A 72,089-nucleotide genomic window follows, 5' to 3' on the forward strand; every position below is an offset into this window, starting at 1 on the left:
GCTTAGGTTGTCATAAATCTGGACCCCAGTGATTTCCAACAAGAAACTTGTCACTGGGATCAACCAGATGAATTATTAAATTGTATGCAATCTTAAAAATGTCAATCAAAGAAATTGAAGACTCATATGAGATGTTATATTCACAATTTGGGAAGACTAAAGCAGGAATTTGATGTACCCACAAATGAATAAGATGCTCAGCAGCAGAGAGAGCCTTGGCTTTCCACTTTGTCACAACCACCCCATTGTGTGTTTTGAAAGGAACGACTGGACCATCCACTGGAGTGACTAGATCCCCAAGCAGTGAGCTGACATCACCTGAAGGCAGTGCAGGTGAGTGGAGGCTGTGGCCTGGAGAGGTGAGACTGTCTGAAAAATGGACAGTGGTTTCTTCATACCTTACTCATTTTACAGAACTGCACTTGAGGCAGATGTATTTTTAAAAAGTGTATGGAGACTTCACTGTCAACCCAATTCAAGATGTAAAGAGATACTTTTTTAAAACTCCATTTCAATCGTCTTCCTCTTACTTTTTTCCATTATTAACAACAGGCACACCAGCTGCAACTTCTGGGACCACCTTGGGAGGGACTGGGAGCAGCACCTCTCTTCCTGCAAGTACAGGAGCCCCAGGTACAGGTAAGACTTCTTTGCTTTTGGTAAAGCCTCAGCTCTTCACTCATTCTGGTGATGCCTCAGGTGAGGGTCTGAAAATATCACCTGATGGGGTGAGTGAAATTCATAGCGGAGCAAGTGATACAAGAATGTGCCTTCCCATGTTTTATCATTCAAGTCCATTCATGTACCCAATGATGTTTAGAATTAGATAAGTCTCCAATATCCATAATATTTGATTTCCTTTGAAAAATCAGTGTGTTGTTGAATTATTTAATATCTTTTAGAAGTAAATTATCATTAAAGTTTTAAGGATAGATACTTTCATCTCATAGGAAAAAAACTATTTGAATTCTTATTCATAAGAAAATCTCTCTTTCAATTTTCTTATTCATTATGTTTAACCACAATAAACAACAGGCACACCACAGGCACCTTCTGGAACTACCTCGAGAGTAGCAGGGAGCAGCACACCTCCTCCTGCAAGTTCAGGAGCCCAAACTACAGGTAAGTTTCTTTAGCTTAGGCAGATGTCTCAGAAGCTCATCCATTCCCATGCTGCCTCATGTCAGGGACTGAAAATTCAATTTGTATGTGTGAGCAAAATGCATGGAATTAGATAGAGTGCAAGAATGCGTCTTCTCATGTCTATTTATATTCCTGAGGGTTTCTGGAATCATATGAGTTTCCAACATGTTCTGTTCTAGGGAGCACAGTGACATCCTCAGGCCAAAGTACTATCTCTCAAGCCACCAGTCTATCCCCAGCCTCTGCCAGCAGCAAACCAGGTAAGTAAAATGGAGGAGGGTGTGAGGTGTCAGGTGTAAACGGAAGGACTGAGTCTATCTGCATTTATTTATATGATAATGTAGGAATGAGAAGTGGCTATAATCCTCAAGTGACAACTGAGGGACTGGTATATCAATATTTAATCATAGGGAAATAGAGTTATCCCTTGTATATTTAGAGAAAACAAGATAGCATTGGAAAGATGGCTGCATTAGTTGATGTTTCTCTTACCCTATCCTGAAATTAGGTTGCTCTTGTAAACTTTGGGGCAATGATGGCCCTGATCACTTCCTTGGAGTTTAAGGAAACTGAGTCATCAGGGTGAAAGTTTACTATACTGAATCCAAGATAACATCTCCTAGAAAAATTCTGAATGTATTCTTTCTCATGGATATGAAATGTGTTTCCTTATATGAAGGACCAAGTCTGAAATATATTTTAAAAATCAAGCTATTTTGGATTAGCATCTTACTACTAAAATAAATTGATGAATATAAAGGAGATAGACAATCATATTTTCCTTTAGAAACAAATAAAACCAGGAAGGATTCCCCATATCATCTGAAATTTATAAATACTGAAGCAACAATTGAAAAGATGTATAAAAAAATGTACAGAGAGCAGTGTGAGCTATGGCATGCTTACAATCATGACACTGGAGTACATTAAGGGGAGTGACTGAACCATCAGATGGAATATGATTCTTGGCATATCTGTGAGGATATTAACAGAGTCAAAGGCCAATGTATAGTTATGGGACAACCAACGAGTTTCCCTGCTGGACTGACTGTGAAAGGGAAATGGCAGAAGCATGAGAGGACCAGTATACATCACTCTGCTTCATCAGTGTGGACAGCTTCCTCATGAATCCACAATTCCATCTATACCACTCCCAATTCCATGGCTTCCCTGCCATGAAGAATTTACCTCCAAATATGAGCACAATGACCCCCTTCTAACTGTACCTCTCTATTAATATCCTCCAAATAATGTCCAAAATTATATTCCAATGAATAAACTGTCCCACACCAAGATTCCAGAAGACAATGTATACTGCTTAGTATTTGTTTTGGGGCTGGTATTATTTTAGGAATTCCATCGTGTCTAAATTAGGGTGTCAGGATCTCATGCATCTTCATGTTCTTTAACAAAACTAACAGTCTTGAGATGTGGGAGACTAAAAATGTGATGGAGAGCAGTCAGGTGGACAAAGATCCCCACAGGATCTTAAGTCACTTCTAAAATTGTCAACATTTCTCCATGAGGAATTTGACTTATCGCCAAAGATATTGTCATTGAACTTTATAAGAGTGGACACTTTCGCATGGTTAGAGGAAAAGAAAGACCATTTCAATTCTGAAGTATAAATTCCCTTTCAATCTTATTTCTCATCTTTTAAACCATGATGAAAATCAGGCTCACCTGGTGTATCTACTGCAACCACCTCAGGAGGGGCAGAGAGCAGCAACCCACTTCCTGCAAGTACTGCAGCCCTGGGTTTAGGTAAGACCTCTTTGCTTTTGAAGATGTCTCAGAAACTCATGCATACAAATGCTGCCTCAGGTGATGATCTAGAAATATCACCTGAATATGTGAGTGAAATTCATGGTGGAGCAAGTGATGTAAGAATGTGTCTCGCCAAGTTTTACTATTGGAGTCCATTCATATATCTGGGTTTTCTGGATAATATAAGTCTCAATATCCAAATTATTCGATTTCCTTCAAGAAATTAGTATGTTGTCAAATTAATTGCTTTCCCATAAGAAAGAAGTCGTCATTAAAATTTAGAAGGGTAGATAACTTTCATTTCCTAGGAGGAAAAATGAGTTTTAATCCTCATTCTTAAAAAAATATTTCTGTAAATTTCTTTATTCATCTTTTCTAACCACAATAACTATTAGGCACAACAGGAACATCATCTGAAACAACATCTGGAGTAGCAGGGAGCACCACCCCTCCTCCTCCAAGTACAGGAGCCCCAGGTTCAGGTAAGACTCTTTAGCATGGACAGATGACTCATCTGTCCTTGCTGTCCCTTGCTGCCTCGGGTGAGGGTCTGAAAATTTGACGTTTGTGAGTAAAATTCATGGCATGTAAAGTGATTGAATGAAGTTCATGGCACTGCTTGTGGTACAATAATGTGTCTTTTCATGTACATTCATATATATAAGGGTGTCGGGAATGTTAGACACCCCTACCATGCATGTTTTCCCATCCTAGGTAGCACAGTGACATCCTCAGGCCACACTACCATCTCTCAAGCCTCTAGTCTATCCCCAGCCTCTACCAGCAGCAAACCAGGTAAGTAAAATGGAGGAGGCTATGAGGTATGAGGTGTCAATGGGAGGGCTGTGTCCATCTCCCTTTATGTATATGGGAATGTAGGAAGGACATGTATATTACATGGTTATGGATCCTCACATATCAAATGAGAGTCTGGTTATATCACCTTTTATTCATAAAAGAATTCAGGAATTCCTTGTTTATTTAGACAAAGAAGCATCAGAGAGAACTACATTAGCTGATATTTCTCTTATCTTATTCAGTAATTAGGTTGTTCATGTGTACTTTAGGGCAATGCTAACCCTGATTCCTTCCTTGGAGCTTAAGGACACTGAGTCATTAGGGGGAAAGCTTAATATCCTGAATCTAAATTAACATCTAGTAGAGAAATTCTCAATGTCTTCTTTCTCATGGTTACTAAATTTGTTTCCTTATATGGATGACCGATTCAGAAATATATTTTAAAGACCTAGTTTGTGTGAATAAGTGTCTTAGTACTAAATTAATATAGATGAATATGAAGGAGGTAGACAATCACATTTCCAGGTAGAATCATATAAACTCAGGAAGAATTCCCCCATATCATTGAAATTTACAAAGAATGAAGCAATAATAGAAAATAGGATATATATCACATATCACATGGACAGCAATGCAGGCTATGGCTGCTTCATAACCATGTCATTGAGCATCTTTGAAAAGAATGACTGAACCATCAGAGAGAACACAATTCTGGGCATATCTGTGAGAATAGTAACAGAATCAAAGGCCAAGTATATTTATGGTACAACCAATGAATATCCCGGCTGGACTGAATATGAAAGGGAAATTGCAGTAGCATTTCATCACTCTGCTTCCTCAGTGTGTACACAGTGTGTCCAGCTTCCTCATAGTCCCACAATTCCACCACCACCACTCCAAATTCTATAGTTTCCCTTTTGTGAGGAATTTACCTCCAATTGTGAGCAAAATAACCCCAGTCTAACTTTCCCTCTCTCTTAACATCCTCCATGATATGCCCAGAATTGTGTTACAAACAATAAACCGTCCCACACCCAGTTTGCAGAAGATTATATGTATATTGCCAAGTATTTGTTTTCTGTTTAGTATTTTAGGCATTCTATAGTTTCTAAAATTAAGGGGATATCATGATCTCATGCATTGTCATATTTTAATAAAATTAAAAGTCTTGATGTGGGAGCCTAAAAGTATGGTAGAGAACAATCAGGTGCCAAAGATCCCTATAGGATGTTAAGTCACTTCTAAAATTGCCAATATTTGTATGTAAACAATTTGACTGTTGACTGATCTCACTAATTATTGTCTTTGCACTTAAAGAAAGTAGACACTTTCATGTGGTTAGAGGAAAAGAAAGACCCTTTTAATTCTGAACTATAAACTCCCTTTCAATCTTGTTTCTCATCTTGTTTAACCATATTGAAAAACAGGCTCAACTAGTGCATCTTCTGCAACCACCTCTGGAGGGGCAGTGAGCAGCACCACTCTTCCTGCAAGTACTGCAGCCACAAGTTCAGGTAAGACATCTTTGCTTTGGAGATGTCTCAGAAGCTCACCCATTCCCATGCTGCCTCTGGTGATGGTCCAGAAATATCACCTGCTTGTGGGAGTGAAATTCATGACAGAGCAAGAGATGCAAGAATGTGTCATCGCATGATTTATCATTCAAGATCATTTATATATCTGGAGAATTCTGGATTCATTTAAGTCTTAACATCCAAATTAATTGATTTCCTTTGAGAAATTAGTATGTTGTCAAATTAATTGCTTTACCTTGAGGAGAAAGTTGCCATAAAGCTCATAAGGATAGACATTTTCATTTCATAAGAGGAAAAAGGACTATTTTAGTCCTTAAGAAATACCTCCTATTGCTGGATGTTTTCTTTCTAGCCTGTTCCCGCAGCCAACTCAGCCCCAAATAAGTACACGGACTCTCTATTAGTTATAAAATTGTTGGCTGATGACTAGGACTTCTTATTAACTAGCTCTGTTTTAATCATTAACCCATTTCTATAAATCTATGTATTTCCATGTGGTGTTGGCTTACCGGAGAATGCCCAGACCTGTATGTTCTTTGTCAGCTCCATGTCATCTGTTTCTGGTGGGCTCTCTCGGCCTACCTTTCCCAGAATTCTCCTCATCTCCTAGTCCTGCATATCTTCCTGCCTAATTGGTCAAACAGATTTTTTAATTAATCAACCAGTAAGAGAAACATATATACAGGAGGACATCCCCATCAATCTCCCTTTCAAATTTGTGATTCACCTTTTTAAACCATGGAAATTAATAGGTACAACAGGACCATCATCTGGAACAACATCTGGAGTAGCAGGGAGCAGCACCCCTCCTCCTGCAAGTACTGGAGCCCCAGGTTCAGGTAAGACTTTTAGCCTGGGCAGATGTCTCAGCAGCTCATCTATTCCTGTGCTGCCTCAGGTGACAGTCTGAAAATTTGAATTGTATGTTTGAGTAAAATTCATGGCATGGGAATTGGCTTAGTAACCTTCATGGCATGGGATATGGTACAAGAATGTGTCTTTTCATGTCCACTCATATATATAAAGGTGTGTAGAATCTTGTGAGTCTCCAAAATGCATGTTTTTCCATCCTAGATAGCACAGTGACATCATCAGGCCACACTACCATCTCTCAAGCCTCCAGTCTATCCCCAGCCTCTACCAGCAGCAAACCAGGTAAGTAAAATGGAGGAGGCTGTGAGGTGTCAGCTGTCAATGGAAGGGATGAGTCTATCTCCTTTCATGTATATGAGGATGTAGGAATAACTTGTATATTATATGGTTATGGATCCTCACATATCAAATGAGGGTCTGGTTATATCACCTTTTATTCATTAAAGAATTGAGGAATTTCTTTTATATTTAGAGAAAGAGGCATCAGAGAGGACGGCATTAGTTGATGTTTCTCTTTTCTTATTCTGTAATTAGGTTGCTAATGTGTATTTTGGAGCAATGCTAACACTGATTCCTTCCTTAGAGCTTAAGGACACTGAGTCATTAGGGTGATAGCTTACTATCCTGAATCTAAGTTAACATCTTGTTGTAAACTTCTGAACATCTTCTTTATGCAGGCTATCAAATGTGTTTCCTTAGATTGAGGACAAAGTCAAAAATATATTTTAGCGACCCAATTGGTTTGAATAAGCATCTTAGTATTAAATTAAAATAGATAAATAGGAAGGAGATAGATAATAATATTTCCATTCAGAATCAAATAAACCCAGCAAGGATTCCTCCCTGTCATATGAAATTTACAAAAATTGAAGCAACAATAGAAAAATATATAAATAAATGAAGAAACTTGACATCAGAGAGCAGTGTAGACTGTGGCTGCTTCATTGTCATGACATTGAACATATTTGAAAGGAGTGACTGGCCCATCGGATGGAACACATTTATGTTATCTCTGTGAGGATATTGCTAGAGTGACAGGCCACTATATAGGTATGGTAAAACCAATGAGTTTCCCTGCTAGACAGAATATGAAAAGGAAATGGCAGAGCATGAGAGGACAGCAATGATCACTCTGCTTTCTCAGTGTGAACACAGTGTGAACAGCTTCCTCATCAATCCACAATTCCATCTATACCACTCCCAATTCTATAGTTCTCTGCATGAAGATCTTGCCTCCAATTGTGTGCAAAATAACCCCCCTCTAACTTTTCCTCTTTATTAATATCTACAAAGAAATGCCCAAAATTTTGGTCCACTCAATAAACAGTCCCACACCAAGGTTCCAGAATATTAGATTATGTTGTCAAGAATTGCTTTGGGGTCTAGTATTATTTTAGACACTCCATATTTTCTAAAAAAAATAAGGAGATGGCTTGGTCTCATGAACCCTCATACTCTTTACTAAAATTAACAGTCTTGAGATGTAGGAGCCTAAAAATATGGTGGAGAGAAGTCAGGTGGGCAAAGACTGCCACAGAGTCTAAAGTCACTTCTAAAATTGCCCATATTTCTCCATGAGGTATTTGACTTAGCTCCATATTTATTGTTGTTGAACTTTATAAGAGTGGACACTTTCATGTGGTTAGAGCAAAAGAAAGACAATTTTAATTCTTATTCTTAAGAAAAACCTCCCTTTTCATCTTATTTCTCATCTTTTTAACCATGATGAAAAACAGGCACACCTGGTGCATCTACCGCTCCCACCTCAGGAGAAACAGGAAACAGCACTCCAATTCCTGCAAGTACTGGAGCCCAAGGTTCAGGTAAGAACTCCTTGCTTTTGGAGCTGTCTCAGCTGCTCATCCATACACACTCTGCCTTAGGCGATGTTCTAGAAATATCACCTGAACGAGTGAGTGATTTTCATGACAGAGCGAGCCATGCAAAATATATATTCCCATTTTTAACTTTGAAGTTCATTCCTACATCTGGGTTTCCTGGATTCAAACAATCCTCAACATCTAGATCATTTGAATTCCTTTTAAACATCAGTGCATGTCAAATTAACTGTTTCCCCTTGAGAAAGAAGCTGTTATTAAATTACATAAGAGTACATACTTTCTTTTCCTAAGAAGAAACGTTTATTTTTACCCATATTCTTAAGAAAATCTCCCTTTAAATTTCTTCATTCATCTTTTCTAACCACAATAACTGTTAGGCACAACAGGAGCATCATCTGCAACAACATCTGGAGTAGCAGGGAGCAGCACCACTCCTCCTGCAAGTACTGAAGCCCCAGGTTCAGGTAAGACTCTTTAGCCTGGGCAGATGCCTCATCCATACCCAAGCTACCTCAGATGAGGGTCTGAAAATTTGACTTGTATGTGAGTAAGATTCATGGCATGGGAAGTAGTTGAGTGAACTTCATGGCACTGGATGAGTGCAAGACTGTGTATTTTCATGTTCATTACATATTTTCATGTAAATACATGTATGTGTTTGTGCATGTGCTTGTGCGTGTGTGCGTGCATGCGTGCGTGCGTGTGTGTGTGTGTGTGTGTGTGTGTGTGTGTGTGTGTGTAATCATGACTGTCCTACATGCATGATTTCCTATCCTAGGGAATTCAGTGAAATCCTCAGGCCATACTACCATCTCTCAAGCCTCTAGCCTATCCCCAGCCTCTACCAGCAGCAAACCAGGTAAGTAAAATGGAGGAGGCTATGAGGTGTCAGGTGTCAATGGGAGGGCTTTGTCTATCTCCCTTTATGTATTTGGGAATGTAGGAAGGACATGTATATTACATGGTTATGGATCCTCACATATCAAATGAGAGTCTGGTTATATCACCTTTTATTCATAAAAGAATTCAGGAATTCCTTGTTTATTTAGACAAAGAAGCATCAGAGAGGACTGCATTAGCTGATATTTCTCTTATCTTATTCAGTAATTAGGTTGTTCATGTGTACTTTAGGGCAATGCTGACCCTGATTCCTTCCTTGGAGCTTAAGGACACTGAGTCCTTAGGATGACAGCTTACTATCCTGAAACTAAATTAACATCTAGTAGAGACATTCTGAATGTCTTCCTTCTCATGGTTAATAAATTTGTTTCCTTATATGGATGACCGATTCAGAAGTATATTTTAAAGACCTAGTTTGTGTAAGTGTCTTAGTACTAAATTAATATAGATAAATATGAAGGAGGTAGACAATCACATTTCCAGGTAGAATCAAAAACACCCAGGAAGGATTACCCCATATCATTGAAATTTACAAAGAATGAAGCAATAATAGAAAATAGGATATATATCACATATCACATTGGACAGCAGTGCAGACTATAGCTGCTTCATCATCATGTCATTGAGCATCTTTGAAAAGAATGACTGAACCATCAGAGAGAACACAATTCTGGGCATATCTGTGAGAATAATAACAGAATCAAAGGCCAATGTATATTTATGGTACAACCAATGAATATCCCTGCTGGACTGAATATGAAAGGGAAATTGCAGTAGCATTTCATCACTCTGCTTCCTCAGTGTGTACACAGTGTGAACAGCTTCCTCATAGTCCCACAATTCCATCCCCACCACTCCAAATTCTATGGTTTCCCTGTTGTGAGGAATTTACCTCCAATTGTGAGCAAAATAACCCCAGTCTAACTTTCCCTCTCTCTTATAATCCTCCATGATATGCCCAGAATTGTGTTACAAACAATAAACCATCCCACACCCAGTTTGCAGAAGATTATATGTATATTGCCAAGTATTCGTTTTGTATCTAGTATTATCTTTGGCATTCTATAGTTACTAAAATAAGGGGATAGCATGATCTCTTGCATTGTCATATTTTAATAAAATTAAAAGTCTTGATTTGGGAGCCTAAAAGTATGGTAGAGAACAGTCAGGTGGCAAAGATCCCCATAGGATGTTAAGTCACTTCTAAAATTGCCAACATTTATATGTAAATAATTTGGCTTATCTCACTAATTATTGTCTTTGCACTTAAAGAAAGTGGACACTTTCATGTGGTTAGAGGAAAAGAAAGACCCTTTTAATTCTGAAGTATAAACTCCCTTTCAATCTTGTTTCTCACCTTGTTTAACCATGATGAAAAATAGGCTCACCTGTAGCATCTACTGCAACCACCTCTGGATTGGCAGTGAGCAGCACCCCTCTTCCTGCAAGTACTGCAGCCACAAGTTCAGGTAAGACTTCTTTGCTTTTGGAGATGTCTCAGCAGGTCATCCTACACAGGCTGCCTCAGGTGATGGTCTAGAAATATCACCTGCTTGTGGGAGTGAAATTCAAGACAGAGCAAGAGATGCAAGAATGTGTCATCCCATGTTTTATCATTCAAGATCATTTATATATCTGGAGAATTCTGGATTCATATAAGTCTTAACATCCAAATTAATTGATTTCCTTTCTGAAATTAGTATGTTGTCAAATTAATTACTTTCCCTTGAGGAGAAAGTTGTCATAAAGTTCATAAGGATAGACATTTTCATTTCATAAGAGGAAAAAGAACTATTTTAATTCTTAAGAAATATCTCCTATTTTTGGAGGTTTTCTTTCCAGCCAGTTCCCGCAGCCACCTCAGCCCCAAATAAGCACACGGACTCTCTATTAGTTATAAAATTGTTGGCTGATGACTAGCGCTTCTTATTGACTAGCTCTGTGTTAATTATTAACCCATTTCTATAAATCTATGTATTTCCATGTGGTGTTGGCTTACCGGAGAATGCCCAGACCTGTGTGTTCTTTGTCAGCTCCATGTCATCTGTTTCTGGTGGGCTCTCTCGGCCTACCTTTCCCAGAATTCTCCTCATCACCTAGTCCTGCATATCTTCCTGCCTAATTGGTCAAACAGATTTTTTAATTAATCAACTAGTAAGAGAAACATAAATACAGAAGGACATCCCCATCAATCTCTCTTTCAAATTTGTGATTCATCTTTTTTAACCATGGTTATTATTAGGTACAACAGGACCATCATCTGGAACAACATCTGGAGTAGCAGGGAGCAGCACCCCTCCTCCTGCAAGTACTGGAGCCCCAGGTTCAGGTAAGACTTTTAGCCTGGGCAGATGTCTCAGCGGCTCATCTATTCCTGTACTGCCTCAGGTGACAGTCTGAAAATTTGAATTGTATGTGTGAGTAAAATTCATGGCATGGGAATTGGCTTAGTAACCTTCATGGCATGGGATATGGTACAAGAATGTGTCTTTTCATGTCCACTCATATATATAAAGGTGTGTAGAATCTTGTGAGTCTCCAATATGCATATTTTCCCATCCTAGGTAGCACAGTGACGTCCTCAGGCCACACTACCATCTCTCAAGCCTCCAGTCTATCCCCAGCCTCTACCAGCAGCAAACCAGGTAAGTAAAATGGAGGAGGCTGTGAGGTGTCAGCTGTCAATGGAAGGGCTGAGTCTATCTCCTTTCATGTATATGGGGATGTAGGAATAACTTGTATATTACCTAGTCATGAGTCCTCGCATATCAAATGAGGGTCTGGTTATATCACCTTTTATTCATAAAGGAATTCAGGAATTTCTTGTATATTTACAGAAAGAAGAATCAGAGAGGACTGCATTAGCTGATGTTTCTCTTTTCTTATTCTGTAATTAGGTTGCTAATGTGTATTTTGGAGCAATGCTAACACTGATTCCTTCCTTAGAGCTTAAGGACACTGAGTCATTAGGGTGATAGCTTACTATCCTGAATCTAAGTTAAAATCTTGTTGTAAACTTCTGAACGTCTTCTTTATGCAGGCTATCAAATGTGTTTCCTTAGATTGAGGACCAAGTCAAAAATATATTTTAGTGACCCAATTGGTTTGAATAAGCATCTTAGTATTAAATTAAAATAGATAAATAGGAAGGAGATAGATAATAATATTTGCAATCAGAATCAAATAAACCCAGCAAGGATTCCTCCCTATCATATGAAATTTACAAAAATTGAAGCAACAATAGAAAAATATATAAATAAATGAAGAAACTTGACATCAGAGCAGTGTAGATTATGGCTCCTTCATTGTTATGACATGGAACACCTTTGGAAGGAATGACTGGCCCATCGGATGCAACACACTTATATTATCTCTGTGAGGATATTGATAGAGTGACAGGCCAATATATAGGTATGGTAAAACCAATGAGTTTCCCTGCTAGACAGAATATGAAAAGGAAATGGCAGAGCATGAGAGGACCAGCAATGATCACTCTGCTTTCTCAGTGTGAACACAGTGTGAACAGCTTCCTCATCAATCCACAATTCCATCTATACCACTCCCAATTCTATAGTTCCCTGCATGAAGATCTTGCCTCCAATTGTGTGCAAAATAACCCCCCTCTAACTTTTCCTCTTTATTAATATCTACAAAGAAATGCCCAAAATTTTGGTCCACTCAATAAACAGTCCCACACCAAGGTTCCAGAATATTAGATTATGTTGTCAAGAATTGCTTTGGGGTCTAGTATTATTTTAGACACTCCATATTTTCTAAAAAAAATAAGGAGATGGCTTGGTCTCATGAACCCTCATACTCTTTACTAAAATTAACAGTCTTGAGATGTAGGAGCCTAAAAATATGGTGGAGAGAAGTCAGGTGGGCAAAGACTGCCACAGAGTCTAAAGTCACTTCTAAAATTGCCCATATTTCTCCATGAGGTATTTGACTTAGCTCCATATTTATTGTTGTTGAACTTTATAAGAGTGGACACTTTCATGTGGTTAGAGCAAAAGAAAGACAATTTTAATTCTTATTCTTAAGAAAAACCTCCCTTTTCATCTTATTTCTCATCTTTTTAACCATGATGAAAAACAGGCACACCTGGTGCATCTACCGCTCCCACCTCAGGAGAAACAGGAAACAGCACTCCAATTCCTGCAAGTACTGGAGCCCAAGGTTCAGGTAAGAACTCCTTGCTTTTGGAGCTGTCTCAGCTGCTCATCCATACACACTCTGCCTTAGGCGATGTTCTAGAAATATCACCTGAACGAGTGAGTGATTTTCATGACAGAGCGAGCCATGCAAAATATATATTCCCATTTTTAACTTTGAAGTTCATTCCTACATCTGGGTTTCCTGGATTCAAACAATCCTCAACATCTAGATCATTTGAATTCCTTTTAAACATCAGTGCATGTCAAATTAACTGTTTCCCCTTGAGAAAGAAGCTGTTATTAAATTACATAAGAGTACATACTTTCTTTTCCTAAGAAGAAACGTTTATTTTTACCCATATTCTTAAGAAAATCTCCCTTTAAATTTCTTCATTCATCTTTTCTAACCACAATAACTGTTAGGCACAACAGGAGCATCATCTGCAACAACATCTGGAGTAGCAGGGAGCAGCACCCCTCCTCCTCGAAATACTGAAGCCCCAGGTTCAGGTAAGACTCTATAGCCTGGGAAGATGCCTCATCCATTCCCAAGCTACCTCAGGTGATGGTCTGAAATTTTGACTTGTATGTGAGTAAGATTCATGGCATGGGAAGTAGTTGAGTGAACTTCATGGCACTGGATGTGTGCAAGACTGTGTCTTTTCATGTTCATACATGTGTATGCGTGTGCGTTTGCGTGTGAGTGCGCGTGTGCATGCGTGTGTGCGTGTGTGTGTGTGTGTGTGTGTGTGTGTGTGTGCATGTGTGTGTGTGTGTGTGTGTGTGTGTGTGTGTGTGTATAATCATGACTGTCTAACAAGCATGATTTCCTATCCTAGGGAGCTCAGTGACATCCTCAGGCCACACCACCATCTCTCAAGCCTCTAGTCTATCCCCAGCCTCTACCAGTAGCAAACCAGGTAAGTAAAATGGAGGAGGCTGTGAGGTGTCAGGTGCTAATGAGAGGACTGAGTCTATCTCCATTTATGTATATGAGAATACAAGAATTCCTTGTATATTAATTAGTTATGAGTCCTCAGATGTGAAATGAGGGTCTGGTTATATTACCTTTTATTCATAAATAATTCAGGAATTCCTTGTATATTTAGAGAACTAAGCATCAGAGAGGATCCCATAGCTGATTTTTCTCTTATCTTCAGTAATTAGGTTGCTCATGTGTACTTTAGGGCAATGCTGACCCTGATTCCTTCCTTGGAGCTTAAGGACACTGAGTCATTAGGATGAACGCTTACTATCCTGAAACTAAATTAACATCTAGTAGAGACATTCTGAATGTCTTCCTTCTCATGGTTAATAAATTTGTTTCCTTATATGGATAACCAATTCAAAAGTATATTTTAAAGAAATAGTTTGTGTAAGTGTCTTAGTACTAAATTAATATAGATAAATATGAAGGAGGTAGACAATCACATTTCCATATAGAATCAAATGAACCCAGGAAGGATTCCCCCATATCATTGAAATTTACAAAGAATGAAGCAATAATAGAAAATAGGATATATATCACATATCACATTGGACAGCAGTGCAGTCTATGGCTGCTTCATCATCATGTCATTGAGCATCTTTGAAAAGAATGACTGAACCATCAGAGAGAACACAATTCTGGGCATATCTGTGAGAATAGTAACAGAATCAAAGGCCAATGTATATTGATGGTACAACCAATGAATATCCCTGCTGGACTGAATATGAAAGGGAAATTGCAGTAGCATTTCATTACCCTGCTTCCTGAGTGTGTACACAGTGTGTCCAGCTTCCTCATAGTCCCACAATTCCATCCCCACCACTCCAAATTCTATGGTTTCCCTTTTGTGAGGAATTTACCTCCAATTGTGAGCAAAATAACCCCAGTCTAACTTTCCCTCTCTCTTAACATCCTCCATGATATGCCCAGAATTGTGTTACAAACAATAAACCGTCTCACACCCAGTTTGCAGAAGTATATATGTATATTGCCAAGTATTTGTTTTGTGTCTAGTATTATTTTAGGCATTCTGTAGTTTCTAAAATTAAGAGGATAGCATGACCCCATCATTGTCATATTTTAATAAAATTAAAATATTGATGTGAAAGCCTAAAAGTATGGTAGAGAACAGTCAGGGGGCAAAGATCCACATAGGATATTAAGTCACTTCTAAAATTGCCAACATTTGTATGTAAACAATTTGACTGACCTCAGTAATTATTTTCTTTGCACTTAAAGAAAGTGGACACTTTCATGTGGTTAGAGGAAAAGAAAGACCCTTTTAATTCTGAAGTATAAACTCCCTTTCAATCTTGTTTCTCATCTTGTTTAACCATATTGAAAAACAGGCTCAACTAGTGCATCTACTGCAACCACCTCTGGAGGGGCAGTGAGCAGCATCCCTCTTCCTGCAAGTACTGGAGCCACAAGTTCAGGTAAGACCTCTTTGCCTTTGGAGATGTCTCAGAAGCTCACCCATTCCCATGCTGCCTCTGGTGATGGTCCAGAAATATCACCTGCTTGTGGGAGTGATATTCATGGCAGAGCGAGCCATGCAAAATATATATTCCCATTTTTAACTTTGAAGTTTATTCGTACATCTGGGTTTCCTGGATTCAAACAAGCCTCAACATCTAGATCATTTGAATTCCTTTTAGACATCAGTTCATGGCAAATTAACTGTTTTCCCTTGAGAAAGAAGCTGTTATTAAATTACATAAGAGTACATACTTTCTTTTCCTAAGAGGAAACGTGTGTTTTTATCCTTATTCTTAAGAAAATCTCCCTTTAAATTTCTTTATTCATCTTTTCTACCCACAATAACTGTTAGGCACAACAGGAGCATCATCTGGAACAACATCTGGAGTAGCAGGGAGCAGCACCCCTCCTCCTCGAAGTACTGAAGCCCCAGGTTCAGGTAAGACCCTTAGCATGGGCAGATGCCTCATCCATTCCCAAGCTACCTCAGGTGATGGTCTGAAATTTTGACTTGTATGTGAGTAAGATTCATGGCATGGGAAGTAGTTGAGTGAACTTCATGGCACTGGATGTGTGCAAGACTGTGTCTTTTCATGTTCATACATGTGTATGCGTGTGTGTGTGCGTGTGAGTGCGCGTGTGCATGCGTGTGTGCGTGTGTGTGTGTGTGTGTGTGTGTGTGTGTGTGTGTGTGTGTGTATAATCATGACTGTCTAACAAGCATGATTTCCTATCCTAGGGAGTTCAGTGACATCCTCAGGCCACACCACCATCTCTCAAGCCTCTAGTCTATCCCCAACCTCTACCAGCAGCAAACCAGGTAAGTAAAATGGAGGAGGCTATGAGGTGTCAGGTGTTAATGGAGGACTGAGTCTATCTCCACTTATGTATATGAGAATGTAAGAATGTCTTGTATATTAAATAGTTATGAGTCCTCAGATGTGAAATGAGGGTCTGGTTATATCACCTTTTTTTTCATAAAGAATTCAGGAATTCCTTGTATATTTAGAGAACTAAGCATCAGAGAGAACCACATTAGCTGATTTTTCTCTTATCTTCTTCAGTAATTAGGTTGCTCATGTGTACTATAGGGCAATGATGACCCTGATTCCTTCCTTGGAGCTTAAGGACACTGAGTCATTAGGATGACAGCTTACTATCCTGAAACTAAATTAACATCTAGTAGAGACATTCTGAATGTCTTCCTTCTCATGGTTAATAAATTTGTTTCCTTATATGGATGACCTATTCAGAAGTATATTTTAAAGACCTAGATGGTTAAGTATATTTGTACTAAATTAATATAGATAAATATGAAGGAGGTAGACAATCACATTTCCATGTAGAATCAAATAAACCCAGGAAGGATTCCCCCATATCATTGAAATTTACAAAGAATGAAGCAACAATAGGAAATAGGATATATATCACATATCACATTGGACAGCAGTGCAGACTATAGCTGCTTCATCATCATGTCATTGAGCATCTTTGAAAAGAATGACTGAACCATCAGAGAGAACACAATTCTGGGCATATCTGTGAGAATAGTAACAGAATCAAAGGCCAATATATATTGATGGTACAACCAATGAATATCCCTGCTGGACTGAATATGAAAGGGAAATTGCAGTAGCATTTCATCACTCTGCTTCCTCAGTGTGTACACAGTGTGAACAGCTTCCTCATAGTCCCACAATTCCATCCACACCACTCCAAATTCTATGGTTTCCCTTTTGTGAGGAATTTACCTCCAATTGTGAGCAAAATAACCCCAGTCTAACTTTCCCTCTCTCTTATAATCCTCCATGATATGCCCAGAATTGTGTTACAAACAATAAACCGTCCCACACCCAGTTTGCAGAAGGATATATGTATATTGCCAAGTATTTGTTTTCTGTCTAGTATTATTTTAGGCATTCTATAGTTTCTAAATTTAAGAGGACAGCATGATCTCATGCATTGTCATATTTTAATAAAATTAAAAGTCTTGATGTGGGAGCCTAAAAGTATGGTAGAGAACAGTCAGGTGGCAAAGATCCCCATAGGATGTTAAGTCACTTCTAAAATTGCCAACATTTGTATGTATACAATTTGACTGATCTCAATAATTATTATCTTTGCACTTAAAGAAAGTGGACACTTTCATGTGGTTAGAGGAAAAGAAAGACCCTTTTAATTCTGAAGTATAAACTCCCTTTCAATCTAGTTTCTCATCTTGTTTAACCATATTGAAAAACAGGCTCTACTAGTGCATCTACTGCAACCACCTCTGGATTGGCAGTGAGCAGCACCCCTCTTCCTGCAAGTACTGCAGCCACAAGTTCAGGTAAGACCTCTTTGCCTTTGGAGATGTCTCAGAAGCTCACCCATTCCCATGCTGCCTTAGGTGATGGTCTAGAAATATCACCTGCTTGTGGGAGTGAAATTCATGACAGAGCAAGAGATGCAAGAATGTGTCATCCCATGTTTTATCATTCAAGATCATTTATATATCTGGAGAATTCTGGATTCATTTAAGTCTTAACATCCAAATTAATTCATTTCCTTTGAGAAATTAGTGTGTTGTGAAATCAATTGCTTTCCCTTGAGGAGAAAGCTGTCATAAAGTTCATAAAGATAGACATTTTCATTTCATAAGTGTAAAAAGGACTATTTTAATTCTTAAGAAATACCTCCTATTGCTGGATGTGTTCTTTCTAGCCTGTTCCCGCAGCCAACTCAGCCCCAAATAAGCACACAGGCTCTCTATTAGTTATAAAATTGTTGGCTGATGACTAGGACTTCTTATTGACTAGCTCTGTTTTAATCATTAACCCATTTCTATAAATCTATGTATTTCCATGTGGTGTTGGCCTACCGGAGAACGCCCAGACCTGTATGTTCTTTGTCAGCTCCATGTCATCTGTTTCTGGTGGGCTCTCTCGGCCTACCTTTCCCAGAATTCTCCTCATCTCCTAGTCCTGCATATCTTCCTGCCTAATTGTCAAACAGATTTTTTAATTAATCAACCAGTAAGAGAAACATTAATACAGAAGGACATCCCCATCAATCTCCCTTTCAAATTTGTGATTCATCTTTTTTAACCATGGATATTATTAGGTACAACAGGACCATCATCTGGAACAACATCTGGAGTATCAGGGAGCAGCACCCCTCCTCCTGCAAGTACTGGAGCCCCAGGTTCAGGTAAGACTCTTTAGCCTGTGCAGATATCTCAGCAGCTCATCTATTCCTGTGCTGCCTCAGGTGACAGTCTGAAAATTTGAATTGTGTGTGTGTGAGTAAAATTCATAGCATGGGAAGTGGCTTAGTAACCTTCATGGCATGGGATATGGTACAAGAATGTGTCTTTTCATGTCCACTCATATATATATAAAGGTGTGTAGAATCTTGTGAGTCTCCAAAATGCATGTTTTTCCATCCTAGATAGCACAGTGACATCATCAGGCCACACTACCATCTCTCAAGCTTCCAGTCTATCCCCAGCCTCTACCAGCAGCAAACCAGGTAAGTAAAATGGAGGAGGCTGTGAGGTGTCAGCTGTCAATGGAAGGGATGAGTCTATCTCCTTTCATGTATATGAGGATGTAGGAATAACTTGTATATTATATGGTTATGGATCCTCACATATCAAATGAGGGTCTGGTTATATCACCTTTTATTCATTAAAGAATTGAGGAATTTCTTTTATATTTAGAGAAAGAGGCATCAGAGAGGACGGCATTAGTTGATGTTTCTCTTTTCTTATTCTGTAATTAGGTTGCTAATGTGTATTTTGGAGCAATGCTAACACTGATTCCTTCCTTAGAGCTTAAGGACACTGAGTCATTAGGGTGATAGCTTACTATCCTGAATCTAAGTTAACATCTTGTTGTAAACTTCTGAACATCTTCTTTATGCAGGCTATCAAATGTGTTTCCTTAGATTGAGGACAAAGTCAAAAATATATTTTAGCGACCCAATTGGTTTGAATAAGCATCTTAGTATTAAATTAAAATAGATAAATAGGAAGGAGATAGATAATAATATTTCCATTCAGAATCAAATAAACCCAGCAAGGATTCCTCCCTGTCATATGAAATTTACAAAAATTGAAGCAACAATAGAAAAATATATAAATAAATGAAGAAACTTGACATCAGAGAGCAGTGTAGACTGTGGCTGCTTCATTGTCATGACATTGAACATATTTGAAAGGAGTGACTGGCCCATCGGATGGAACACATTTATGTTATCTCTGTGAGGATATTGCTAGAGTGACAGGCCACTATATAGGTATGGTAAAACCAATGAGTTTCCCTGCTAGACAGAATATGAAAAGGAAATGGCAGAGCATGAGAGGACAGCAATGATCACTCTGCTTTCTCAGTGTGAACACAGTGTGAACAGCTTCCTCATCAATCCACAATTCCATCTATACCACTCCCAATTCTATAGTTCCCTGCATGAAAATCTTGCTTCCAACTGTGTTCAAAATAAGCCCCCTTTAACTTTTCTTCTTTATTAATATCTACAAAGAAATGCCCAAAATTTTGGTCCAATCAATAAACAGTCCCACACCAAGGTTCCAGAATATTAGATTATGTTGTCAAGTAGTGGTTTGGGGTCTAGTATTATTTTAGACACTGCATATTTTCTAAAAAAATAAGGAGATGGCTTGGTCTCATGAACCCTCATACTCTTTGCTAAAATTAACAGTCTTGAGATGTAGGAGCCTAAAAATATGGTGGAGAGCAGTCAGGTGGGCAAAGACTGCCACAGAGTCTTAAGTCACTTCTAAAATTGCCAACATTTCTCCATGAGGTATTTGACTTAGCTCCACATTTATTGTTGTTGAACTTTATAAGAGTGGACACTTCATGTGGTTAGAGCAAAAGAAAGATAATTTTAATTCTTATTCTTAAGAAAAACCTCCCTTTTCATCTTATTTCTCATCTTTTTAACCATGATGAAAAACAGGCACACCTGGTGCATCTACCGCTCCCACCTCAGGAGAAGCAGGAAACAGCATTCCAATTCATGCAAGTACTGGAGCCCAAGGTTCAGGTAAGAACTCCTTGCTTTTGGAGCTGTCTCAGCTGCTCATCCATACACACTCTGCCTTAGGTGATGGTCTAGAAATATCACCTGAACGAGTGAGTGAAATTCATAGCAGAGCGAGCCATGCAAAATGTATATTCCCATTTTTAACCTTGAAGTTCATTCCTACATCTGGGTTCTCTGGATTCAAACAAGCCACTACATCTAGATCATTTGAATTCCTTTTAGACATCAGTGCATGTCAAATTAACTGCTTTCCCTTGAGAAAGAAGCTGTTATTAAATTACATAAGAGTACATACTTTCTTTTCCTAAAAGGAAACGTGAGGTTTTATCCTTATTCTTAAGAAAATCTCCCTTTAAATTTCTTTATTCATCTTTTCTAACCACAATAACTGTTAGGCACAACAGGAGCATCATCTGGAACAACATCTGGAGTAGCAGGGAGCAGCACCACTCCTCCTGCAAGTACTGGAGTCCCGGGTTCAGGTAAGACTCTTTAGCCTGGGCAGATGCCTCATCCATTCCCAAGCTACCTCAGGTGAGGGTCTTAAAATTTGACTTGTATGTGAGTAAGATTCATGGCATGGGAAGTAGTTGAGTAAACTTCATGGCACTGGATGTGTGCAAGACTGTGTCTTTTCATGTTCATACATGTATGTGTTTGTGCATTGCGTGTGCGTGTGCGTGCGTGCGTGCGTGCGTGCGTTCGTGTGTGTGTGTGTGTGTGTGTGTGTGTGTGTGTGTAATCATGAGTGTCTAACATGCATTATTTCCTTTCCTAGGGAGTTCAGTGACATCCTCAGGCCACACTACGGTCTCTCAAGCCTCTAGTCTATCCCCAGCCTCTACCAGCAGCAAACCAGGTAAGTAAAATGGAGGAGGCTGTGAGGTGTCAGGTGTTAATGAGAGAACTGAGTCTGTCTCCTTTCATGTATATGAGAATGTAAGAATATCTTGTATATCAAATAGTTATGAGTCCTCAGATGAAATGTGTCCTTGGTTATATCACCTTTTTTTATAAAGGAATTCAGGAATTCTTTGTATATTTAGAGAACTAAGCATCAGCGAAGACTGCATTAGCTGATTTTTCTCTTATCTTCTTCAGTAATTAGGTTGCTCATGTGTACTTTAGGGCAATGCTGACCCTGATTCCTTCCCTGGAGCTTAAGGACACTGAGTCATTAGGACAAAAGCTTACTATCCTGAATCTAAATTAACATCTATTAGAGAAATTATGAATATCTTCTTTATGCAGGTTACTAAATTTGTTTCCTTATATGGATGACCAATTCAGAAATGTATTTTAAAGACCCGGTTGGTTTGAATAAGCATTTTAGGAGTAAATTAAACTAGATGAATATGAAAGAGGTGGACAATCGTATTTCAATGAAGAATCAAATAAACCCAGGAAGAATTCTCCCATATCATTGAAATTTACAAAGAATGAAGCAACATTAGGAAAATATATAAATAAATAGAGACATTTCATATTGGACAGCAGTGCAGGCTATGGCTGCTTGAAAATCATGACATTGAGATTCTTGGAATGTAATGACTGGAGCATCAGATGGAACACAATTCTGGGCATATCTGTGAGGATATTAACAGAATCAAAGGCCAATGTATAGGTAAGGGACAACCAATGAGTTTCCCTGCTAGACTGAATATCAAAGGGAAAAGGCAAGATATGAGAGGACTAGTATTCATAACTCTGCCTCCTCAGTGAAGACACAGTGTGGAAAGCTTCCTCATGATTCCGTAATTCCATTCCTACCACTCTCAACTCTGTGGTTTCCCTGTTGTGAGGAATTTACTTCAAAATTTGAGCAAAATAATCCCTGTCTAACTTTCCCTCTCTATTAATATACTCCAAGATATGCCCAGAATTTTGTTCCAATTAGAAGCAGTGTCACACCCAGTTTTTAAAGATGGGTGTATATAGTCAAGCAATTTTTGGAGTCTAGTATTATTTTAGGCACTCCATAGTTTCTAAAGTTAGGGGATGCAATGATCTCACGCATCTCATGCTTTTTAATAAAATTAACAGTCTTAAGATGTGGGAGCCTAAAAGTATGGTGGAGAGCAGTCAGGTGGCAAAGATCCCCACAGGGTCTTAATTAAGTCACTTCTAAAATTGCCAACATTTATCTGTGAAGTATTTGACTTATCTCCATAATTATTGTCTTTGAACTTAAAGACAGGGGACACTTTCATGTGGATAGAGGAAAAGGATGTCCATTTCAATTCTGAAGTATAAACCCCCTTTCAATCTTGTTTCTCGTCTTTTTTTAACCATAATGAAAACAGGCTCACCTGGTGCATCTACTGCAACCACCTCAGGAGGGGAAGGGAGCAGCACCCCTCTTCCTGCAAGTACTGCAGCCCCAGGTTCAGGTAAGAACTCTTTGCTTTTGGTGATGTCTCAGTAGCTCATCAATACCCATGCTGCCTCAGGTGATGGTCTAGAAATGTCACCTGAAAGTGTGAGTGAAATTCGTGGCAGAGCAAGCGATGCAAGATATGTCTTCCCATGTTTTATCATTCAAGTCCATTCATATATCTGTAGTTTCTGGATTCATATAAGTCTCAACATCCAAATTATTTGATTTCCTTTGAGAAATTAGTATGTTGTCAGATTGATTGATATTCTTTAGAAAGAAGTTGTCATTAAAGTTCATAAGGGCAGATACTTTTCATTTCATAAGAGGAAAAAAGAATTCTTAGATTCTTAATCTTAATACAATCTCACTTTCAATTGTCTTAATTGTCTTATTTCACCAAATAAACTGCAGGTACAGCCAATGCATCTTCAGGAACTACCTCAGGAGGGACAAGGAGCAGCAACCCTCAACCTGCAAGTACTGGAGCCCCAGGTTCAGGTAAGTCTCTTTAGCCTTGGCAGATGTCTCAGCAGTTCATCCATTCCCATGCTGCTTCAGATGAGGGTCTGAAATTTGACTTGTATGTGTGAATAAAATTCATGGCATGGGAAGGGAAGTGGTTTAGTAAACTTCGTGGCATGGGATATGGTTGTCATGTCCATATATATATGGGTGTCTGGAATCATATGAGTCCTTCAATACACATTGTTTTCATCATAGGGAGCACAGTGACATCCTCAGTCCACAGTACCATCTCTCAAGCCTCTAGTCAGTCCCCAGCCTCTGCCAGCAACAAACCAGGTAAGTAAAATGTAGTAGGCTATGAGGTGTCAGGTGTCAATGCAAGCGCTGAGTCTATCTCCATTCATTTATATGCTATTGTAGGAATGGCGAGTATATTACATGGCTATAATTCTCAAGTGACAAATGAGGGGCTAGTTATATCACTATTTAATTATAAGGGAATATAGATTTTACTTGTATATTTAAAGAAAACAAGCTAGCATTGGAAATATGGCTGCATTAGTTGATGTTTCCCTTATGTCATCCTGCAATTAGGTTGCTGTTGTGTATTTTGGGGCACTGATGGCCCTCATTTCTTCCTTAGAGCTTAAGGACTCCAAGTCATGAGGGCTTAGGCTCACATCTGGACTCCAAGTTAGCATTAAGTTAGAAAACTCTGAATTTTGTCCTTATCATGGTTATTAACTAATGTGAAGTACCCAGGCAGAAATATATTTTAAATATCCAGCTAGTTTCAGTAAGCATCTGAATACTAGGTTCAAAAAGATGAATATGAAGGAGGTAGACAATCATATATCCATGTAGAATCAAGTAAACCCAGCCAGGATTCCTCCATATCATATGAAATTTACAAAGAATGAAGCCCCAATAGGAACTCTATGTAAATGAATACACTAGACATCTGGGAGTAGCTTGGTCTACTGCTGCTTCATAGCTATGACATTGTGATTCTTTAAAAGCAACAACTGGATCGTCAGCTGGAACAACTAGATCCCCAAGCAGTGAGCCTGCCTCACCTGAAGTCAATGCAGGTGAGTTGAAGCTTCGTCCTGGAGAGGTTGAGGCTGTTTCCAACATGGAGAGTGGTTTGTCTATACCTTCTTCAGTTTGAAGAATTGCAGTTGAGACAGATGTCCTAATAAAAGTATAGGAAGACCTCATTGTTGACCCAGTTGAAGATGCAGAGAGATGTTTTAAAAAAATAAAATGAAAATAGGTGTTGAGAGATGCATCTCAATAAAGCTCTCCTGTGCGCTCTGATGAAGATGCTGAGTTCTGATACACAACTCCAGTGTCTTATGAGACACTTCAGTATCACTCCTTAATCCATATCCAACAGTCAATGAGTGCTCAGAGGGAGAGTCCGGGAGATGTTGTGATGGCTTGGTGAAAAGAGGAAAACAGAGGAGAATGCATGAACATAAGGAAGATAATTGAAAGATTAGCATCTTGACTTATATCCCTTTCATCACACATCCTGATTTCAGTTGTTCATTTTGAAAGATGCTACTCCACCACAGTTTGGGAAATATCTGGAGCCCCACGTCATGAAGGGACCCAGCCCCCAGACAAATCCAGGCTGAAGTGAGGAAGTCATGACAAGGATGGTTAACTTCCCTATTATCATGTTTGTTTTAAATCAAAGTACAAAATTTAGATGAACATATGAGAACCAAAGAAAAAGAGATGACAATGTCATTTCAAGAAGCTTCCTCCTCCTCAAGGCAGTAAGCCAAGGCTTTTGATGATTGAACAGAAAATCACTTTACTCAATCCTTCTGATTGTATGACACTGGAATGTTGATCCATCTCTCAAGTAGAAGAACAGACAGACATCAGAGAGGAGGCCAAGATAAAAGCTCCATCCCAGGTCCATTTCCAGAGTTACCAGTCTTTCAAGGATCTTCTTGACATTGAGTTTTGTCTTAGAGGACAGAGGAAGCTGTGGTGTTTCACAAAGTGTTTATCTAACACACTTTGGAAAATTTTACAATTACAGTTTTGTCAGAGGTCATTGAGAACAAATGAGTGATTATACTCTTGGGTTGCAGAGTTTGAGGTTGGGTCCTAGGCCTACTATAAGCTAAAGGGGTGACTTAAGAAAGTCACAGGAACATGTCCAACCACTAGGATGGATAGTATTTCCCTGGATAGACTTCTTGAAATGTTATTTCGAAGACAAATACGTTTTTCCAGCATGTTTGTCCTTTGCTTTACAGAAATAACAGGAGCAGTCAAGGAGGCCACATCTGCAGTCCCAGATACAGAAGTCACCACTGGACATCCAGCAGGCAAGACAAGATCACCATGGAGACTGTTGGGGGTGGTGGTTAAAGCTAGTATTGTCCAAAACTGATTGTGATCATGAGTTTAAGGAAAAGTGACCAAGGACCACACTGTAGAATTTAATGGCATTAGTATAATTTTGAAAGGACTTGGGAAGATGTAAACATAATTATCTGTGACCTTAAGTTTCATTCTTATGCTTCAGGAACAAGTGTAGGTCCACATGCAGCCAGCACTGGAGCTCCCAGTGAAAACACATCTTCAGAATCAGGTACTGAGTGAGCTCAGCAGGGGTCACCCAGGCAGTAGATAAGTGAGCATTTCCTGCAGCATGTGAGGCAATTATTCTCTGTGGGGGAGTTGGCCATTGTCACAGATGTCATGTACTAGTACTATAGTTACTTTTCTTTCTGTGAACCAAACACGACCAAAGCAAATCAAGTCAGAAGGGTTTTATTTTGCTCACAATTAGAGGTATATTCCTCATGACAGGGAAACCATAGAACTGTGAGTGGTGGAGATGGAATTGTGGGACAATGAGGAAGCAGAGTAATGAATACTGGTTGTCCCATGCTTCTGCCCTGTCCCTTTCACATTAAGTCAAGGAGTGAAACTCATTGGTTGTCATGCTCCTATACATTGCCCTTTCCCTCTCTGTCAACATCCTCAGAGATATGCCCAGAAGTGTGTTCCAAATGATAAACAATTCCACCTCAAGTATCCAAAAGATTGGATGTATGCTGCCAAGTAATTGTTTTGGGTTTAATATTATTTTAGGCTCTCCACAGTTGGTAAAAAAAAAATAGGGTGATGCTATGATCTTCATGCTTTTTAAAGAAAATAACAATCTTGAGATACAGGAGAGGAGCCTAAAGATGAGGTAGAGAACAGTGAGGTGGGCAAAGATCCCCACAGGGTCTGAAGTCACTGCTAAAATGCTAAACATTCTTCCATGAGAAATTTGACTTACCTCCACAATTATTGTGTTTTCTAATTAATGAATATTCAACCCAATAAGTAGGTTGTCAAATTAATGGATTTCCCTTTAGAAAGAAATGTCATTGAGCTTCATGAGAGTGAACACTTTCATTTGGTTAGAGGAAAAGAAATTATTTTTCTTGAGAAAAAAAACTCCCTTTCAATCTTGTTTCTCATCTTGTTTAACCATGATGAAAAACAGGCACACCTAGTGCATCTACTACACCCACCTCAGAAGGGTCAGGGAGCAGCACCTCTCTTCCTGCAAGTACTGCAGCCCCAGGTTCAGGTAAGAACTCTTTGCTTTTGGTGATGTCTCAGTAGCTCATCAATACCCATGCTGCCTCAGGTGATGGTCTAGAAATGTCAACTGAATGTGTGAGTGAAATGCATGACAGAGAAAGTGATGCAAGAATGTGTCTTCCCATGTTTTATCATTCAAGTCCATTCATATATCTGTAGTTTCTGGATTCATATAAGTCTCAACATCCAAATTATTTGATTTCCTTTGAGAAATCAGTGTTTTTTCAGATTAATTGATATTCTTTAGAAAGAAGTTGTCATTAAAGTTCATAAGGGCAGATACTTTTCATTTCATAAGCGGAAAAAAGAATTCTTAGATTCTTAGTCTTTATTCAATCTCACTTTCTATTGTCTTAATTGTCTTGTTTCACCACAATAAACAGCAAGCACAGGCAGTGCTTCTCCTGGAAACACCTCAGGAGGGGCAGGGAACACTACCCTTCCACCTGCAAGTACTGGAGCCCCAGGTTCAGGTAAGTCTCTTTAGCCTTGGCAGATGTCTCAGCAGTTCATCCATTCCCTTGCTGCTTCAGGTGAGGGTCTGAAAATTTGACTTGTATGTGTGACTAAAATTCATGGCATGGGAAGTGGCTTAGTAACCTTCATGGCATGGGATATGGTATAAGAATGTGTCTTTTCATGTCAACTCATGTGTGTGGAATCATGTGAGTCTCCAGTATGCATAATTTCCTTTCTAGGTAGCACAGTGACATCCTCAGGCCACACTACCATCTCTCAAGCCTCTAGTCAGTCCCCAGCCTCTACCAGCAGCAAACCAGGTAAGTAAAATGGAGGAGGCTGTGAGGTGTCAGATGTCAATGGAAGGGCTGAATCTATCTCCATTTACTTATATGGGAATTTAGGAATGATAAGTATTTTTCATGGTTATGAGTGCTCAGATATCAACTGAGGGGCTGGTTATATCACCTTTTATTCATAAAGGAATGCAAGAATTCCTTGCATATTTAGAGAAAGAGGCATCAGAGAGGACTAAATTAGCGGATGTTTCTCAGTAATTAGGTTGCTAATGTGTACTTTTGGGGAAATGATGGCCCTGATTCCTTCCTTGGAGTTTAAGGACACTGAGTCATGAGGTTGAATTATCCTGAATTTAAGTTACCATCAGAAAAAATTCTGAATGTCTTATTGTGTTATAAAATGTGTTTTCCTTATATGGAAGACCATGTCAGAAATACATTTTAAAGGCTTAGCCAGTTTGAATAAGTGTCTTAGTACTAAATTGAAATAGATAAACATGAAGGAGTTAGACAATCATATTTCCATTCAGAATCAAATAAACCCAGCAAGGATTCCCCCATATCATTGAAATTTACAAAGATTGAAGCAACAATAGGAAAATACATAAATAAATGAAGAAACTCAACATCTGAGAACAGTGTGGACTACAGTTGCTTCATAATCATGACATTGAGCATCTTTGAATGTAATGATTGGATCATCAGATGGAACACAATTCTGGGTATATCTGTGAGGATATTAACATTGTGAAAGGCCAATGTATAGGTATGGAACAACCAATGAGTTTCCCTGCTAGACTGAATGTGAAAAGGAAATGACAGTAGCGTGAGAGGACCAGAATTCACGACTCTGCTTCATCAGTATGGACACAATATGAACAGCTTCCTCTTAGTCCCACAATTTCTTCTACACTACCCCCATATCTATGGTTTACTTGCTGTAAGGAATTTACCTCCAATTGTGAGCAAAATAAGCCATGTGTAACTTTCCTCCTCTGTAAATATCCTCCAAGATATGTCCAGAATTGTCTTCCACAGAATAAACAGTCCCACACCCAGTTTTCAGAAGATGAGATGTATATTGCCAAGTATATGTTTTGGGTCTAGTATTATTTTAAGCACTCCATAGATTCTACAAATTAGGGACATGCCATGATCTTATGCATCTCATGCTTTTTACTAAAATTAACAGTCTTGAGATGTGGGAGCCTAAAAGTATGCTGGAAAAGAGTCAGGTTGCAAAGATCCCCACGGGGTCTTAAGTCACTTCTCAAATTGCCAACATTTCTCCATGAGGATTTGACTTATCTCCATAATTATTCTCTTTGAATTTTAAGAGAGTGGACAGTTTCATGTGGGAAGAGGAAAAAAATGACCATTTCAATTCTGAAGTATAAACTCCCTTTCAATCTTGTTTCTCATCTATTTTACCAATGATGAAAACAGCCTCACCTGGTGCATCTACTGCAACCACCTCAGGAGGGGAAGGGAGCAGCACACCTCTTCCTGCAAGTACTGCAGCCCCAGGTTCAGGTAAAACCTCTTTGCTTTTGGTTATGTCTCAGCAGTTCATCAATGTCCATGCCACCTCAGGTGAAGGTCTAGAAATGTCACCTGACTGTGTGAGCGAAATGCATGACAGAGAAAGTGATGCAAGAATGTGTCTTCCCATGTTTTATCATTCAAGTCCATTCATATATCTGTAGTTTCTGGAGTCATATAAGTCTCAACATTCAAACTATCTGATTTCCTTTTAGAAATCAGTGTGTTTTCAAATTAATTGCTTTCCCTTGGGAAAGAAATTGTAATTAAAGTTCATGAGGGTAGATACTTTAATTTTTTAAGAAGACAAAACCTTAATTCTTACTTTTAAGAAAAACCTCCCTTCAATTTTCTTTTTCATCTTTTTTAAACATGATAACTCTTAGTCACAACAGGAGCATCATCTGGAACAACATCTGGAGTAGCTGGGAGCAGCACCCCTCCTCCTACAAGTACAGGAAGCCCAGGTTCAGGTAAGACTCTTTAGCCTTTGCAGAAGTCTCAGCAGCTCATCTATTCCCATGCTGCCTCAGGTGAATATCTGGAAATTTGGCCTGATATGTCCTGCAAGTCTGTTCATATAAATGAGAATGTCTGAAATCATATTAGTCTCCAACATCCATGATTTCCTGTCCTAGGGAGCTCAGTGACATCCTCGGGCCACACTACCACCCCTCAAGCATCCAGTCTATCCACAGCCTCTGTCAGCAGCAAACCTGGTAAATAAAAGAGAAGAGGCTGTGAGGTCTCAGGTGTCAAATGGAGGGCTGATTCTATCTCTATTCATGTGTATGGGAATGTGCAAATGATAAGCATATTACAAGGCTATGAGTCCTCAGGTGATAAATGAGGGGCTGCTTATATCACCATTCATTCATAAGGGAATGCAGAAATTCTTTGAATATTAAGAGGAAGAAAGCTAGCATCAGAAAGAGGACTGCATTAGTTAATGTTTCTCTTCTCTAATAATTAGGTTGTGAATGTGCACACTGGGGCAATGGTGGCCCTGATTCCTTCATTGGAGCTTAAGGACACTGAGTCATGAGGGCTAAGGCCTACCATCGTGTATCTGAGTTAGCATCAAGTAGAAAAGTTCTAAATTTCTTCTATTGTGTGATTATTACATATGTTTCTGAATATGAAGGACTCAGTCAGAAATATATTTTCATACCCATTTGGTTTCTAAGTATCTTATTGCTGAATTCAAGTAGATGTATATGAAGGAGCTAGACAATCATATTTCCATGCATGATCATATAATACAAGTACTCTCCCATATCATATGAAATTTAGAACTATTGAAGCAACAATGGGAAAACTATATGAATAAATGTAGACATTTGACATCAGAGAGCAGTGTGTCCTACTGCTGCTTCATAGTCATGACATTATAGGTTTTTTTGTTTTGTTTTTGTCAAGGAACAACTGGATCATCAGCTGGAACAACTAGATCCCCAAGCAGTGAGCTGACCTCCACTGAAGGCAATGCAGGTGAGTGGAGTCTGTGTCCTGGAGAGTCTGAGGCTGTCTGAAAAAAAAATGGAGTATTATCTATTCTTTATACATTTTATTGAACTACATTGATAAAAATGTATGGACATGAGTACACAGACACAATTGACCCAATTCAAGGTGCAAAGAGATGGATTTTTGTAAAAAAAAAAAAAAAAAGTGAAAGGAAAAGGAATCTGCTAGAAATCTGCTGGGCATAAAAACCAGTGAATTTGTTTATTCAGATTTTCATGGAAAGAGGGATTGGAGGCTGAGGTCACGTATTGGTAGAAGATGTTAGGAACATGGCCCCTCTGTTGTTTTCCCATATTCTATGGTAACTCCTCCTCCCATCACCTGCATGTTTGGGAATGGAGACACCATGCCTGCACTGAGCCTCAGTTTCTCCAGTGGTGTCCTCACAGCAGATAAATTAAAAGCAGAGAAAAGAAGAATCCTGACATCAGCCAAGGAACTGTTTCACAATGCTCCCCAGATGCTTTTCAACTCTGTTATCAGCCTTCTGTGATGATCCCATTGCAACAGTTAAAATATATTTATTGTAGCCTTCCCAGAAGCTGCTTTTAAATGTGTACCGCACTGGACTTATAAGATCCCACTAAAGCATAGTCAGAATAATGCTCATTTATTTAAATATTCATTTGGGGTGTGTGTGTGTGTGTGTGTGTGTGTGTGTGTGTATGGGGGAATAAGCATATACATAATTATGCCCTAGGAAGACAACACAAGGTACAGGATAGCCAAAAGCTGGAGTTGCTGGTGTTTGTAAGCTATATGAAATGGGGGTTGGGGACCAGCGACCCATCATTCTGGCCCCATATATACTTATTGTACAGCCTGGTTTATTTAATTCTTCAGAATATTGCCAAGTATAACTGTAGAAACTGTTGATAGAATTAGATCCATCACAACCTTCAAAGCAAGTGATAGAAAGATCTGAGACAATCTCTTTGTTTCACAGGGTACTTCTGTAAGCAGAAGTCTCATGTTTCAACTAAGCCGTAATTGTAGTCTGAGTAGAGCCATAGGTAGATAAAATACAGAAATAGGCATGCTAATAAGATATTAGAATTATTTACAATTCAATGTTAGTCATTATAACCCTTTGCAATGTCTAATTTCTTTTGAAATAGGTTCTTTACAAGTCAGTCAACATTCACACCACTCTGATATGTGCTATGGGGTTTATTTACCATGAGATAAGAAACTAATAAAAATAAAGTTTTCCATGTTGGTACTGACAGGATCTGAACATGGCCTCTTCAGCCTTATGGGCAGTAGTAAGTTCCACTTCTCAGAGTCTAGTTTTTATCTGCCCTAGTTGCCATTTTGCCCACACTTTATACTATCTCTGGAAGGGAATGAGCATATGTTGAAATCCCTACTGTCTAGTTGTTGGGGGCATATGCAGAGTTGGTGAAAACCTCAGGATCATGCTTGTGAGCAGAGCAGGACCATGAAGGTGAACAGATTATGACCTTGTTTAAGAGCATAGCAAAGCCATGAGGGTGATCAGAGCAGTTCCATGAAAAGTGAGCACAGCAGGACTATGAAAATGAGCACAGCAGTACCAATTGTTTGAACACAGTAGGGCCATGAGTGTGAAGAGAGCAGGAACATTAGGACTGGGAACCTCTCACTCTGATGCCCCAACAAGCACAACACAGCCCCTAATTTATGGCTGAGGTGGGACCTAGATCAACTGTCTCCAAGACTCAGAATGGGAAAATGAGGGTAAGGAAAGGTGAACATGGATGACTTGAAGGAACTAATGGCATGAAGGGATGATGGAATGACCTAGTGGTTGTTTCCTTTACTGTTTAATGCACAGGCACAAGTGGAGGAACAGGTGAGACAGTGACTGCAACCACTGCAGGAAGCACATCTGGAAGAACAGGTACTGAGGGGCAGGGGAAGGTGATGATAGAGAGGCCAGGAGGAGACCCGAGAGCTTAGTGTCCAGATTCCATCAATGACAATAATGTTTCTGGAGATTTGTCACATTGTTTCCTGTGTGAGACTAATTGCTCCATAGATGAGAAACAGACCAAAAGTATTTGCTGCATTCTCAGTGCTGAACACCCCCCCCCAATGCAATACCAGGCTTCATTAGTACTTATAGTTTATTGAATTGTAGTATTTTTAATCTTTCACCATTGCTTTACTGTATCATACTACATTTTTTCTGCTTCTACTTCCTTGGCTGATGGAAATGCCCACACAGATATTTAGACAGCTAATTATTTTTATTCTGCAATTTATCAGAGACAAATCTAGAATCTTCAGGTGTCACCACAGCAACAGACGAAGGGAAAGAAAATGGCAATGATACATCATTCAGAGGAGGTAAGTCTCTGAATTACATAGTAAGTCAATTGGAAAAGTGAAAAAATAGTTTAATAAAACAATGGTGTACTTACTTGACACTTCAGAAATTCCCTGTTAACCTCACCCACATTCCTTGGAAGTTAATCAACAAAAATAGCTAGGTTATGGCATTCTTGTGAGTAAAGATATTAGTAAATGTAAAGATATTAGTAAATGTGTAAGAGTCAAGAATCATTAGAATTCACATTATGGAGTTTCTCTCCTTCTGTGTCTTTGGGTAAAACCTGACAGCCTCCTACCCACAAATAATAAAAGATAAAAAGAATGTGCTTGTCCTTTTAAATCTAGGCTATGAAGTACTGACATAAGTGTGACTTAGACACATTGAGGAATAATATTCAGTAATAAAATAATTGGTTGAAAAATAAAATATACACAGATGATCTTAGTAGGGACTATAGCTGAGATGAAACAGCATGACCAAGGCAATTTATAAAAGGAAACATTTAATTGTGGGCTTGCTTACAGTGTTAGAGGGTTACTCACTGGTCATCACGGCATTTAAAATGAAGGAGGTATGCTGTAATATAAATGAGGGCTAGCATCCAGATCTGCATGCAAAAAGTAGAGAAAGAACTAAACTGGACTGGAATGGCCTTTAGATACCTCATAGTGCAACCATAGTCACACAATTGCTCCAACAAAGCCACACCTCCTAATCCTTCCAAAACAGTTCTAAAAACTCAGCACCATTCTTGTTCAAATTATCAAACGCAGGAACAAAGTTTAAGAGACTAAGTAATCCAGTGTCCTCTAACTGATTGTAATTTTAAAGTGATATCCATGAACCCACATTTCTGAAAGTGTGAATCAGGTTACTGGGGCCTTTGTTTATCAGGCACTGTCAGTGGTAATAAGGGGTAACATGAAATTTGGGTCTAGACTGAGAGCCATCACAAGGTGTTTCTTACAGGAGTGATGTACTAAGGCTCAAACCAAGCTCATTCTCTTGGGAAAACATGCAACTGACACAATGGAGTAGTATTTCTTTATTGAAAAACACTTGGGTTTTTATTAATTTTCTTTAATTTTTTCTTTTCTGTTTACATTAGCCATAATTTTAAAACATGAATCTATCACAGTTGAGACTCTGTTATTAATCATTGGCTCATGTGCTTAAGGAGTGCGGCTAGATCTAGATGCTTGAGTTAGATCTGTGAATGCATTCTTAACTAATTCACTAACCTGACTTATGTCCTTGCAATACATTCAAACATATCCAGAAACAATAAGTTCATTTAGAGGAGATCTAAACAATATCAATATTTTATTTGTTCTAGGACAATTTTAATTGCTGTTTTCTCATTAGTAGGTGAAGGCGGTCCCACTATGCCCATGCCTACTCAAAGAGTAGCCAGTACACCCGGGGAGCAAGGCTCTGCAGCTACCACTCTAGGAACCTCAGGTAATTCCAAACATGCACTGGGTGTCCAAAATATGTCCAATCAGGAAAACATGAATGCTGTTGTGAACTTGGTGGAAAGTCAGGCCATGAAAGTTTGATTATATTTCCCAGAATCCCTTTCAAAGCAGCAACACATTAGAATAGCTGATCTTGTTTGTCAGGTTCAACAGGGGCATCTTCAGGAACCAGCTCAGGAGCAGGCAAGGGAAGCTCACCTGGAACACCAGGCACTGAGGCCACCATCTCTGTTACACCATCAGGTTAGACAGCATCTTTAGCGGCTGAAGTCAGCACTTGGGTTTCCAAGGAGACCCACAAAGATGAAAATGTAAATTTGAATGGCCTTGGATATCTTGAAGGACTCTATTCATAGACACCTCTAGCTGTTAAACCCCATTCTTCTTTCCATAGGAACAAGAGCAGGAACTGATGCAGCCACCACTGGAGTTGCTGAGGCAAGCACACCCAGAGAAACAGGTACTGAGGTGGTTCAGCAGAGGGAAACTGAGTCAGTAGATTTGTAAGTAGGTGTTCATAATTTCATCAGTGTTACAGTTTCCTGTAATTTGCAATTTGCTGCCAATTGTTATAGATATAAGAAGGAAACTGGAAATGTTTGGGGTATTTATAATACTGTATTTAACAATGAGTGGAATACAGACAAAGGAAAGGAGATGATCATTTCCTCACACTTCTCTCCAGAAATGATAGATTTTATACTAATAAAGGATATAAACAGAAGGTAACAATGAAAACAGAGAGGAATGGTGCAAATGATGTTATGGGAAAGAGGAAAGACAAGATGATTAGATTCTGAATATTAATTAATCTACCCAAATGCTCGTTTTGAATGGAAGAATATTCTAATGGATGGCACAAGTACTTAGGATTAAGGGGTTTAATGAGATCAAGGGTATCATTACCTAGTGATGTTTGAAGGCAGGTATTCCAAAGTTTTTGTTTTTTGTTTTTTGTTTTTTTTTTTTTTTGTAATGAAGAAGGCAATTTAGCACTTTAAGAAAATATCTCACTTAATATCATCTTTGGCTGGCCTTTTCCCCACTGATCAGTATCAGGCTCAACCAGGGCATCCTCTGCATCAACCTCTGGAGCAGCACGTGTCAGCACTCCTGGAGAAGTCAGGTCTGAAGCCACAAGTTCTAGTGAGCTTTGGTTCTCTGGAGTGATTGTTTAGCCACGACTATCAATGCCCTGCAAACAGAGTGTTCACTTGTTCCCACTGACTCAAACTGGGTTAGAATGAAATACTTAAGAGAGCCAAAGCACAGTGCTGTCTTTTGGTTTAATGGAATTTGTATAAATATTTATAGCAGTGGAACGAGGACCATGAAAACCTGAAAGATTGTCCACCTGTTTTTGATTCTAAGAACTGTAAGTGTGTTGTAGACTCCAGTAATCAAATCCATGGCACAGCAGCTAGACCAAGCACAACTTCCTTTAGCACAGTCTGGGAAAATTGGAGAGAGAGATGTCTGACCAAAGTATGTTAACAGAGTCCATTTTCTGTGCATAGAGGTGATGTAGAATGGCAAGGAATGGTTAGGGATCAGAGCTAGTTACACTACTCCACAACATTAGGGGTAAGAGTTTTGGTGTGTTTGATGCGGTTATGATCGGCCTTGAGTTTGTACATGGTCATGGTGATTTGAGGCCTCCTTACAACTTCTGAAGCTATGGTCTATAAGATGAGGTCATTGTGTGCAATGCTACTTGGATAAAAGAATCCACTAGAGATATTTTTGGACTACTAATGGAAGAACCTTGACAAATTTATTTAAATTGGAGCACTAACTAAAGTAATTTTAAGAATTTTTACTTATTCTTTAAATAGTGTGTGGGGGGGAAGGGGGTGAATGAGTGTTAGTGCATTGTCCACAAAGGCAGACATATGGATTCTCTTTTAACTAGAGGTAGAGATGGTTGTTTGACACCCTAATGGGTGCTGGGTACCAAATTCAGGGCCTCTTAAAGGGCAGGATATGATCAAAGCATATGATATATCTTGAGTCTCAAGAAGTATGTTTGTTTATGTATAAATATATTTTAACTTATTGAGAATTTCATACAATGTGTTTTGGTCATCTTTGTGCCCTTCTCTCAGTTCCTTCCACATCCACCACCCCCTCACTACTCACATAACACTGTGTAGTCTTTGTTTTTAAACACAAGTGGTGCAGTCTATGTCTTTTGCCGACTCATAAAGTGCTGAGATACAAAACAGAGTTTATGATGTCTGAAAGAAATATCTACATACAAAGAACTGATTTCTCTCTGCTGTCCATAGATTTGTGCTGTTGCATAACAGTGTTCCCTTCTCTCATCACACTTTAAACATTTTAAAAGATCAGTCTATGAGAAAGTGGAAATGTTAGATTGGTCTCTAGCAGATGTGTTGTGTTCAGCTGGAGCTAGATGCTTGAATTTGGCTCTTGGATGTGTTGTATTTAACAAAAGTAACATACAGTAGGCCACTGAATTATATCCAACCAACATGAACAATTTGATTATTTCAGGATATTTTGCCAAAACATCATATATATTTGTTCAACATGTTTAACATTGCTATTTCCTCATCAATTAATGTAGGAGTTACCACTAGGCAAATATCCACTGATGGGAAAGGCAGCACACCCAGGAAACAAGAAACTGGAGCCACAAGCCCAGGAACCTCAGGTAATTCCATTCGTGGATTGGAGATTCAAAAAACTAGAAGCTGTTGTAAGGTGATAAAAATATAGATCATCAAAAATTTGGTAGCATTTTCTAAGTGATCTTTAGATGACATAGCACAGTTAAATATACTTCTCTTATTTGCCAGGTTCAACAAAGGGATCTGTGGAAACATCCACAGTAGTAGACAAAGGAAGCTCATCTGGAACACCAGGCACTGGGACCACCAGCACTGTTACACCATCAGGTCAGACAAGGCCTCTTTAGGGAATGTGGAGGGCATAGAACATGGTTTAGCCATAGAGAGGACCAAAACAACTATAGAATCTAAGCACATGTTTTGTGGTGATATCTTGCTTGTTCAATAAAGCTTGTTTAAAGGTCGAGAAATGGACCCTGTCACTATCTAACCATAGAGGTCTGGAGGTCTTTACAGACAAAAATGAAATGAGGTAGCTGGTTATATACAAGTATAATCAGGGAGAAATGGGAACTCTCTCTCTTGTCTGCTGAGACCCAAGGAATGTAAGGTGACTTCCTCTCTCTCTGATCCCTCAGGATTTTCCTCTATATCTGACTCCTGGTGTTTATTGCTTAGACAAATTAAGAACTCCATTTACATTTTATAGATAACTGATAAACTGTGTTTAAATAATAGTATAGCTTTTTCTGCATATTACCATCTATTCTCCTTTCCATAGGAACAAGAGGAACAGATACAGCCACAACTGCAGCTCCTGGAACGAGCACATCTGGAGGAACAGGTACTGTGAGAGCTCAACAGAGAGGGACGCCCAGCAGAAGACTTGTCATCTTAAGTAGTGCTTGAGATTTCATCACAGACAGTTCCCTGGGATATCCGACCGTTGTTCATGTGGTATCGAGTATCCAAGAAATCAGCAATGTACCCTAAGTCATTGTTGTTCATCTTAAAATCAGATCAGATTTAAGTTCAGCAAAGGAAGGAACATATAAGTATGCACTCTTACTCAACTACAACCTGGAAAGAGAAAAACTAAACTATATATAGAGATACAAGAACAGGAATAATTAATTAGTTCAGAAATAAAGTAGTATATGGTGCCAAGCATAACATGCAAAGACTGTTCTAGAAAGATAAATCACACCCTTTGATAGTTGAAACATGAATTATGTGTGTAGAAGTATTTAATTTCTGATATATACATTGTCAATTTAGTAGAAAACCAGGGCTACCTGGTATGCTTCATTTACCTTGAAAAGTAGCTTTCCATGCTAGTGACTGTGGGAGTAATGATTGCTATGTTTCTATGTAGGTGATGTGACATTTATAGCCATTGCAGGTGTGAACAGCAACCTTATTTCAAGTTCCATTCACAAGTTGAATTGCCTGTGTGGTTTTTCAAGCTAACATTTTCCCATGGCAGGCACACCCAGAGCATCCTCTGCAACAACCTCTGCAGCAGCTGTCAGCAGCAGCCCTGGGACAAGAAGCACTGGAGCCCCAGATTCTGGTGAGTCTGCAGAGGTGCCTGGTGACTAAGAAACTCAAAACATGAAATGCTCTAGTAAGGGCTGAGTTACTAAATGAGGTCCTAACTGGGACAGAATGAGGATTAAAGGAATAATGTGGATATGCCTTTCCCATAAACTCCCAACTATTCAGGGTTAAGGGTGAGGACAAAATACACTTTGGACACCACCCATTTTTTTTGTTTCTATATAGATTCTGCAAGGACCACTACTGCTAGTTCAGTGGCCACAACCAAACCATCTACCTCTGCCAGCACAGAACCAGGTAAGCAAATGGGAGAATTCACTGAGTCTTCAGGTATCAAATTCTTCTGGTTGTTATTTCCATTCCTTGGGACTCTACCATGCTGAAGAATAAAAAGGAATAGAAGAGACAGGGGTGAAGAAGCTCAACTGCTGATCTATAGGTAGTCTGTAACTGGGGGAGGGATGGATTAGGTGTTCTCTAATCAGAGAAAATGTGAAGAATCCTGGGCCTGCCCAATTCCTTGTTTCAGGCAAATGATGGGCAAAAAGTATAGTTTTCCTAATATAGAATCAGACATAGATGGTTCTTTCCTCGGTGTTGTTGATCCGTCATAGCTTTAAAAGTTGCTTTCATGAGTATCAGATTGCTATTGGAAAATCCAACAGCTGACCGGTTTGTTAAAGTTCTCATGGGTATTTTAAAAAATAGATAATTTGTTATGTACGAAACCACAGACAATGGGATATTAGCAGGTGTAATCAGAGCACGTACCACTGACTACAGAAGTGACACAGCCCTGTACTTAGGAAAAACAGGAAATGTGTGAAATGCCCCTTTCCACAGACTTATTCCTGAATCATCTCAGCAAAGTCTACTGCACAAAGTAAAGACTCTGCTGAAAGGACATAGTGTCAGAGACTACCCATATAATCAATGAAAATTCCAGAAAACTAAGGTGTGGCACACACCTTTAATCCCAGCACATAACATATAAACACCAAAGGTATTGTGGGGGCTGTGTTAATATTATTATAGACATGAATGTGATCACTCAATATTGAATGCTGAGAAATAAGAATGATTGTTGTAACCAGGCGTTGGTGGCGCACGCCTTTAATCCCAGCACTTGGGAGGCAAAGGCAGGCGGATCTCTGTGAGTTCGAGGCCAGCCTGGTCTCCAGAGCAAGTGCCAGGATAGACTCCAAAGCTACACAGATAAACCCTGTCTCGAAAAACAAAAAACAAAAACAAAACAAAACAAAAAAAGAATGATTGTTGTTTCTTAGAGGAATGACATTAATAGAATAAATTCATGGTAAGAATAGTATATTTTACCAAGATCTGAAGTCTCACATATGTTTGTGTTTAGACATATCATTTTTAAGGTAAAAGGCAAACAGGCTTAATAGTCCTTTCAGGGTAATTTATAACTTCAAAGCATCTTGGTCTAACATTTTCCCACTGATCAACATAAGGCTCACCTGGAGCATCATCTGGATCCAGCCCTGGTACAGCGGGTGTCAGCACTCCTGGAGAAGCAAGTACTGGAGCCACAGCTTCAGGTGGGACACAATGGCCTGGGGTTATGGTTCAGCATAGCCTGTGCCCTGATGTGCCTTGTCCTCCTCATTTAACTGAATGATACTGTAGTACTAAGAAGTTCTGGGAGAATCATATATTTCCATTTTCATCTCCTGAATTTCTAAAATATTCCCAGAAAAAAAGAAAAATAACCAGTCTTCAACTACCAATTTATTCTTGGTTCTAGGAACCATAAGCACTCCTGGAGGCTCTACCACTGTAAGTCCTGAAACATCAACTAGACCAGTCACTACCTCTGCTGAGAGCAGTGCAGGTAAAGGAGAGAAGAGAGAAGTCTGACTTGTGTGTGTATGGAGGCCATTTACTGTATGTGGTTATTTATTTGCAATAGAAAGGAGTAGAAGAAAAATGATGCTGTAAGGGATACTGCATGAAAAGCTGAAATGACAGGGGTGGCGTAGGTCACATTGGTATACTTAGCCTATGCATATGGCCACATTGTTTTGAAAAATCCTTACAGTTTGTAAGACTTTGGCTATTGAAATGTTAATATAACTTCTAAAGAGGATTGGGGTAAAGTGGGTGTAAATAGAAGAATGACTAGTGATAGTTTTAGAGTATAAATGGAGGAACCTTCAGACTCATTGAGCTTGTGTCTGTGTTAGAAAGAGTTTTAAGGTGGTCAATTAATTCCATTGCGCAATCTCACTTTAGAAGCACTGATTTCAGCATAGGGACATTGAATACATAGATAAATTGCTAGCTAAATTGCATTTCTTATATAATGGTGCACACACAATTATCCTAAAAACTGTTTATTTTATAATTCAATTTTGGAAATGCCAAGTTAGAAATGAAGAAGTGAAAAGGAATATATGACAGAAATGTGGAATCAGAGAGCATATGTGGCATGATGTGGTTTATCAGAAGTCCTAATATCATTTCCTATTTACTCTGAAAGGGACCACTGCACCATCAGCTGGTGAAACAACTAGAGCCTCTAGCAGTCAATCAACCCAGCCTGGGGAACAATCAGGTGAGCTGGTGGTGTTCAGAAATTTGGAGTCATCACCCTGTTTCTCACTTAAAGCCCAGATGCTGCATCAAATGTATGGATATCTGGTTGACCCAATCCCAGATACTTAACAGTGTTGGATGTAAAAACAGTGCTTGGAGAGAAAACTAACATATTTGAGACTGTCATAGTAGAATAGCAGCTTAGGAAACTCCATTTACTGCATTCATCTACTATATTTTCAGTAGGAGTTATAAGATGAAAAGTAGGGCCCCCACATTGGTTGTCACGTTCATTCAAACTTTTTTTATGTTTTTAGGTGTTTTATTTATTTTATTTTAAAGCAGATCTAAGAATGTTCTTTAAAGTGTCTTAAAAACCACAAGTAAAAATATTTCTTAAATAACCCTTTGTCCTATGAATACCTATGGCATTGTCTGAGACAAACATATCACTTAAAAAACACAAAAGCAGAATACTGAGGGAACAAATTTAGCTTAAGTGCAGAAAATATACAGAAATTTAATTCCACTAAATCTTAATTTAGTAGCATAATAGGACCCCTAAACTTTGCTTCTATTGGAGCATGGGATCTGAATATAAAGAATCAAACCTGTAGCTCTATGTCCTGATGCTCTGCTAAGGTGTCTAGACTGTTATCAATGGCACATAGGCACCCTAAAATACAGTTCACTCATCCTGTTGAAGCTCAGGCTCTTGCTTTAAGAATCATAAACAGAAAAAAGGGTGTCAGAACAACTAAGAAGCAAAACAACCCCACATTATGGAAACAGCATTTAACATACTCCCATGCTGTCAGTAAGTGAAAATGGTATTCCATGGTAGAATTGACGTTCATTCAAACTTTTAATGAGAACTTCCTTTGGTGTTTTCTCAGGCTCTGCTGGAACACCAGCTGATCTCACCTCCTCAGTGGTAACTGGAGGTGCCACAGCACCCCTGCACACCAGCCTCACCAGTTCTAGGACCACAGAAGGTAAACTAGTTGTGAATGTGAATCCTGACAAAGCTGGTTATAGGTGAATGCTGAACAGAAAATTTTTTTCCTGATATGCAATGCCAGGCTTAGTTATTCCTTGTATTAATTGAATTGTAATATCTTGACTCTTTCAAATATACATTAATGAATCCTTCCTTGAATGTTGGAAATGCTCATGCAGATTATGTAGCTATTAAGTTTTTTGCACCTTATCAGAGACAACTCTGGAATCTTCAGATGTAGTGACAGAAACAACCAATAAGAAATAATACCAATAACTCAGCAGGCATGCAGTCATGATGCTGGAGCAGTAACTGAAAGCTTACCATCTGATCTGTAGGCAGAAGGTAGAGAATGAATTAAATTGATCATGGCATGGGCTTTAGATATTTCAGAGCTCCACCCCAGTCACACATCTCTTCCACAGATCATACTTCTCCAGCGAGGCAAACATCCTCCAACAAAGCCATATCTCCTAATCCTTCCAAAACATTTCAATAAACAGTGGAACAAGCATTTAAATACATGAGCATATGAGGACCATTCTCATTCAAATTGTCACACAGAGGCACACACTTCAAGAGAATTAGTAATCCAGCATCATGTAAGAGATTGTAATTTTGAAGTGTTAACCATAAAACTACATTTTCTTAATCCTGAGTCAGAGTACTGGGGCCTCAAGAAGGTATCAGTCAATTGTGTCCTTTGATTATCAGGCCATTTCAGTGGAGTTGAGGGGGAGAGGCAGTTAGGTCCTCAGCTGATAGGAATCCCACACTGCTTCTTACAGGTGTGATGTGCTAAGATGTAAAACAGAAATACTGCTCCAGGGAAAACATCAGATGACACAGTAGTGTGTAGTTGTTCAGTTTTAAAAAGACTTTGTTTGGACTTGAATCTTCCTTAAATACTTTTCATTTCTCTTTACCTTGACCCAAGTTGCAGAGCATACATGTATAACTGCTTGAGAACGGTGTGTTAGTAATTGGCCTATGTGTTTAAGGAAACAACCTGGAGGTACATGATTAGGTTTGACATGTGAATGTGGCCTTCACCAGTTCAGTGACCTGGTGTGTGTTCCTGAATTCCATCAAATCAACAGAACAAGATTGCCAGATAGGGAGGATCTAAACAATATGAATTGTTTTATTTGTGGCTAGGGCATCTTCAAACACAATTATCTCATTATTAGGCAAAGGAAGTCCCACTGTGTCAGTGTCTACTCAAGGAGAAGTCAGCACATCCAGGGAACACAGCACTGCAGCTACAAGCCCAGGAACCTCAGGTAATTCCATACATGCACCTCAGTGTCTTCAATATGTCCAACTAAGAAAACATGACTTCTGTGGTGAACATAGAGGAAAGACAGGGTATTGAAGGTTTGATTGCATTTCCCAGAATCACTTTCAAAGCAGCAATACATTAGAATCACTGATCTTGTTTGCCAGGTTCAACAGGAGCATCTGCAGGAACCACCTCAGGAACAGGTAAAGAAAGCTCTCCTGGAAGACCAGGCATAGGGACCTCCAGTCCTGTTACACCATCAGGTCAGACAGGGCCCCTTTAGGGAATGTGGAGGGAAAAGCACATGGTTTTGCTATGGGATAGAGAGAAGACCAAAACCAATGTAGAACCTAAGCACCTGTATAGAATGATCAAATGTGTTTAAATATTAGTCTGGCTATATCTACATATTAACTTCCATTCTCCTTCCTATAGGAACTAGAACAGGAACAGATGCAACCACCACTGAAGCTCCTAGAACGAGCACATCTGGAGGAACAGGTACTGTGAGAGCTCAGCAGAGGGATGCCCAGCAGGAGACTTGTCATCTAAAGTAGTGTTTGAGATTTCATCACAGACAGTTCCCTGGGAAATATGACCATTGTTCATGTGGTATCAAGTATCCAAGAGATTAGCAATGTACCCCAAATCATTGTTGTTCATCTTAAAAGCTGGTCAGATTTCTGTTCAGCAAAGAAAGGAACATATAAGTATGCACTCTCACTCAACTACAACCTAGAAAGAGAAAGAGTAAACAATGAACAGAGGTAGCAAGAACAGGAATAATTAGTTCAGAAATAAAGTGGTGTATGATGCCAAGCTTTTCTTGCAAGGACTGTTCTAGAAAGATAAATCACAGGCATGTATAGTTGAAACTTGAACTGTGTATATAGAAGTATCTATTTCTGACACATTCATTGCTAATTATTAGAGTACCATGACTACCTGGTTAGCTTCATTTATGTTGAAAAATGGCTCTTTGTATCTGATGAACACTTGTAAGCATTGTAGGTCTGAAAAGTCAACATATATCAAATTTCATTCACAAGTTGAATTCCCTGTGTGGTTTTTCAAGTTAACATTTTCTCATGGCAGGCACACCCAAAGCATCCTCCGCAGCAACCTCTGAAGCAGCTGTCAGCAGCAGCCCTGGGACAAGAAGCACTGGAGCCCCAGGTTCTGGTAAGTTCTCAGAGGAGCCTGGTCACTCAGAGACTCCATTACATGAAATGAATTAAGGGCTGAGTTATTAAGTGAAGTCCTAACTGAGACAGAATGAAGATTAAAGGAAATAATGTGGATATGCCTTTCCCATAAACTCCCAACTATTCAGGGTTAACACTGAAGACAACACACATTTGGATACCACCCATTTTTTTGTTTCTATTTAGAATCTGCAAGGACCCACACTGCTGGTTCAGTGGCCACAACCAAACCATCCACCTCTGCCAGCACAGAACCTGGTAAGCAAATGGGAGAATTCACTGAGTCTTTGGGTATCAAATTCTTCTGGTTGTTATTTCCATTCCTTGGGACTCTACCATGCTGCAGAATAAAAAGGAATAGAAGAGACTGGGGTGAAGAAGCTCAACTGCTGATCTATAGGTGGTCTGTAACTGGGGGAGGGATGGATTAGGTGTTCTCTAATCAGAGAAAAATGCAGAGTCCTGGGCCTGCCCAAATTCTTCTTTCAGGTAAATGATGATCAGAACAATACTTTTTCTAATAGAGAATCAGACATAGATGGTTCCTTCCACAGTGTTATTGGTTTGTCATATCTTTACTCTTTTAAAAGTTGCTTTTCATGTGTATCATGTTCTCATTGAAATATCTAATTGCTGACCTGTTTCTTAAATGTCTCATGTGCATTTTTAAAGATAGATAATTTTTATGTGCCATATCATGGAGCAATGAAACAGTAGCAGATCTAATCATAGCAGGTTCCAGTGAAGTTTGAAATGACACAGCCTTGTACTCAAGAAAAAGCAGGGATTGTGAAATGCCCCTGTCCATAGATGCTTGCATAGACTTTTCTCGCTTCATCTCCAAAAGTTTACTTCACATGGCAGAGTCAGCTAAAAGGGGCTAACTCTCAGAGACAGCAAAGTTATCCTGGAAAATTCCAGAACAACCTAGACCACATCAAGAGATCTTTTAAATGTGGCCATCTGGGACCATGTCATTCCAAAATTGTAATTAAATATGTACTGTGACTTTTTAAATTTTTCTTTATTTAATCTCAATTTTAAATTTGTGTTACAAGGACTGGTGTTAAAAGCACCTGTCTGCTGCAGACAGGAATGTTTTTAAAATACTGGTTTCTGTACATAGTTTATTCAACAGAGGCTTGTGGTAGAAAGCTTAGCACTGGACTGCTTGGAGTTGGTTTTCAGCATGAGTGTAGACTAATGTGTACCTGGGTTGTATATTTTCCTTTTTCCACATCTGATAAGACCAAACAATAAGATTTTCTGTCTGGGATATTGATGAGAATGTTCTATGGGTTTATTACATCTGCCATGATTCTTTTGTTGTTTTTGTTTTTGTTTTTAGTTATGGTGGTGGTGGTGGTGGTGGTGGTGGTGGTTTTTTTGTTTGTAAGCTTTTTCTTTTCAAGCCAGGGTTTCTCTCTGTATCTTCGGTGACTGTTCTGAAACTCCTTCTATAGACCAGATGGCCTTGAACTCACAGAGATTCACCTGCTTCTGCCTCTTGTATACTGGGATTAAATATATGTGCCACCACTGCCTGGCATATTTAGCACAATTTTAAATGCCACTTTCTTTTTGCCCAGTGACAGCAGGTCCTACCACATCCTCACCTAGTGGTAATCAAGGCACACCCAGGGAACACAGCTCTGCAGTTAGCAGTCCACCTTGGCCTGCACATCATTGCCTATGATGAGAAAGTATCACCGCTTTAGGAAACATTCTGGAAGCACACAGGGTTGCAATTGTGCTGATCATTAATAGTATCACCAGAGAGGAAGGAACACATATTGAAACTCCTACTGCCAAGTTAGGGCCAAAGTGAGAGTAATTTGGAACCTGAACAACAATCTTTTGAACAGAGCAGGACCAGAAATGTGAATCTAACACCACCATTAGTGTGAGCACAGCAGCTCCATAAGTGTGGACATCATATAACCATTAGTGTGAGCACAGCAGGAACATGAGTGTGAACATAGCATGACCATGAATGTGAGCACATCAGGGCCATAGGTGGGAATGTGAGGGTAAGGAAACATGACCATGGACTAGTGTGAAAGAACTAAAGGCTTAAAGGAAAATGAAATGTCCAGAAGATTGCTTTCTTTTCTGTTTAATGACTAAGCAATGTTCACCCCACAGGCACAAGTAGAGAAGCAGGTACAACTACTTTGGGAGTCACTGTAGAAAGTACATCTGGAAGAACAGGTAATGGGGGCAGGACAGGTGACAGGGAAGAATTACATCAATAATAAAAGTTTTCATAGAGATTTTCACATCATTTCACATTGTGAGACCAGGTGCTGCGGAGATGAGAAAGAAACAAAAGTTATTTGTTGAATTTTGAGTAATCTATGTGATGCTGGAAGCTATAGAGAAAACATAGAAATGGTTTATATCTCCCAAATGTGCTTTCATTTGGAAAGGGCAGATACTGTATTCACATGAGATATAAACACAAAATAACAAGCAGGAAAGGGAAGGAATTTGGGGGGCTGTGTCAATGACATCATAGGCATGAGTACAGACAAGATCACTCAAGTCTAAATGTTTAGAAGTAAAAATGATTGCTATTTCTTAAAGAAAAAGAATTAAAACTATTAATTCATACTAACAATATTATATTTTACCAATATCTGGAGTCTCCCAATCCAGTTATGTTTGTGTATAGATATTTTTAAGGAACAAGATAAACAGTCTTAATAGTAATTTCAGGAAAATTTAGAACTTGAAAGAACATTTGTCTAACATTTGTCCTCTTGATCAACAAGGCTCACCTGGGGCATCATCTGGTTCCAGCCCTGGTCCAGAAGGTGTCAGCACTCCTGGAGAAGCAAGTACTGGAGCCACAGTTTCAGGTAGGAGCAAATAATAAGCTGGGGTGATGATCCAGCAGCTCCTTCCCATGTCTGGCTGAATGGAGAGCTCCCTTGTCCTCATAGGGTTTAACTGAATGATACTACAGTGCTGGGAAATACTAGGGCCATTATAACTTTGCACTTTCATTTCTTCAATTTTTAAAATATTCCCAGTAAACTAGAAAAAATATCAGGTCCTCAACTACAAATTTGTTTTTCTTTCTAGGAAACATTAACAGTTCTGGAAGCTCCACAACTGTGAGTCCTGCAACATTGACTGGATCAGTCACAACCTCTGTGAGCAGCAGTGCAGGTAACGGAGAGAGAGAGAGAGAGAGAGAGAGAGAGAGAGAGAGAGAGAGAGAGGGAGAGAGAGATGTCTGACTTGGTTGTGCATGGAGCCCATTTTCTGTATGTGGTTATTCATTCACAATAGGAAGGAGTAGTAGGAAAATAATGCTATAAGGAATACTGCATGAAAAGCCAAAGTGACAGGGATGGGATAATTGACATTGCTATAGGTGGCCTGAGTATGCATATGGCCACAGAGTTTTGGAATTCCTTACAGTTTATAAGGTTTTGGCTATTGAAGTGGGAATATGCCTTCTAATGGGGTGTAGATAGAAGAAACACTAGTGATAGTTTTATGATATTAATGGAGGGACCTAAAGATCCATTGAGCTTATATCTGAAAGAAAGAGTTGTTTATTCCAGTGTGCAACCTCACTTCAGAATCACTGAGTTCAGCTTATGGACATTAAATACATAAGTAGTGAAAGCTAAAATGTATCCCATAAGTATTGGATCATACCCAATTAATCTAAAAACTGCATCTACTTTATGATCAAATGTTGGAAAATACTGAGATGGAAATGAAGAAGTGAAAATGAATATATGAAGGAGATGTGAAATCAGAGTATAGCATGGCATGATGTGGTTTATCAGAGGTCCTAATATCCATTTCCTATTTTACTCCGAAAGCGACCACTGCACCATCAGCTGGTGAAACAACTAGAGCCTCTAGCAGTCAATCAACCCAGCCTGGAGAACAATCAGGTGAATTGGTGGTGTTCAGAATTGTGGAGTCATCACCCTGTTTCTCTCTTAAAGCACAGTAACTGTAACATCTGGTTGACCTAATCCCAGACCCTTAACTGTGTCTGTGTAATAGCAGTGCCAGAAGAGAAAACTAACACATTTGAGACTATTATAGTAGAATAATAGTTCAGGAAACTCCAAATGGACATTTACTGCTTCACCTATTATATTTTCTGGAGGAAGAATAAAATGAAAAGTAGGGGCCCCACCTTTGTTAACCAAATTCATCCAAACTTTTAATGAGAAGTTCCTCTGATGTTTTCTCAGGCTCTACTGGAACACCAGCTGCTCTCACCTCCTCAGTGGGAAATGCAGGCACCACAGTACCCCTGCAATCCAGCCTCACCAGTTCTGGGACCACAGAAGGTAAACTAGTTGTGAATGTGAATCCTGACCCAAGCCTGAACATATTTTTTCTGATATGCAATGTCAGGATTAGTTATTTCTTATTTAATTGAAATGTAATATTTTTAATCTTCCATAGTTGCTTCAATTTATCATGTTATCATTTTTGCTCATTCTTTCTTGAGTGTTGGAATTGCTCAGATAAATTGTGTAGCTAATTATGTTTTCTGCATCTTATTAGAGACAACTCTAGAATCCTCAGCTGTAGAGATAAGAAAGGAAAAGAAAAGATAATACCAATGACCCAGCGTTTAGAGAAAGATTAAAAATCAAGTGAACAGGAAAATGCTAGAAATATGTTAGTAAAATATTGACCTACCTACTTGACACTTCAAAGTTCCCTTCTTAACTTCACACTAGAACCTTATATGTTAGTCAACATAAATTGGTAGGTGATGTTATTTCTGTGACTTGAGATATTAGTACATATAGAAGTGCAAAAGCAGCATTAGAATTCACGTTCTGAATGCTCCCCCTTTCTGAGATCTTTGGGTAAAAAAATCAGCCAAGAAAAGAAAATGTGCTCATTCTTAGGAGAGTGGACTATCCAGACTCTTTATTAGAAATATATGACTGAGACACTTTGCAGAATAATATAAATTCATTAAATAGTTGTGAAAATTAGAATGTACATAAAGATTCTTAACTAGGGTGCTGTGATAAACACCATGACCAATGCCATTCATAAAAGGTAGCATTTAATTTGGAGCCTGCTTACAGTTTCAGATGTTCTGACTGTGATCATCATAGCAGAAAACATGGTGACAGACACACAGTCATAGTACTGGAGCAGTAGCTTAAGGCTTACCACATGCTCTGTAGGCAGAAGGTAAAGGAAGAATTAAATTCTACCTGACATGGGCTTTAGATATTTCAGAGCTCCACCTCAGTCATACATCTCTTCAACAGATCAAATGTCTCCAGACAAGGAAAATATCCTCCAACAAAGCCATATCTGCTAATCCTTCCAAAATAGTTCAATAAACAAGCATTCAAATACATGATCATATGAGGACCATTCTCATTCAAATTGTCACACACAGAAACACACTTCAAGAGAATTAGTAATCCAGCATCCTTTAAGATATTGTAATTTTAAATGATAGCCATGAAAGTGGACTTCCTACACTTTGCATCAGTGTTACTGGGATCTCAAGAAGAAATCAGTCCATTGTGCCCTTTGGTTATCAGGCCATTTCAATGGAGAAGAGTGGGAGAGGCAAAGGTAGGTCCTCAGCTGATAGGTATCCCACACTGCTTCTTACAGGAATGATGTACTGAGGTGTAAAACAGAGTTGACATGTGGTTGTTCTGTTGAAAAAGGATTTTGTTTGGACATGAATTTTTTATAAATATTTTCATTCTCTTTACATTGAAGCTTTTTTTTTGGTTTTTGGAGACATGGTTTCTCTGTGGCTTTGGAGCCTGTCCTGGAACTAGCTCTTGTAGACCAGGCTGGTCTTGAACTCACAGAGACCCACCTACCTCTGCCTTCTGAGTGCTGGGATTAAAGGCGTATGCCACCAATACCCGGCTTGACTGAAGTTTTAAAACAGAATTATAGGATAGCTTCTGACTGGTGTTTTACTACTCAGCACATGGATTTAAGGAGTGAAGCAGCTGTTGATGTTTAAATACATATGAACATGTTCTTAACCAGTTCAGTGACCTGGTCTATGTCCCTGAATCTCATCTAATCAACAGTATCAAAAAGGCCAGAGAGAGAGTATCTAAACAATATAAATTATTTCTTTTTAGTCTAAGGCATTTTCAATTGCAATTTTCTCATTATTAGGCAATAGCATTTCTACTATTTCAACCTCTACCCAAGGAGAAGGCAGCACACCCAAGGAACAAGACAGCACAGCTACAAGCCCAGGAACATCAGGTAATTCCAAACATGCACCTCAGTGTCTTCAATGTGTCCACCCCAGAAATCATGACTGCCCTGTTGAACATAATGGAAAGGCAGGGCATTGAAGGTTTGATTGCATTTCCCAGAATCCCTTTCAAGGCAACAATACATTAGAATCACTAATCTTGTTTGCCAGGTTCAACAAGGGCATCTGTAGAAACCACCTCAGGAACTGCCAAGGAAAGCTCACCTGCAAGACCAGGCATAGGGACCTCCAGTCCTGTTACACCTTCAGGTTAAACAAGTCTTCTTTATGGGGTTTGGAGGGCATAGCACATGGTGTCACCATGGGATAGAGAGAAGACCAATACCACTGTAGAATCTAAGCACAAGTATGGAATGATAAAATGTGTTTTAATATTAGTTTAGCTATATCTGTATATTAACTTCCATTCTCTTTTCCATAGGAACAAGAGCAGGAACAGATGCAACCACCACTGCAGCTCCTGGAAGGAGCACATCTGGAGGAACAGGTACTATGAGAGCTCAGCAGAGGGATGCCAAGCAGGAGACTTGTCATCTTAAGTAGTGCTTGAGATTTCATCACAAACGGTTCCCTGGGACATATGACCATTGATTATGTGGTGTCGAGTATCCAAGAGCTCAACAATGTACCCTAAGTCATTGTTGTTCATCTTAAAAGCAGTTCAGATTTCAGTTCAGCAAAGGAAGGAACATATAAATGTGCACTCTCACTCAATCACAACCTGGAAAGAGAAAAAGTAAATTATGTATAGAGGTACAAGGACAGGAGTAATTAGTGCAGAAATAAAGTAGTGCATTGTGCCAAGCTTACCATGTGAATACTGTTCTAGAAGAAGAAGTCAAAGGTATTGATAGCTGAAACTTGAATTGTATATGTAGACATATTTTATTTCTGACACATACATTGCTAATATTGTAGAATACCAGGGCTGTCTGGTATGCTTCCTTTTCATGAAAAGTCATTCTTAATGCTAGTGACTGTGGGAGTAATTATCACTATGTTTCTACATAGCTGATCTAACATTTATAGCCCTTGTACATGTGAAGGTAAGCTTATTTCAAGTGCCATCCACAAGTTGAATTCCCTGTGTGGTTTCTGAGGCTAACATTTTCCATGGCAGGCACACCCAAAGCATCCTCTGCAGCAACCTCTGAAGCAGCTGTCAGCAGCAGCCCTGGGACAGCAAGCACTGGAGCCCCAGGTTCTGGTGAGTCCACAGAGGTGCCTTGTGACTAAGAAACTCCTAACATGAAATACTGTACTAAGTGCTGAGGTATGAAATGAAATTCTAACTAGGACAGAATGAGTTTTAAAGGAAATAATGTGGATATGCCTTTCCCATAAACTCCCAACTATTCAGGGTTAGAAGTGAGGACAAAACACATGTGGGATGCCACCTAATTTTTGTTTGCTTGTTTTTAGTTTCTGCAAGGACCACCACTGCTAGTTCAGTGGCCACAACGAAACCATCCACCTCAGTCAGCACAGAACCAGGTAAGCAAATTGGAGAATTCACTTGAGTCTTCAGGTGTCAAATTCTTCTGGTGACTGCCATCATTTCTCTGTACTCTACCATGCTGTAGAATAAAAATGACTATAACAGACTGGGGTGAAGAAGCTCAACTGCTGACCGACAGCTGATCTGTAACTGTGGGAGGGATGGATTAGGTTTCTCTAATGAGAAAAAAATTGCAAGGAATCCTGGGCCTGCCCAATTCATTCTTTCAGGTAAATGATGATCAAAACTCTAGTTTTTGTAATGCATGGTTAGACATAGATGTTTCCTCTCTTAATGTCATTGATTTATTATAGTTTGATCTTTTAAAATTTGCTTCTGTGTGTATCATTTTGCTCTTGGAAAATCCAACTGCTGACCTGTTTGTTAAAGTTCCCATGAACATTATAGATTATTTGTTATGTGCCATATCATAGAGAAACAGAATATTAGCAGGTATGATCAGAGCAGGTGCCAATGACAACAGAAATTGTACATCCTACTATCAAATGTCCCTCTCCATAGATGCTGTCACAGTCTGTCCTTACTTCATCTCAACAAGTCTAATGCCCATAGTAAAGAATCAGCTGAAAAAGATCTAGTGTCAGAAACACCTATATAATCTAATTCCAGAAAAACAAAGTCATGGCACACACCTTAATTCCAGCACACAACATAAACACTGAAGGAATTTTGGGAGTGGTGTCAATGGCATTATAGACATGAGGATAGACATGATCACTCTATATTGAAATTTGAGAAATCAAAATGATTGTATTTCATATAGGGAAACATTAGCAGAATAAATTCTCAGTAAGAATTGCTTATTTTACCAAGATCTGGAGTTCTCCACTCTAGTTATATTTGCATGTAGACATATCATTTTTAAGGAAAAAAGCAAACAAGCTTAATAGTCCTTTCAGGAAACTTTCTAAATACAAACAATCTCAGTCTAATATTTTTCCAATTGATCACCTTAAGGCTCACCTGAGGCATCATCTGGATCAAGCCCTGGTACATCAGGTGTCACTACTCCTGGAAAAACAAGCACTAGAGCCACAGGTTCAGGTGGGATGCAAAAGGATGGGATGATACTACAGTAGCTCCTGACTGTGCCCTGATCAAGGGGAACCTTCCTTTTCCTCCTGAGATTTAATTGACTGATACTGTATTTCTTAGGAAGTGCTGGGGAATCCTAAGTTTCCATTTTCATTTCCTGAACTTCTAAAATATTCCCAGAAAACCCAGCAAAACAATCAGGTCCTGGATGCTCTAGCACTGTGCGACCTGTGACATTGACTAGATCAGTCACAAACTCTGATAGGAGCAGTACAGTTAAATGAGAACAATGTCTGACTTGTTTGTGCATGGAGCCCATTTTCTATAAATGGTTATTGATTCACAATAGAAAGAAGATAAGAAATTGATGCCATAAGGGCTGCTGCATGAAAAGCTGAAATGACAGGAGTAGGATACATGATATTGCTATAGGTAACCTGAGCATACATATGGCCACCGTGTTTTGAGGAATCCTTACAGTTGTAAGTCTTGTCTATTGAAGTGGGAATATGATTTCTAATGGAGCTTAGATACAAGAATCACTAGTGATAGTTTTAGACTATATATGGATGAACCTTTAAACTCATTGAACTTGTGTCTGTGTTAGAAAGAGTTTAAAAGGGGCCAACTAATACTATTGTAAAACCTCACTTCAGTTGCACTGAGCTTGGTTTAGAGACATGAGATTGATAAATAAACTACAAGCTAAAATGTATCTTTTATATAATGGAACATACACAATTATTCTAACAACTGTTTATTTTATGATTCAATGTTGGAAATGCTGAGTTGGAAATGAAGAAGTGAAAATGAATATATGAAGATGTGAAATCAGAAAGGAGATTTGGCATAATGTGGTTTATCAGAGGTCCTAATATCCATTTCCTGTTTACTCTTAAAGGGACCACTGCACCATCAACTAGTGAAGCAACTAGAGCCTCTAGCAGTCAATCGACCCAGCCTGGAGAACATTCAGGTGAGCAGGTGGTGTTCAGAATTGTAGAGTCATCACCCTCATCACCCTGTTTCTCACTTAAAGCACAGTAGCTGCATCAGATGTATGGACATCTGGTTGACCCAATCCCAGACTCTTAACTGTGTCTGTGTAATACCAGTGCCGGGAGAGAAAAGTAACATATTTGAGACTATCATAGTAGAATAATAGTTTAGGAAATCCAAGATGACATTTACTGCATTCACCTATTATATTTTCTGTAGGAAGAATAAAATGAAAAGTAGGGGCCCCTCATTGTTAACCAAGTTCATCCAAACTTTTAATGAAAAGTTCTTTGGGTGCTTTCCCAGACTCTGCTGTATCACCAGCTTCCCTCACCTCCTAGTGGGAAATGCAGGCACCACAGCAACCCTGTATTCCAACATCACCAGTTCTGGGACCACGGAAGGAAACTAGTTGTAAATGAGAATCCTGACCTAAGCCTGTTATACTTGAGTGCTGAAGACAATTTTTTAATATGCAGTACCAGGCTTACTTATTTCTTGTATTAATTGAATTATAATGTCTTGACTCTTTCACAGATACATTAATGTATCATGTTATCATTTTTTGCTAATCCTTCATTGGGTGTTGGAAATGCTGACATAGATTGTATAGCTAATTATTTTTTCTGCACCTTACCAGAGACAACTCTAGAATCTTCAGAGGAAAAGAAAATACCAATGAGACATTAAGAAAAAGTAAACAAACTACATAAACAAGAAAATGTTAAATAAATACGTTAGTAAAATAATGACGTACCTACCTGACACTTCAGATTTCCACTATTAACAATACTAGGATCTTATAAGTTAGTCAATATATTTGATAGGTGATATTATTTCTGTGATTTGAGATATTAGTACATATAAAAATGCAAAAGCAATATTAGAATTCACATTCTGAATCCTCCCAGTTTCTGTGATCTGTGGGTAAAAGCTTAAGCCAAGAAAAGAAAATGTGCTCATCCTCACAAATCAGGACTTTCCAGAGACTTGATTTGAAATGTATGGCACCTACTTTGCAGGATAATGTAAATAAATACAATAATTGTGAAGGTAGGATTTACATATAACATAGAGTGTGTTAATTAGGGTTGCTATTGCTGTGAAGAAACACCATGACCAAGAAAACTTACAAAGGGAATATGTAGTTTGGCCCCTGCTTAGAGTTTCAGATGTTTAGATTGTGATCATTATAGCAGAGAACATGGTGACAGGCATGTAGTCATACTAATGGAACAGTAGCTGAAGGCTTACCTCCTGCTCTGTAGACAGAAGGTAGAGAATGAATTAAATTCTGCCTGGCATGGGCTTTAGATATTCCAGAGCTCCACCCCAGTCACATATCTCTTCCACAGATCATACTTCTCCAAAAAATGAAAATATCCTCTGACAAAGCCATATCTGCTAACCCTTCCAAAACAATTCAATAAACAGGGGAACTAGCATTCAAATACATGAGCATATGAGGACCATTCTCATTCAAATTGTCACAGGAACACACTTCAAGGAAATTAGTAATCCAGCATCCTTTAACATATTGTAATTTAAAGTGATAGCCATGAAGCCGTACTTCCTAAATTTTGCTTCAGTGATACTGGGACCTCACTAAGACTTCTTATTCATTCTGCCCTTTGATTATCAGGATTTTTCAGTGGAGATGAGTGGGAGAGGCAAAGTTAGGTCCTCAGCTGATAGGGATCTCACACTGCTTCTTACAGGAATGATATACTGAGGTGTAAAACAGAGATGGCGTGCTGTTGTTCTGTTGAAAAAAGACTTTGTTTGGACATGAGTTTTCTATAAATATTTTCGTTCTCTTTAAATTAATTGCAATTTAAAAACTGAAATAAATGATAGCATGAAATGGTGTATTATGACATGGCAAATGGATTTAGGAGTGAAGCAGCTGTTAGATGCTTAAATTACATGTGAATGTGGTCTTATTTAGTTCAGTGATCTGGTATTATGCCCTGAATCACATCTAATCAACAAGATCAGAAGGCCAGATAGAGAGTATCTAAATAATATGAATTGTTCCATTTCTGTCTAAGGCATTTTCAATCACAATTTTCTCATTATTAGGCAAAAGCAGTTCCACTGTGTCAGTGTCTACTCAAGGAGAAGGCATCACACCCAGGGAACAGGGCACTACAGCTACAAGCCCAGGAGCCTCAGGTAATTCCAAACATGCAACTGAGTCCCTTAAATATATCCACCCAGGTAAACATGGATGTATCATGAACATAGTGGAAAGGTACCTCTTTGAATGTTTGATTGTATTTCCCAGAATTCCTATCAAAGCAGCCATACATTAGAGTCATTGCACTTGTTTGCCATGTTCAACAGGGGCATCTGTAGGAACCACCTCGGAAGCAGGCAAAGGAAGCTCACCTGGAACACCTGCCACTGAGACCTCCAGTCCTGTGACACCATCAGGTCAGACAGGGCCTCTTTATGTGCTTTGGAGGGCATAGCACATGGTTTGGGCATGGGACAGAGAGGACAAAAACCACTGCAGAATCTAAGCATGTGTATGGAATGATAAACTGTAGTTAAATATTAGTCAATCTGCATATTAGCTTCCATTCATTTTCCCATAGGAACAAGAGCAGGAACAGATGCAGCCACCACTGCAGCCCCTGGAGCGAGCACATCTGGAGGAACAGGTACTGGGAGAGCTCAGCAGAGGGATGCCCAGTGGGAGACTTGTCATCTTAAGTAGTGCTTGAGATTTCATCACAGATGGTTCCCTGGGAAATATGGCCACTGTACATGTGGTGCCAAGTATCCAAGCGAGCAACAATGTACCCAAAAATCTTTGTTGTTCATCTAGAAAGAAGGGCAGATTTGAGTTTAGCAAATGAAGGAACATATAAGTATGCACTCTCACTCAACTACTACCTGGAAAAAGAAAAAGTAAACCATATAGAGAGATACAAGAACAGGAATAATTAATTTCTTCCAAAATTAAGTAGTATATGGACCAAGCTTAAAGTTCAGAGACTTTTCTAGAAAGATTACTTTTGATAGTTGAAACATGAATTGTGTGTATAGAAGTATTTTATTTCTCATACATACATTGTCAATTTAGTAGAAAACCAGGGCTAACTGGTATGCTTCATTTATCTTGATAAGTAGCTTTCCATGCTAGTGACTGTGGGAGTAATGATTGCTATGTTTCTATGTAGCTGATGTGACATTTATAGCCATTGCAGGTGTGAGAGCAACCTTATTTTAAGTTCCATCCACAAGTTGAATTGCCTGTGTGGTTTCTCAAGCTAACATTTTCCATGGCAGGCACACCCAGAGCATCCTCTGCAGCAACCTCTGAAGCAGCTGTCAGCAGCAGCCCTGGGACAGAAAGCACTGGAGCCCCAGGTTCTGGTGAGTCCACAGAGGTTCCTGGTCACTCAGAGACTCCATTACATGAAATACTGTACTAAGTGCTGAGGTATCAAATGAAATTCTAACTGGGACAGAATGTGGATTAAAGACAATAATGTGAATATTCCTTTTTTAAAAACTTCAAGTTCTTTTCAGGTTAACAGTGAGGATGAAACACATGTTGAACACCATCCATTTTTGTTTGTTTGTTTTTAGACTCTGCAGGAACCACCACTCCTGGTTTGGTGGCGACAACCAAACCATCCACCTCTGTCAACAGAGAACCAGGTAAGCAAATGGGAAATTCACTGAGTCTTTGTGTGTTAAGTTCTTCTGGTTGTTATTTCCATTCCTTGGGACTCTACCATGCTGCAGAATAAAAAAGAATAGAAGAGACTGGGGTGAAGAAGCTCAACTGCTGATCAATAGCTGGTCTGTACCTGGGGGAGGCATGGATTTGGTGGTCTCTAATCAGAGAAACGTTTGAAGAATCCTGTGCCTGCCCAGTTCCTTGTTTCAGGCAAATGATCATCAAAAAGTGTAGTTTTCCTAATGCAGGGTCAGGTATAGATGGTTCCTCCCTCAAGTCTTGTGATTTGTCATATCTTTAGTCTTTTAAATGTTGCTTTCACGTATATCATATTGGAAGGTGCAACTGCTGACCTGTTAAAGTTCTTTTGGGCATTTTTAGCAATAAACAATTTTTATGTGGCATATCATAGAGAAATGGAATATATTAAGTGTAATCAGAGCAGATGCCGATGAAGATGTAAGTAGCACAGCCTTGTATTTATGAAAAACTGGGAAACGTATGAAATGCCCTTTTCCACAGATGCTTGCACAGTTTCCTGCTTTATCTTAGCAAGTCTACTGTACACACTAAAGAGTCAGCTCAAAGGGGTCAAGTACCAGTGACACTGAAGTTATCTAGGAAAATTTTAGAAAAATAACCACATGCAGAGATATTAAGGATATGTTCATTTGGGACCATGTCATTCCAAAATTGTTTTTAAACATGTGCTGTGACTTTTGAAATATTTTCATTATTTGATCTCATACCTTAATTTGTAATATAAAGGTTGTGTTAAAACCCCCATGTACCATAGACTGGAATGTATATAAGCTATTGTTTTCGGCACATAGCTTGAGAAGATGTCTAGGTAGAAAGCCTAGGCCTGGACTGCTTGAGTATGGGTTTCAGCATGATTGCAGACCCATGTGTACCAGGGATGTGTTTTTTTCTGTACCTAGTAAAATTAAACAATAGTATTTTCTCTCCTGGATGTTGATGAGAATGTTCAATGGGTTTATTACATCTAGCATAATTTTAAATGTTACTCTTTTTTAATTGTTGACAGTAGGCTCTACCATACCCCTAACTCCTGATGATGAAGTCAGCCCACCCAGGGAACACAGCTCTACAGTTAGTAGTCCACCAGGGCTTGCATGTCAGTGCCTATGATGAGAAAGTATCACAGGAGGGCAGTATGAAACATGCTGAAAGCATATAGCATTGCTATTGTGATATAACCATTATATCACCAGAGTGGATTGAACATATATTGAAACTCTTACTACCTAGTTTTCAGACCCAGACTGCAAGTAATTGGGAACCTGAACACCATTCTTTAGGGAAAAATAGGACCATGAATGTGCACATAATACAACCATTAGTGTGAACAAAGCAAGAACATGAATGTGAACATAGCATGACCATGAATGTGAGCACAGCAGGACCATAGGTGGGAATGTGAGGGTAAGGAAATATGACCAAAGACAATTTTGAATGAACAGATGGCATGAAGGAACAATTAAATGTCCTGAAGATTGCTTTCTTTTCTGTTGAATGACTAAGCAATGTTCACCCCACAGACACAAGTGGAGGCACAGGTGCAGCTACTTCGGGAGTCACGGCCGGAAGCACATCTGGAAGAACAGGTAATGGGGGGGCATAGGTAGGTGATAGGGAAGGAGGTGACCTGAGAACTAGTGTCCAGATTCCATCAATGATGAAGTTTTCATGGAGATTTGTCACATTTTTTTTCTACTGTGAAGCTAAGTGCTACAGAGATGAGAAAGAATCAAAAGATATTTGTTGAGTTTTGAGTAGTCTATGTGATGCTGGAAGTGATAGAAGAACCACAGAGAAGGTTTTAATCTCCCAAATTTGCTTCCATTTGGAAAGGGCAGACACTGTATTCACATAGAGTGTAAACACAAAATAATGATCAGGAAAGGAAGGAATTGTAGGAGCTGTGTCAATGGCATCATAGGCATAAAGATAGACAAGACCATTCAAGGTTGAATGTTGAGATTGCAAAAACGATTGCTATTTGCCAAAGGAAAAACAGTAACAGAGTAAATTCATAGTAAGAATGGTAAGATTTAGTAAGATCTGGAGTCTCCCACTCCAGTCATGTTTAATGTATGCATACCATTTTTAAGAAAAAAAAAAGCAAACAGGCTTGATAGTCCATTCATGAAAGTGTATAAATTCACAGAACCTCAGTCTAATATTTTCCCACTTGATCAACAAGGCTCACCTGGGGCATCATTTGGATCAAGCCCTGGTACCGCAGGTGTCAGCACTCCAGGAGAAGCAAGCACTGGAGCCACAGGATCAGGTGGGAGACAATAGGCTGGATGATGATCCAGCAACTGTTGCCCAGGCCCCGATGAAGAGGGGGCTCCCTTGTCCTCTTAGGCTTTAACTGAATGATAATGCAGTGCTGAGAAGTGTGGGGAGATTATAACTTTCCATTTTCATGTGCTGAATTTTTTAAATATTTGCAGTTAAACAAGAAAAATCATCAAGTCCACAACTCACAATTTGTTCTTGGTTCTAGGAACCATAAGCACTTCTGGAGCCTCGACCACTGTGAGTTCTGCAACGTCAACTAGACCAGTCACAACCTCTGCTAAGAGCAGTACAGGTGAGAGAGGGGGGAGAGAGGGAGCAACGGGAGAGAAGGGAGAGGGAGAGGGAAAGGGTGAGGGAGAGGGAGAGGGAGAAAGAGAGGTCTGAATTTTGTGTGTGCATGGCGCCCATTTTCTCTGTGTGGTTATTGGGGCACAATAGAAAGGAGTAGTAGGGAGGCTGGAGAGATACTTTAGCAGATAAGAGTACTGCATGCTCTTCCAGAAGTCTTGCATTCAATTCCCATACACCATATGGTGGCTCACAGCCATATGTAATGGGATCTGGGGCCCTCTTGGGGCATGCAGGCATAAATGAATATGAAATAAATAAATAAATAAATAAATAAATAAATAAATTTTAAAAGTAAAAGAAAGAAGTAATAGGAATTGATAATAGTAGGGCTACTTCTTGAATATCTGTACTGAGATGAATGGAAGAGATCATGTTGCTGTTGTTGGCCTGTTGTCCATATGACCACAGAGTTTTGAGGAATCCTTACAGCCTGTGAGGCTTTGGCTATTAAAAAGAGAATATGATTTGTAATGGGGCTTTGATAGGAGAGTCTATAGTGATAGTTTTGGGATATAAGTGGAGGAACCCTCAGACTCATTGAAAGAGTTTTAAAGGGTTTACTGTATTCTAGTGTATTCTGAAGTGAGGTTTACTGTGCAACCTCACTTCAGAAGCACTCAGCTTAGCTTAAGGACATTAAATACATAAGAAAATAGCAAGCTAAAATGCATTCACTATATAATGGAGCATACACAATTATTCTAACAACTGTGTATGTTTTATGATTAAATTTTGGAAATGCTACATGGAAATGAAGAGGTAAATAAGAAGGAGGTGTGAAATCAGAGAGCATATTTTGCATGATATGTTTTATCAAGGCCCTAATATCCATTTCCTATTTACTCTGAAAGGGACCACTATACCATCAGGAGATGAAACAACTAGAGCCTCTAGCAGTCAATCAACCCAGCCTGGAGAACAATCAGGTAAGCAGGTGGTGTTCAGAATTGTGGAGTCATCACCCTGTTTCTCTCTTAAAGCACAATAGCTGGATCAGATGTATGGACATCTGGTTGACCCAATCCCAGATCCTTAACTGTGTTGGTGTAAAAACAGTGCTGGGAGAGAACACTAACATATTTGAGACTATCACAGTAGAATAAAATTTAGGGAACTCCAGAATTTATTCACTTATTATTTTTTCTGTAGGAGGAATAAGATGAAAAGTAGGGCCCCACCATTGGTAATCATGTTCATTCAAACTTCTAATGAGAATTTCCTTTGATGTTTTCTCAGGCTCTTCTGGAACACCAGCTGCTCTCACCTCCTCAGTGGTAACTGGAGGCACCACAGCACCCCTGCACTCCAGCCTCACCAGTTCTGGGCCCACAGAAGGTAAACTGGTTGTGAATGAAAATCCTGACCCAAGCCTGTTATATCTGAATGATGAACTGACAGGTTTTTTTTTCTGATATGCAATGCCAGGCTTAGTTATTCCTTGTATTGATTTAATTATAATGTTTTGAATCATTCACAGATGCATTAATGTATCATGTTACCATTTTTTGCTAATCCTTCTTTGAGTGTTGGAAATGCTCATGTAAATTGTATAGGTTATTATGGTTGCTGTACCTTAGAGACAACTCTGAAATATTCAGAGTTACTGACAGCAACAGCCAATAGGAAAGAAAATGTCAATGACACAACTTGTAGAGAACATATACAAACCAAGTGAACGGTAATATGGTAAAAAAAAAATTGTTAGTAAAATAATGACACACCTACCTGACATTTCAGGTGCTCCCTATTAACCTTACACTAGGACCTTATAAGTTAGTCAACATTAATTGATAGGTGATGTTATTTCCGTGATTTGAGGGTTTAGTATGTATTAATTGCCAACGCAACATTCTGAATCCTCCCAGTTTCATAGTGCTGGAGCAGTAGCTGAAGGCTTACCACCTGCTCTGAGGGAGAAGGTAGACAATTAAATTTAGCCTGGCATGGGCTTTAGATACCTTAAAGCTCAATATCAGTCACACATGTCCTCAACACATCACACATTCTCAAACAAGGCAAACACCATCCAACAAAGCCTTTTCTCCTAATCTTTCCAAAACAGTTCAATAAACAGGGGAACAAGCATTCAAATGCATGAGCCTATGAGGACCATTCTCTTTCAAATTGTCACACAAAGGATCACACTTCAAGAGAATTAGTAATTCAGCATCCTTTAAGAGATTATAATTTTAAAGTGATAGCCATGGAACTACATTTTCTAAATTCTGAATCAAAGATACTGGGGTCTGAAGAAGAACTCAGTGCATAGTGCCATTAGATCATCATGCATTCTCAGTGGAGATGAGTGTAAGGGGCAAAGTTTGATCCTCAATGGATAGCAACTCGATATTGCTTCTTACAGGTGTGGTGTGATAAGGTGTAACACACAGATCCAGCCCCACAGTAGATTGTGGTTGTTCTGTCAAAAAAAAAAAAGTCTTTGTTTGGAACTGGGTTTTTCTATTTTCTTTATTTCTATTTACATTAACTACAATTTCAGAGCATAAATGGTCCTTGTGTTTCAGGGACAAGCTGGAGCAAGGTGCTTCAGTTTGACATGTGAATATGATCTATTTTATTGTGACTACTCTATTTTGATTTCAAGACCAGATTTCACTGTGTAACAGCCCTGGCTTTCCTGAAACTCACTTTGTAGACCATGGTGGCCTTGAACAAGCTAAGATCTGCCTGCCTTTGCCTCACAAATGCTGGGGTTAAAGGTGTTCACCACCACCATCTGGCCATGAATGTTCTTAACTACTCAGTGACCTGGTGTATTTTCCTGAATCACATTCCATCAACAGGAACAAGAAAGCCAGATATGGATGATCTAATTAATATGAATTGCTTATATGTGTCTAGGGCATTTTCAATCAAAATTTTGTCATTTGTAGGCAAAGGAAGTCCCACTGTATCAGTGTCTACACAAGGAGAAGGCAGCACTCCCAGGGAACAAGGCACTGCAGCTACAATCCCAGGAACCTCAGGTAATTCCAAACATGCACCTCAGTGTCTTCAATGTGTCCACACAGGAAAACATGACTGCTGTGGTGAACTGTGGTGGAAAGTCAGGCCATGAAAGTTTGATTGCATTTCCCAGAATCCCTTTCAAAGCAGCATCACATTAGAATCTCTGCTCTTGTTTGTCAGGTTCAACAGGGGCATCATCAGAAACCAGCTCAGAAGCAGGCAAGGGAAGCTCACCTGGAACACCAAGCACTGGGGCCACCATCTCTGTTACACCATCAGGTTAGACAGCACCTTTAGGGGCTGAGGTCAGCACTTGGGTTTCCAAGGAGACCCACAAAGATGAAAATGTAAATTTGAATGGCCTAGGATATCTTGAAGGACTTTATTCATAGACACCTCTAGCTGTTAAACCCATTCTTTTTTCCATAGGAACAAGTGAAGGAACTGATGCAGCCACCACTGGAGTTGCTGAGGCAAGCACACCCAGAGAAACAGGTACTGAGGGGTTCTACAGAGGAAAAGTGGGGCAGTAGATTTGTAAATATAGTATTCATACTTTCATCAGTGGTATGGTTTCCTGGGAATTCTCTCAGTTACAATTTACTGCCAGTTGCTCTAGATACAAGAAAGAAACCCAAAATGTTTAGTACATTTTCAATACTCCATACTGAATGGAATTTAGAGAAAGGAAGGATGACGTTTATGTCCTCACTCTTCTCTTCAGAAATGATAGATTTTATATTAATAGAGGATATAAACAGAAAATAAGAAGAAAGATAGGGAATGATGGTGTGAATGGTTTGGGGTTAGGGGAATAAGGAAAGACAAGATCATTAGATGCTGAATGTTAAGTCATCTACCTCAAGGCTAGTTTTGAATGGAAGAATATTCTAATGGATGGCACAAGTGATCAGAATTAAAGGATTTAATGAGATGAAGAATATCATTCCCTAGTGAGTTTTTTGTTTGTTTGGTTTTTGGTTTTTCAAGAGAGGATTTCTCTGTGTAACAGTTCTGACCTGGTAATGGATCTGTAGAACAGACTGGCCTCAAACTCACAGACATCTGCTTGCCTCTGGCTCTCAAGTGCTAGGATTAAAGGCATGTGCCACCACCACCAGGCCCCTGGGATGTTTAAAGGCAGATTTGTCCCATTTTTAATAAAGAAGGAATCTTAACACTTTAAGAGAGTGAACACTTTCATATGGTTAGAGGAAAAGAATTACCATTTCAATTCTGAAGTATCAACTCCTTTTCAATCTTGTTTCTCATCTTGTTTAACCATGATGAAAATCAGGCTCACCTGGTGCATCTACTGCAACTACCTCAGGAGGGGCAGAGAGCAGCACCCCTCTTCCTGCAAGTACTGCAGCCACAAGTTCAGGTAAGACCTCTTTGCCTTTGGAGATGTCTCAGAAGCTCACCCATTCCCATGCTGCCTCTGGTGATGGTCCAGAAATATCACCTGCTTGTGGGAATGAAATTCATGGCACAGCAAGCAATGCAAGATTGTGTCTTCTATGTTTTATTCTTCAAGTCTATTCATATATCTCAGGTTTCTGGATTCATATAAGTCTCAACATCCAAAGTAATTGATTTCCTTTGATTTCCTTTGAGAAATAGGTATGTTGTCAAATTAATTGCTTTCCCTTGAGCAGGAAGTTGTCAGTAAAGGTCTTAAGGGTAGTTTTTATTTCATGAGAGAAAAAGAACTATTTTAATTCTTAAGAAATATCTCCTGTTGCTAGAGGTTTTCTTTCCCTCCTGGTCCTACAGCCACCTCAGCCCCAAATAAGCACACAGATGCCATATTAGTTATAAAACTGTTGATGGAAGACTAGGATTTTTTTATTGGCTAGCTCTGTCTTAATTATTAACCCATTTCTATAAATCTACGTATTTCCATGTGTTCTTGACTTACCAGAGAATGCCCAGACCTGTATGCCCTTTGTCAGTTAGATGTCATCTGTTTCTGGTGGGCTCTCTCTGCCTACCTTTCCCAGAATTTTCCTCTTCTCCTAGTCCCATCTATATTCCTGGCTCATTGGCCAAACAGTGTTTTATTTATCAACCAATATGAGAAACATATATACACAAGGACAGCCCCCATCAATCTCCCTTTCAAATTTCTGATTCATCTTTTTGAACTATCATAATTATTAGGTACAAGTGGTGCATCATCTGGAACAACATCTGGAGAAGCAGTGAGCAGCACCCCTCCTCCTGCAAGTACTGGAGCCCCAGGATCAGGTAAGACTCTTTAGCCTTAGCAGATGTCTCAGCAGCTCATCTATTCCCATGCTGCCTCAGGATAAGATCTGAAAATTTGACTTGTATGTGTGAGTAAAATTCATGGCATGTGAAGTGATTTAGTAAACTTCATGGTACTGGTTATGGTGCAAGACTGTGTCTTTTCATGTCCATTCATATATCTAAGGGTTTCTGGAATGTTAGAAGTCTCCAGCATGCATGTTTTGCTATCCTAGGGAGCATAGTGACATCCTCAGGCCACACTACCATATCTCAAGCCTCCAGTCTATCCCCAGCCTCTACCAGCAGCAAACCAGGTAAGTAAAATGGAGGAGGATGTGAGGTGTCAGGTGTCAATGGAAGGGTTGAGTCTATCTCCCTCTGTGTATATGGGGATCTAAGAATAACTTGTGTATTATGTGGTTATGAATCCTCAGATATGAACTGAGAGTCTAGTTATATCACCTGTTATTCATAAAGGAATTCGGGAATTCCTTGTATATTTAGAGAAAGAAGCATCAGAGAGGACTGCATTAGCTGATTTTTCTCTTATCTTATTCAGTAATTAAATTTCTCATGTGTACTTTTAGAGCAATATTGACCCTGATTCCCTCCTTTGAGTTTAAGGACACTGAGTCATTTAGGGGAAAGCTTACTATCCTGAATCTAAGTTAACATCTAGTAGAGAAGTTCTGAGTGTCTTCTTTCTCATGGTTATTAAATGTGTTTCCTTATATGAAGGACTAATTCAGAAATACATTTTAAAGACCTCGTTGGTTTGAATAAGCCTCTCAGTACTAAATTAAAATAGATGAATATGAAGGATGTAGACAATCATATTTCCACTCATAATCAAATAAACCCAGGAAGGATTCCTCCCTATCATATTAAATTTACAAAGATTGAAGAAACAATAGGAAAATACATAAATAAATTAAGAAACTTGACATCAGAGAGCAGTGCGGGCTATGGCTGCTTCATAATCATAACATTGAGGTTCTTCAAGTGGAATGACTGGACTATTTGATGGAATAGAATTATGTTATTTCTGTGAGAACATTAATAGAATGAAAGGCCAATGTATAGATACAAGACAACCAATGAGTTTCCCTGCTAGACTGAATATGAAAGGGAAATGGCAGAGCATGAGAGGACCAGCATTGATCACTCTGCTTTCTCAGTGTGAACACAGTGTGAACAGCTTCCTCATTATTCCACAATTCCATCTATACCACTCCCAATTCTATAGTTCCCTGCCATGAAGAATTTGACTCCAATTGTGTGCAAAATAATCCTCTTATAACTTTCCCTCTCTATTAATGTCTTCCAAGAAATGCCCAAAATTATGGTCCCATCACTAAACACCCACAGCAAGTTTCCAGATATATATATATATATATATATATATATAATATATATATATATATATATTTCACCAAGTATGTCTTTTTTTGGTCTAGTATTATTTTAGGCACTCCATAATTTCTAAAAAAATAAGGAGATAAGATGATCTCATGATTTTTACTAAAATTAACAATCTTGAGGTATGGGAGCCTAAAAGTATGGTGGAGAGCAGTCAAGTGGGCAAAGATCCCCACAGGGTCTTAAGTCACTTCTAAAATTGCCAATGTTTCTCCATGAGGAATTTGACTTATCTCCACAGTTATTGTCATTGAACTTTGTAAGAGTAGACTCTTTCATGTGGTTAGAAGAAAAGAAAGACCATTTCAATTCTTACGAAAAACTCCCTTTCAATCTTCTTTCTCATGTTTTTTAACCATGATAAAAAAAAAAACAGGCACCATTGGTACATCTACTGCTCCTACCTCAGGAGGGGAAGGAAGCAGCACCCTTATTTCTGCAAGTACTCTAGCTCCTGGTTCAGGTAAGACCTCTTTGCTTTTGGAGATGTCTTTGCAGCCCATCCATACCCATACTGCCTTAGGTGTTAGTCTAGAAATATCACTTGCTTATGGGAGTTAAATTCATGGCACAGCAAGTGATGCAAGATTGTGTCTTCAAATTTTTATCTTTAAAGTCCATTAATATATCTGGGGTTTCTGGATTCATGTATGTCTCAACATCCAAATTATTTGGTTTTGTTTTAGATATCAGTGGGTTGTCAAATTAATTGCTTTCCCTTGAGAAAGATGTTGTCATTAAATTTCAAAAGAGCAGATACTTTCATTTCCTAAGAGGAAAAATAGTCTTAATCCTTATTCTTAAGAAAATCTCCCTTAAAATTTCCTTATTTATTTATTTTTAACCACAATAACTATTAGGCACAACAGGAGCATTATCTGGAACAACATCTGGAGTGGCAGGGAGCAGCACCCCTCCTCCTGCAAGTACTAGAGCCCCAGGTTCAGGTAAGACTCTTTAGCCTGGGCAGATGTCCCATCCATTCCTATATTGCCTCAGGTGAGGGTCTGAAAATTTGACTTGTATGTGTGAGTAAAATTCACGGCATGGGAAATAGTTGAATAAACTTCATGGCACTGGATGTGGTGCAAGATGGTGTCTTCTCATGTCCATTCATACATATAAGGGTTTCTGGAATCATATGAGTCTCTACCATGCATGATTTCCTCTTCTAGGGAACTCAGTTATATCCTCAGGCCACACTACCATCTCTCAAGCCTCCAGTCTGTCCCCAGCCTCTACCAGTAGCCAAGCAGGTAAGGAAAATGGAGGAGGCTATGAGGTGTCAGGTGTCAATGGGAGGTCTGAATATATCTCCATTTATGTATATGGGGATGTAGGAATGACATGTATATTAGTGGTTATGAGTCCTCAGATATGAAATGAGGGGCTGGTTATATCACCTTTCATTCATAAAGGAATGCAGGAATTCCTTGTATATTTAGAGAAAGAATCATCAGCAAGGACTGCATTAGCTGATTTTTCTCTTATCTTATTCAGTAATTAGGTTGCTAATGTATACTGTATGGCAGTGATGACACTGGTTCCTTCTTGGACCTTAAAGACACTGAGTCTAAGTTAATATCTGCTAGAAAAATTCTGAATGTCTTCTTTATGCAGGTTAGTAAGTGTGTTTCCTTATATTGAGGACCAAGTCAGAAATATATTTTAAAGGCTGAGTTGGTTTGAATAAGCATCTTAGTACTAAATTAAAATAGATCAGTATGAAGGAGATAGACAATCATATTTCAATTCAGAATCAAATAAACACAGCAAGGATTCCTCCCTATCATATGAAATTTGCAAAAATTGAAGCAACAATAGAAAAATATATAAATAAATGAAGAAACTCAACATCCTAGAGCAATGTGGGTTATGGCTACTTCATAATCATGACATTGAGCATCTTTGAAAGAAATGGCTGGACCATCAGATGGAACACAATCTTGTTATATCTGTGAGGATATTAACAGAGTCAAAGACCAATGTATAGTTATGTGACAACCAATGAGTTTCCCTGCTAGACTAACTGTGAAAGTGAAATTACAGAAGCATGAGAGGACCAGTATTCATCACAGTGCTTCCTCAGTGTGGAAATAGCGTGAACAGTGTCTTCATAATCCCACAATTCCCTCTCCACCACTCCCACTTCTATAGTTTCCCTGTTATGAGGAATTTATGTCCAAATGTGAGCAAAATAAACCCATTCTAACTTTCCCTCTCTGTTAATATCCTGTAAGATATGCCAAGGATTATGTAACAAATAAGCAGCCCCACACCCAGTTTTCAGAAGATGGGACATATATTGCCAAGTATCTTTTGGGTCTGGTATTATTTTAGGCACTCCATAGTTTCTAAAATCAGGGCATGCCATGATCTCATGCATCTTCATGCTTTTTATTAAAATTAACAGTCTTGAGATATGGGAGCCTGCAGGTATGTTGGAGAGACATCAGGTCGGCAAAGATCTCCACAGAGTCTTAACTCACTTCTAAAATGGCCAACATTTATCCCTGAGGCATTTGACTTACCTCCATAATTTAATAGTGGACTCTTTCATTTTGTTAGAGGAAAAGAAAGACAATTTCAATTCCAAAAAAAAAAAAAAACCAAAAAAAAAAACCTGCCTTTTAATCTTCTTTCCTATGATTTTTAACCATGATGAAAAACAGGCTCACCTGGTGCATCTGTTGCAACTACCTCAGGAGAGACTGGTAGCAGCACCACTCTTCCTGAAAGTACTGGAGCTCCAGATTCAGGTAAAACTGTGGGAAGCTGTCTTTGTGGGGTTACAGTTGGAGCCAGCCAATTTGCTCCTGGTTGGTACCTGAGACAGGGAGTGTGGATTGAGGAAGGGTAGGTAAACACATTAAGAGAAAGACAGAGACACATAATAGTCAGGAGGGCCATCCAGTGAATACTGAACCCCTTCTAGTTTACTATGCAACATTCTTAAGTACCCAACCAAAATGGCAGGAGACTTCTATTATAATGTATAAGGAGCAAACAGACTTGCTTCCATAAATCCTCCAGGCATTTGGTAACCACACCTGTTATCTGGCCTTCAGTGTCAAGAGTAAACATACCTAAGCCCAAGTCTGTTGTTGTTAGATGAGACATCTGCCTCCAAGGCCTAAACATCCTGTAGTAGCCAAGTCTTAGACCTTTAGATCTTTTGACTTACTAAGGATGGTGTTGAGGAGAGATAAAGTGGGCCCATCTTTATGCTTCCAAGCATAGGACTACAGTGTTTTGGGAGATTTCTTGGTAGCTCATCCATATACATGCTGCCTCAGGAGATGGTTAGAAATATCACCTGCTTGTGGGAGTGAAATTCATGGCAGAGCAATAGAGGCAAGAATGTGTCTTCCCATGTTTTATCATTCAAGTCCATTCATACATCTGAGGTTTCTGGATTCATATAAGTCTCAACATCCAAACTATCTGATTTCCTTTTAGAAATCAGTGTTTTTTCAAATTAATTGCTTTCCCTTGGGAAAGAAATTGTTATTAAAGTTCATGAGAGTAGATACTTTCACTTTTTTAAGAAGAAAAAATTTTTAATTCTTATTCTTAAGAAAATCTCCCTTTCAATTTTCTTATTCATCTTTTTCTAACCATGATAACTATTAGCCACAACAGGACCATCATCTGGAACAACATCTGGAGTAGCTGGGAGCAGCACCCCTCCTCCTGCAAGTACAGGAAGCCCAGGATCAGGTAAGACTCTTTAGCCTTTGCAGAAGTCTCAGCAGCTCATCTATTCCCATGCTGCTTCAGGTGAACATCTGGAAATTTGGCCTGATATGTCCTGCAAGTCTGTTCATATAAATAAGAATGTCTGGAATCATATTAGTCTCCAACATCCATGATTTCCTGTCCTAGGGAGCTCAGTGACATCCTCGAGCCACACTACCACCCCTCAAGCATCCAGTCTATCCACAGCCTCTGTCAGCAGCAAACCAGGTAAATAAAAGAGAAGAGGCTGTGAGGTCTCAGGTGTCAAATGGAGGGCTGATTCTATCTCTATTCATGTGTATGGGAATGTGGAAATCACAAGGATATTACATGTCTATGAGTCCTCAGGTGATAAATGAGGGGCTGCTTATATCACCATTCATTCATAAGGGAATGCAGGAATTCCTTGAATATTAAGAGTAAGAAAGCTAGCATCAGAAAGAGGACTGCATTAGTTGATGTTTCTCTTTTCTAATAACTTAATTAGGTTGTGAATGTGCACAGTGGGGCAAAGATGGCCCTGATTCCTTCATTGGAGCTTATGGACACTGAGTCATGAGGGCTAAGGCCTACCGTGTATATGAGTTAGCATCAAGTAGAAAAGTTCTGAATTTCTTCTCTTTGGCGATTATTAAATGTGAATTTGAATATGAAGGACTCAGTCAGAAATATATTTTCATACCCATTTGGTTTC

This window comes from Cricetulus griseus, chromosome 2 (genome assembly GCF_003668045.3).
Source record: "Cricetulus griseus strain 17A/GY chromosome 2, alternate assembly CriGri-PICRH-1.0, whole genome shotgun sequence".
In the NCBI taxonomy this organism is placed as follows: domain Eukaryota; kingdom Metazoa; phylum Chordata; class Mammalia; order Rodentia; family Cricetidae; genus Cricetulus; species Cricetulus griseus.